The sequence below is a fragment of the Neopsephotus bourkii genome, unplaced genomic scaffold (assembly GCF_033783945.1).
Source record: "Neopsephotus bourkii isolate Nb327-2 ecotype Australia unplaced genomic scaffold, CSIRO-AGI_Nbou_v1 NB_1292, whole genome shotgun sequence".
Classification (NCBI taxonomy): Eukaryota; Metazoa; Chordata; class Aves; order Psittaciformes; family Psittacidae; genus Neopsephotus; species Neopsephotus bourkii.
In genome coordinates, this window is record NW_026901776.1 from 8,854,215 (window position 1) to 8,925,000 (window position 70,786).

At 45.1% G+C, this 70,786-nt stretch overlaps 2 long non-coding RNA genes across 2 annotated transcripts; both read left to right on the plus strand.

Annotated features, from left to right (window-relative positions):
- Positions 1–10,815: 10,815 nt before the first annotated feature.
- On the plus strand, positions 10,816–31,005 carry LOC133219021 (uncharacterized). The gene is made up of 3 exons (XR_009727336.1): positions 10,816–11,753; positions 13,410–13,463; positions 30,879–31,005. It is a non-coding gene; the product is annotated as an uncharacterized LOC133219021 (long non-coding RNA).
- Positions 31,006–34,610: 3,605 nt separating this feature from the next.
- On the plus strand, positions 34,611–38,813 carry LOC133218976 (uncharacterized). Its single transcript, XR_009727316.1, has 2 exons — positions 34,611–34,692; positions 38,053–38,813. It is a non-coding gene; the product is annotated as an uncharacterized LOC133218976 (long non-coding RNA).
- The last annotated feature ends 31,973 nt before the right edge of the window (positions 38,814–70,786 follow it).

The window sequence follows — 70,786 nt, forward strand, 5'->3', positions numbered from 1 at the left end:
TCTGATGGGTACCTAATCTAACACTGACCTGCTGTGTTGTGATAGGCTCCATATTTGTACCATCTTTTGTACTTTTGACTGGGGGGGGGTCTTCTATCTCAGTTCTTGGCTCAGCTGATCTTACATTTAGAGGTGCTGAGCACATCTCATGTGCAATATCTGGTTGAAGTTAGTCCAAGAAGATAGGGTATAGATATTTGGCTAGGTGGCATTTTTGTGTCATTGTTCACATATAGTCACGAAAACCTGGTTTACACTATGGGTAGATAGACAGTATCAGGTATAGACTCCGCTCCTGTGCCTTATGAGCGATCAGAGCAGAGGTATGACTGAGATTTATCCTCCTGCCCAGGCAACATGGTCTTATTCCTGTGGACATTAAGGCATGAGCAGAGTGGAGAGAGACTGAGAACCAAGTATATCCAGGTTTTGTCCCAGTGGGAAATCAGGATAAGGCCAGGATATGGACTTCGATAGATAAAGTGGGAAATGCTCCTACACCTTGGAGAGCAGACACAGCTAACGCCATCTGGAACTCCGCACAGGAGTATCGAGGTAAGGAAAGATTCAGTAAACAGCATCAGGGAAAACAAAAGACAAGATATCCAGATACACTGAAGTCAGGCAAGAGAGTTTACATTGAAGTCAGACTGAATTTAGAGAAAGAATTAGAAAGAAAGTGAAAAAAGTTAGAGTAAGGATGAATAAGACCTGGCGAAAGATGTGGGGGATATAGTTCAATGGATAGTAGAAAACCAGCAAAAATAGCTATGTGATGTAGAGAGAAGGAAAGCAGAAAACAGGCAAAGGAGAAGTCACCTGGAATGGGACTCACTGTTTTTGTAGACTGAGTTGAAACATCACCACTAGAAACGCAGCAGAGATTCAGATTGAACTGCAATTAATTTATCCAACTTTTGACCTAACGGGATAGTTGAGTAGTCTGTCTCTGAGAGCTCAGGCTTCTTCCTCATCTCAGGAATCTCCCCTGGAGACTTCCAAAGCAGACAAAAGAGCAGAAAGCTGCTCTGCACCATATGACCAGGGGGATCCTGGGTTTATATAATTTAAAAACAAATGGAGGCATCTTTCTATGTGACATCCCACAAAGAGTGGAAGGTTTAAAGTGTGGACTCAGGGCTTGAGAGATGCAGGTATTACTCTACCAGTGAAAAGGGAAGTAGATACTGTAGCTGGTGATGGGACTTAGGATTTTTGGCTTCTAGTTCCAGGCTTGGGAAGTGACTGAATGTAGCCTGAAACCGAAAAGTGGGTTAGTGGAGTTTAATTCCTGCCTTTCCCACTGTCCTAAAGAAACCTACTGAATCACTCTTTTAGTACAGCAACACCAATTAATTGCCTCACAGAGGGTTTCCCTGATGCTGAAGTTGCTGTTTACAAAGTGCCCAGAAGTCTGCTGGTGAAAGGTGATTTGAAGGAACAATTATTATCCTTGTAGCATATGAGGCAAGAACTTCTTGCAAGGTTTGTGTATTCGCCTCCAGCCATCCATAAATACATTGCTATTGCAGGCAATGCAATCGGCTGAGCAGAGCCCTGTGCATTAAAAGGAACAGTTGCTGTAGTATTTGGAAATAAGTCAAATCCTCTGCTATCTGCATTTCTTACAAATACCACAGATTCCTTACGTATGTGCCTCCACCATTCCAAGCTGTTGCTTTGACTTGCTAATAGGTCTCTGTCGTAAAAGAACCATGTGTGCTGCTTTCTTTTTATGGAGCTAACACTCAGGTGTTACTTCATGCCCAGCAAGACAGCAAGAACATGGAGTCTGCTAGATTCCAGATGGAAAAGTCTGCAAAGATCCTGGAGAGAAAACTGCCAGCCAGGTATTTATGAAAAGGAGGTGATCTGGTTTGATTCAAGAATGTACTACAAGCTAGATACTTATCTAGCTTGTAAATTGACAGCTTCATTTAAGTAATTGAAGCTATGCTGATTTATAACTACTGAGAATTTGGCCAAGTTTATATAGATAACTCTAAATAAACCCCTTTCACGACAGCAAGAATTTGTACCAAAAGATAAATCTTGATGAGCTATAGATCCTTGCCAATAGTCTTCTAAATTCTGCTTGCTCTTGTCACTGTGAAGAATGTACAGAGCTTTCGTGATCCAGGTTCAGCCAACTCACTTTCCACTCCTCTCAACTTTGCTGATGCAACTCCTCCAGCCTGTGCTGAGTCAGTGATCACAATTAAAACCAAATAACTAACCTAAAGAGATGAACAGCCCCACAGGCGACTGTTTCAGCTGGGAGCCAATGTACAGAGCTAGAGTAATGTGCCAAATTCTAGCTTAACTCATGGAGAAATATATAGCAATGGAGTGGGATTGCTAAACCTTGCACTCTCAAGTTGAGCTTGACTGACTTGGCTTTATCTTGCTCAGCAATCACCGGGACTTGCGGAAGAGAAGAGTGGCAGAAATGCTATTATTGATACTGAGCGAATATTAAGCAGAAATTGGACTAAAAGTGCCTGAGGATCCCTGTGGGCATGCAGAGGTCAGGATTTAGCCACTCAGATAGCAACCATTCTGTGTGGGCTCAGATCACCTGCCCCGCAGACCTGCTCGTGGTGTAGCAGCAGCACTCAGTGGCTGTTTCCCCGCAGTGGGTGGAGGATGGCTGATACGTTACCCACTGCACTTCACTGTAAGATTGCCAGAGGGCTGTGTGGCACCTGCTGCTCTTCTCTAGGCCCTGGGCATTGGTTTTGTAAGACTCAACATGGAACCTGGGCTCCAGGGCTATGTATGATGCTGAGAGGACTCAGGAAGGGGAGAGTGTGAGGATCTCCAGAGTAGGCAGCTGGCAGTTTAATTTCAGCATGGGTAGGTACAAGGTAATGCAACATGAAAGATCAATTTAAACTACTTATGTAACATGACAGGCCCTAAATTAATTATTTCTTACTCAGGAAAACATCAAGGTCCTTTTAAGGCTCCTTGAGCAACAGTGATTGCAATAGCAAGCTAACGCTGAAAAGGTTGCATTATAATACTTTCCTATGAACCGAAATGATACCTACATTTGAAAAGATGTGCACAGATTTTGTCACTTTTCTCAAAGACATATCAGAAATAGAAGATATCTAAAGATAGATGATCCAAATTATTAGAGGACCTAGGAGAATTTCACAAAGAAAAGATTAGGATCATTAATTTAGTGAGAGGGATCTGACAGGGGTATGAAAAGAACAATGGCAGGGAGAAGGCATCCAAGACCCTGCTATTTAACTTCCTTAAAATACCAGAATGAGAAAGAAAAAGCTCAGGACTTAAAATACTGCACCTGCAACACTAATAAAGGAACAAGCTGTGTTACTCGGTATGTAACCTGTGGAATTCACTGTTTGAAAATATGACTGGGGCCAAGAGCTTGGGAAGACGTTACTTTCACATTTTCCATACAGGAGCAATAAAAATATCATCCACCCCTACACCAGCTGGGATAAAAACCTACATGGGATATAAATCTTCATCTCACACGACAGTAATTGCTGCGAGCTAGACAAGGAAGCCTATTGCTTAACTGTCCACTGTGAGGGTTTTACTACCTCCCATGAAGCATGTGGTGTTGGCTCCTAGCGGATATGGGCTGCGGGGAGGGACACTGCCATTTTCCCTTGCCATCCCTCCCATCTCCATTCATCCCTTTCATGTGGAGCAGGTCCTTCAGCTGTGCCAGGGACCTCTGCAGCGGTGAGTGGGACAGACTCTCGATGCTCTCAGAAGACGGGGTGTATTTGGTGGTGGTGTTCTGGTGAGTTCGCTGAAATGAGACATGCCTCTGGCCTTGGGACGTGTGAAAGCTGGTAGTCATTCATCTGGCTCCCTGCAGGAGCAAAATCCAGGGGTAGGAGTCAGCAGCAGGGAAGACGCCCATCTGCTGCAGACATCAGCGTTCCCCTCGAGACAGAGGTTTTTGGGTGAATCACTGCTGCTGGGAGCCGTTGCGATCAGAAAGCATGAAGCAGTTCCCTTGGGCAGCTATTGCCCAGCTGGAGAATTGGTTTGGAGAAGAGGGCTGAAAGTCTGGATTTGACCCAAAATTTGATACAGAGCTGGTGCAGAGATTCAGAGTCTGGTGTTTGAAGTTGGTGCCCAACCCGAAGTTAAGGGGAATAAATTCAGGGGTGGTTGCCTCTGGAAAGGCTGCATCAAAATATGAACCCGACGGGAAAGAAGTTCTGTCTCCTTGCCAAAAGATGCTTTATTGCTATTCATCTGCAGCACGGTTAGGTGCCAGCCAAGACTGGGACTCTGCTGCTTAAGGCAATTTTCATTCAGAGAAGCAGATATGAATCTCACAGATGTGGCTATTTCAGTGTCTAGAAGTGATGAGGAGCTGGGGAAACACCAAGACCATGGGTTGCCCTAACATGCCAAAAAATTAGGCCAGTGATGTAAGTTCTTCTTAGCCTGCTGATTTTCAGGGTGAGGCCCTCAACTTTTCTCTGGGAAGAGGAATTCTGAAAGATATTTGCAAGTCAAATCAATATTTTTTTGGAATTTCCTTACCAAATGGATTCTCACAGTTTCCTGTTTGGGATCTTGGGTTTTGCATTTTGTATTTCATTCACATTTTGAAATTTCAAAACTTCAGTTAGAAATTCTAACTCATGCCCTTTTCATGTTTTCCAGTGATTGCTGCCTGTTTTAGGATAAAGTTTTAGTGCAGAATATATGGCAAGAGGTTTGAAGCCTTCCATTCTGCTATTTTTAAACCCAATTAAGGGCAGCTGTTATACAGTACTAATTAAAATATTCTTATCTTTCTCTACAGATCAAAGTGACCTTTGTTTGTTTTGTAATGAAACAGTCTGACAAAAAGTCAAACACAGAAAGTGTCAAGCTGCTTCATTACAAAACAAACAGGAGACACTTTGATCTGTGAAAAAAAGATAAGGTGTTTAAATTAGTAATAAATAACAGCTGTCCATCATGATTTAAGGAAGGAAATAAAACTCCAATATTTCAAGTCTTTTATATGGGGATGTGCAAGCTGAGAAGCTCTCATGCAGTTAAAAGCTTTACCATGAAAACTGGGATAAAATTTTGAATTTTATAAATTTATGAAGATGTATTTCTCAACCCAGAACAAAGAAGATGCCCATACCGATATATTTTGCCAGAGGAAATTTCCACTCACAACAATATCTGGTTATTAAAAACAATGCTTTTAATCACAACATGCTTTAGGATGAAAAGCTGTGTTTAAACACATTCCAGCCTGCTCTTTCTGCAGACACTGGTTTCAGCTGTGGCCCTTCTAGGTGTGGTATGGAGACAAATATCAACCTGATCTAGTTGAAGATGCTCCTGTTCATTGCAGGGGAGTTAGACTAGATGACCTTTGAAGGTTCCTTACAACCCAGATTATTCTGTGATTCTATAATGCAGAAGCAGCTTCACCAACATGTTGCTGGCAGGTCTGCAGCTGGTGTGATGCAGATGCAGCACTCCAAGCGCATATCGCTTGGTGAAGTCATTCTGGATTTATGGCTGTGCCCCTGATGCCTCTTTTCACTGCACTGTGAAGCCACATATGTTCATGGAGGTGCTGGGGGGGGAAGGCAAGTGAGCTCAGGTCTTGCAGGTAGCCTTGGCTGTTGAGAGGTAGCAACTGATCCCAGCCTCCTCTGTAAGAAATGAGGCGCCTTCCCAGTGTGGTCTTGCTGAGCTTTTCCACATTCCTGGGCCAGGGCAAGCATTTTGAAGCTGGCTGTGTCAAACATTGCCAAGAGCAATGCAAGCCTGCTCTTAGAAAAACAACACTTATCTATTAGTAAGTATTTCCACTGATTCTCCCTGGATCTGTGTGTTGTGCAAACCTGGTGAAAGGAGACTCCTGTCCCAGGGAGCTATGCTCGCGGAGGGAGGATAAACCACAGGAGGACCCCATTCCTGCTAACAAGGCCAGGGTGATGGATGACCAGACAGTGGGTATTCATCTTGCTCTTCCCTTCTACATTGCTGTTAACAGCCAGTGAATTTCCTACAGGAACCATGTAGAAAGGGTCCTCAAAACAGTGTCCTGTGATCTCAGGGGCAAGCAAACATCAGCCTCAGTCCAACTCCTGGACCTCAACTCTGCCCCTTGTTCCCGGATCATTGAGAGCTGCTGGGCTATGCTGCTTGCTTTTCACGGCCTCCTGTTTACCTCACCTTTGGTCCTGCTCTGTGTTTACTGTTAAGCTGTTCATTCAAGTGCCATATAGTTTGTCAGGATTTGCTGAGGGAGCAAAGGTCTTCAAGCAGAAGACAAGAGCAGAGGAAAAACAGCCTCTGGCTGCCACACTTGTCCACAGCTTGCTCCAGAGAAGTTGCTCAAGATGGGCTGGCAGCTAATATGTACAAAAAAAGATAGCAGTAGCAAGCAGTATGTCGGCAAAATTTGGAGGCCTCTGAGAATCGCCTTTGTGGTTGCTTTCGGTTGACTTCTCAATGCCTTTATGATGATGGTGATGCAGTCATTGCTGATTTTACTTCCAGTATTTTATCAGGAATGTTTTTTATGGTTGCACTAAATCCTGAAATATAGATGGGGTGACAGTTTCTGCTGCCTCACCCCATCCCTTCACATTTACAGTCTCCCATATTTGTGTTGTAGCTGTGGCAGATAAAAGAATATAAATAAATAAAGTGTCATGGGGAGAAAGTATGCCTTTACTTACAGAATCACAGAATCATTTAAGTTAGAAGAGACCCTTGAGATCGTCAAGTTCAACCGTTAGCATAGCACTGACAAGTCCACCACTAACCCATGTCCCTGAGTTGCTACATCTACATGTCTTCTAAATACCTTCAGGGATGGTTGGACCAAATCTCACAGTTAGGAAAAAGACAAACTTTCAGGCACCTAAAGGGAGGTTCCCCCTCTCTCACTCACATCCTTAAGTAATATAAGACATCAAGTTTTAGCATTTTAGCTCTTCAAAGAAGAAAACCCAGGCAGGATGGGCCTTTTTGACAGGATCCTTGATATCTATGTGAAGTAGTCACAGGCCTCCAACGCTGTAAGAATCCTCAGTCATTGTTGTGACTGAAATACCATGAAATTATTTGGGATGCAAGAAATTCAAGGCTGTGAGTGAAAGGCAATAACTTGTTGTTTAAGAGGTAAACAGAAGTGGGAGCCACTGGAGGGGAATGCTAACATACGCAGGAACAAGGATGACCAATCTGCATATTAAAGGACAGCAAAAATATTGTGTGCAGGTGGAAAACAGGTGATTGTTTACACAGTTTCAAAGGAACTCTTGAAATAATATTTATGAAGGGTCAGGAGAGGAAAATCCAGCTGTTTATCCAGGAAACCATACTGAATAAAACTGGAAATGGCAACAGTGCCAGGGGTCAAGACCAGGCGTGGGTGTTCCGTTTCAACCACTTCCCTCATGCGGGTGGTGGCATTAGGGAAGGGTGGCCGTGCAGGTGGCTGGGGCCTCAGGTTGTGACTTCTTTGGTGAGAGCAGGTCTGAAGAAGGAAGCTTCTATGCAGGTTAAGAGTGATCCTCATTCAGAGGCAGTATGATGTAAATGTGGAGGATTAGAGCTAAGAGGATAAGGTGAGGAGGTGGCTGGAGGAACCAAAGGAATAAACAAGCTGGAGGTAGAATTATGCATTTTGCTGTATTTGCCATTCTGGGAGTCTGAGGTGTCACAGCTGAGGTTGCAGGACTGGTCCTAAGCGAAAACTATCCCTGTCCAAAAGGCCTACCTCCATCCTATATATGCCCAAGCAGTACTTACCACAGGGACTGTCCTCTCTGCATACCTCCTGGCTGGGTCTGTCATTTTGGTGACTCAAAGATTCCCTTATTTCCTCTAGCTCACATTTATGCCCCAAAATCACAGCCCCTTTCCCACTACTCCCCCCCCACCCCCCAAGCTCACCAGGGAAGGTCAGTCATCTCTCCAGGCATTAATCAGCTTCCTTGGCAGCCTTCCCTGGGGAGGGGACCCGTATCTTTATGAAGCCTACGTGCTCCGTGGCTGTGCCGTCTTACGTAGGCTGCGAGTGGCACCTCCAGAGGCTGTCCTGGAGCCACCCCTTCAGCTGCAACCTGCGAGACATTTCCACAAAGACCCTTCTTTGCTTTTCTCCTCAAGACGTTTGGAAAGGTGAAATAATCCAACACACACACACCATGCAGTGCTGGAGTAGGTGCTGCTGGGGTTGCAGGCAAGCTGTGGGATTGCTATCGCAAGGATCATTTCAGCAAGTTTTCCTATCTATCTGCTTAATATGGGTAGAAGCCCTTCCTTTTCCAAGCACTCACTGAGAGGTTAGCCAGGCTTGGTAAGCCAGACATCACCGATGTGTGTGAGGGGTCTGTGTTGTGCCATCTAATTCAGGTTGGCAGCACAATTACACAGACACGCAAGCCCTGCCCTCAAATCCCAAAGAAACCATTCGTCCCCATGCTCTGGAAATAGCACAGCACCAGGCATGCCCTGTGCCTTACACCTTTCCTCCAGGACGCTAAGCTGCCTGTCCCTGTGGAGCTGTGTCTCTGCTGATGTCCTCATTTTACATGCTGCAGTCAAGGAGTAAGGAGACTCCAGTCATCTCTGCTCTGAGTTCAGCCTTGGCTCATGACTTGAAGCCTTGGAGAGGGCACACATATCACATAACCACACTAGGATTATGGTCTGGTCCCATGCGTCAACATGGAGGGCTGCATCCCGAGTTATTCTATGTTTGGTGGGGTGTCTTCACATATTGTGGTAACTGGGTCTCCAAATGGGTGAATCAGCCCTTAGTGGAAGAGGAGCACAAGATTTCAGAGCCATGACCTCCTCCAGGGCACACTAGGAAATTTGGGGACAGGATGTCTCACACCCTTTTCTTTCCTAACACAAGGTCACATCTAGACGAGATTATAGTCCTTTGGCCTTAGTGGAACTTCCCACCTACTGGTTCCCCAACTTAATTGAGAATTAGTTTTCAGTCACTTCCTCTCAGCAGCCACCCTGAGAAGCTCTGGTCCATGAAAACAAAGCATTTGCCTTGGCCTCATGCTAGAGCTGAACATGCCAAGCAGATAGCCAGTCGGCCGTTTCTTCCCATCACTCCAGTGGGGGATCGCTGATGCTTTGATCATGTCCTATGAGTGAGGACAGCTGGGCTGTAAATCAAGGTCCCTGCTGCTCTGAACTTTTTCCTCCAACCAGCACCATGGATATATGGGATGTGTTTTTCCTCTCCATTCAGAGGTGAGCCAGGGTGAAACCTAGGCCTGGCAACTGGGCCATTAGACCTCTCTGTGCCATTAACTTGTTGCTTTTGCAGGAATTTTCCATCTTAAAACCCCATCTTTCTTCTCTTCCAGACAAATAGTATAGGCAAGAGGTCAGCTTCTTTCCTATGTAAAGTACCATCAAATTACACTTAAATGATAAACTGTAAAAGTGACAAATTTCTTTTTATAGCTTCTTTATTGCTCCTTGTCTGAGTATATAGAATGAGGAGATCTGTGATTTACATGGTAACTTTAAGGCTGCCCTGTGAAGGAGTCTGGGGATTGCAAAATAGACTAAGATAATTTTAAGGCAAACAGGTAATAAAAAAATAAACAATGAATGAGTAGCTACTGGGGCATGCATGCTGTCTCTTCCATCTTAAATGGCACAAAGGCAGTGAACGAGAGGCCAAAGACATTGAATTAGGAAGGAAAGTCAAAGGAGCCTCAATAATGCTTCTGATGGTTACTCAACCTCTAGCCAAAGCTTCACTTCTGCAATCACTTTTCCAGTGAGCTCATGACCTCTGTTAAACATGCCATGACCCTGGAGGGGTTGTGTTCAGTAACTGGCTCTGGAGCAGCCTTCTACTCCAGGCAAATACCCATCTGCTTTTAAGATGGAATTCAATATATTTCTGAAATGTAGTGCCTGCAAGAAAGGAGGACCAGGCTGGGTGAGCCAGGCAGCACATACAATCTCACATTCCTCAGATGGAGACAGGTAGGGGATTTGTACAATTCTTGTACAAATCAGGACTAAGGCTACGTTATTCTGGACTTTTCTCTCTCCCTCTTCGGCTGCCAGCTTGTATCACCATCCTCATTTGAAGTTCCCAAGTCTCTCTTTTCAGTTCCAGAGGGGTTTTGTCCATCAGACCCAACATTAGTTAGAGCCTGTGTTGATGCTATCACACTCATTTTGTGTCCTTGTAGATGCCAAGTGAGTGAAACAACCTCCTTGTCTGTGCAGTCCCCAGAGGGCTGCCCATCCCCGCTCTGCATTCCACCTGGTGCAGGAAAACACCAGGGCATTAGAAAGGCACCCGTAACCTTTGTATGCATTTGCGTGTCCTTGCTTCTACAAAAGCATGCCCCACAACTTCTCTGCTCTGGTGGCAGGTTATGTATTTGCATCTGGGCTTACAGAAGTTTAGGATCCAGGCTAGGAACATAGGGCTAAAGTTGCCACAAAACCTACCTACATTTCTGTGAGCCTCACTCCCAAGTTCAGTGACAGACAAGGGAAGGAGCAGGTCTGGTGATCACTTGGCACAGAAGTTTGCTTGAACTTCTGTGTCTCCAAGGGAGACATATGTGTTAGAATTTCTTCTTGGGGACTGTCTTACTGAAAGTTGGGTGAAAAGGCCAATTCTTTGAGTCCTTCCTGCTGCAAACAGTGTCTTTTCTGGTCACTGCTGTCAGATGTAATACCGACTCAGGAAGCTTTGAAGGATGCTTTGAACACAACTGAATGTGTTTGAAGCACTGAGGAGCATTTTAGCTTGCAGTTCTTGCATGAAGGTGTTGAACATGTGAATTTCAAAGCCTTTTGAGCAATTTCAAAATCTCAGTTCTGAGATTTAGAGTGATGATGGGATGAAAAGGTAGTATGCAGGATATACAAGGAAGTCAACACTTCCTCCCAGGCAGCAGTTTCCCACAGACAAACAGGATGTCTGCCATGCAGAAAAATGACAGCAGTAAACTGTGCCATGCCCGCTGGCCAGTGCTGTGTTTTGGAGACACAGGACACCCCATCATGCTGGTGCAGCTGCCCGATGAGAGCAGGTGATTAGAGCACAACAGGCAGCCCTGAAAAGCCACCAGGCTGATGCCAGAATCCTGCAGTTGCTGTGGACCATGTCTGAGTCATGTGCAGTGTCCAGAGACTTCCCTTATGGTGCGGAAAATGAGCAAGGTTTTCCTCTGAGTGCTTCATTCTTCCTGGTGTGAATTGCTGTTGTGACCTCCAGGTGCAGGCACGTCAATTACAAAACCACAGAAATTAATGCCTGAGCCTTCTAACAAAGTACCAGCAGAGGGAACACACAGGAAACATCCTGAGCCGTGAAAGAAACTCAAAGTCACTCAACCAAGCAAAACCCAGGCAGAGCAGGTAGAGCTAACAATGTACACTGGAGGTGGCAACTGCACTGCACCATGCCTCAAGGTGAGCATGTCCAAACACGTGCAGTTCTCAGGGCATCTGCAGGCCCTGCATGCACTGCCTCTGAAGACTGTGTATCGCTCTGCAGCTCCTCAGTGTTATGTCATTACTTGATCTCAAAGGGTTGCTAATGAGCTTTGGGCATTCTCTGCTCCTGAAAAGGTCCAGTGGGTTATCCCAGCTACAACATGTGCTTCTCAGGCTGGAAGTAATGAGATAGAACTCAGAACCAGGATCCAGGATGCAAATGCAGCACTGGGTACACCAACAGACCTGCCAGTTTGCAGCACTGGTGACACACACCCACAAAGGTATGACGTAGCTGAGTGCAAAAGACAAGACTTGGCTTTCTTCTCTGCTGACATGAAACAAATGCCTATTCCAGAATTGTATGGGAGTGACTCCTGACCTTGCCTAAAGAAAAATTAATTTTGTTCTGAAGGTAGTACATGGTCAGGAATAAGCTGTCCTTGGGACTCACCTCTGGAGATTTTTATCCCACTCTAACAACATTGCTTTTGAGAACTTTCCAGTGTCCTCTGTCTGAGGGCTGCAGATGGGACCATTCCCTTTATGTGTGAATTCATGTACCACGTGAAAGCCACATTGATATGTAGAGGGAATCCTCAAAATGTGTACATCCAAAATCCAAACCCAGGGGTTTGGTTTTCCCTGAGAAGTATTTGGCACTAGCTGATGCAAGTTTTACAGCTTTCAGGACCTCGGGGTGAAACCATGCTAGGCCACCTTTTTGCAGAGTGCAGAAATGGAGATACTGGTCCTCAGTGCCTGTAAGCAGCAGGTGATCATCACTGTAGGGATGGAGGAGAACTAAGTACTGCATGCCACTTGCTGTAATGCATGCCATAGACATTGGACAGCTAGCTGCTGCTTGCTGTTATGGGGCACCCACATCACCTCAGTTGCTGACTCAGGTCTGCTGCAAGTGATAAGTGAGGAGGATGGTGTCTTTCCAACCTGGGGTGATTCCACCTGGGAGCCAATATGAGAAAGGGATGGCTCTCAGCAACACATATTTACTTCTGAGGTGTGGCTCTCTCTACGCCACCTCTGCCAAGGCAGGCAGATCATGGGCTGTGCAGGGTTTCCAGACAGAGTCCACAGGGCATGGGAGCACAAGCGCTGGACACCATGCACGTTCTCAATGGTGCTGTGTGCATGCTGGGGAAATCGGGGGGTCATGTTGGGCTGCTTGGCTGCTGGTGGCATGCAACCCGGTGCCAGGGTCCCCCGGTGGTGGTGGTGGTGATGCTGGTGGGAGGCTGTTGACATTTTCTTATCCCCTGAAAGTAACAGTCTGCCCTAATGCTTGGGGATATTGTCAGTGATGAAGTCATAGGACCATGTGTGATCTCAACAAACACGCAGTCACTCTGGGGCCAGGCTGTGCAAGCATTCAGTGTAGAAGGCATTTTGTCTTGGGAGATTTTTCATCACTTGACAACTGAGATGTTTTTGAGTTTCATAAGAACGCAGTGATGGCCTCACTGGTTTGGACCTAGATGCTCATCTAGGGCTAGGTGTGGTGGGTTCCAGGTGGTCAGGCAGCCTGAGGTGGAGGGGGATGAGGTGTGGGAAAGAATGAGACAGAGGCACCCTGGCTGCTGAGCGTACCTCAGCCTGAGGGTGCTGCATGCCAGTGGAGCGTGGGTGAGGAGCCTGCATGTGTCCAGGTGTCTTCTTCACAGGCTGCAGCCGCCACGAACATACACCCGTTTCAAAGCACCGCCCTGCCACAGGCACAGGTAAGAAAGTGTAATAGCTGCCAGGAGGCCAGGGAACCCGGGGTAACTCAGGAGCATGCACGTTTCATTATTGCTGGGCTGGCTTGGCACAGGGAAGACATTTGTAACTGACAGCAGGTTTGCCAGAGCAGTCAAACAGAGCAGTGTAACAATAGGAATAAGCATTTCAAATATTTGATTTTGCCTTGTAATTCCTTGCAGGCTGCTCGCAGTTAATAAGGGGAATTTTGTCAACCCCAAAGCGACTTTGATATGGTAAATTTTCAGCTCTTGATCTTTAAATGTTCTCTCCCCTGCCTCCCTCAGGGAAAAAAAACGCCAAACTAGCAATATAGGGTTTTTTTTTAAGTGGCATGTGTGGACAGTAGAAAGCTTAAGCAAGGGAGTGGTTCTTGTCTCTGCTGAAAGTAGCACATGGGGCTGGGCCATGACAGGTCAACAAGGATAAAATTTCCTCATAAAGCTACAATTTTATAAAAGCAATTTATCGATGGTAAAATCTGTCCCAGCATGATGCTTCTGATATTTTATCCAAATACTTAGCAGGAACAGTGCTGATGTCCTGATCTCACAAATCCATCTTGGTTGCTAACACTGACTGCAGTCTGATTTGCCCTGCTACTATGCTCATTGCTGTAGAGTGGAGTTCCCACTCCAATAGGTTATTTTGATAGACTTCACCTGTCAGCCTGATTTACAAAGGTGCTTTTGAGCACATTCATGTGTTGTGGTTTTTTGCTATAACAGAAGACTGGATGTGAAAGGGTCTTTCCAGTGTTCTGCGCTGTTCTCCAGTATCCAGACTTCCAGGTGAGCTTGTCATTGCTGATTTAATACCCACCAGGGAGATTGGCATCCCAGCTCATCTGGGCTTGTTTTGCCTTATAGTGCAACCTTCCAGGAAGGTCCTTTTCTTTATGTAGATACCTTTGCAGCAACACCTGGGGCTTTCTCTGTAGGGTTCAGAAGTCTCTAAGGCCTAGGCGCAAAAACCCAACAGTTACAGCATCTGCCACAGAAGAGAGGAGAGAATTCAGGCATAGAATCATAGAATCATTTATATTGTAAAAGACCTTTAAAATCATGGAGTCAAATTGTTAATCTAGCACTGCCAAGTCCACCACAAAACTATGTCCCCAGGTGTCACATCTACAAGCCTTTTAAACACCTCCAGGGACGGTTTCTCAACCACTTCCCTGGGCAGCCTCCTCCAATCCTTGACAACCCATTTGGTGAAGAAATGTTTCCTAATATCCAGTCTAAACCTCCCATGGCACAACTTGTGGACATTTCCTCTTGTCCTACTGATTATTACGTGGGAGACTGGCACCTACCTTGCTCCATCCCCCTTCCAGGTAGTTGTAGAGAGCAGTAAGATCCCCCATGAGCCTCCTTTTCTCCAGGCTAAACAACTATTTCCCTCAGCCTCCTCTTATGAGACTTGTTCTCTAGACCCTTCACCAGTTTGTTGCTCTTCTTTGGGTGCAATCCAACATCTTTCTTGCAGTGAGGGGCTCAGAACTGAACAGGGGATTTGAGGTGCAGCCTCACCAGTATTGAGTACAGGCAGATGATCACTGCCCTGGCCCTGTTGACCACACTATTTCTGATACAGGCCATGATACCATTGGCCTTCTTGGCTACCTGAGCTGCTCATGTTCAGCTCCATTGATCAGCACCCCCAAATTCTTTTACACCAGGCAGCTTTCCAGCCACTCTTCCCCAAGCCTGTAGCATTGTATGGGGTTGTTGTGGCTCAGATGGACCTGGCACTTTGCCTTGCTGAACCTCATACCGCTGTCCACAGCCCATTGATCCACCCGGTCCAGATCCCTCTGCAGAGCCTTCCTATCCTCCAGCAGTTCAACACTCCCACCCAACTTGGTGTCATCTACAAACTTACTGAGGATGCACTCTATCCTCTCACCCAGATCATTGGTAAAGGCATTAAACAGAGCTGGCCCCAGTGCTGAGCCCTGGGGAACACCACTTGTGACCGGCCGCTGACTGGGTTTAACTCCACTCACCATCACATTTTGGCTTTGCCCTCCAGCCAGTTTTTACCCAGTGAACAAGTGAACATGGAAGCTATGAGCAGACAGGTTCTCCAGGAGAACTCTGTGGGAAACAGTGCCAAAGGTTTCACTGAAGTCTAGGTAGACAACTGCCACAGCCTTTCCCGCATCCACTGAGTCACCTTGTCATAGAAGTTGAGGTTAGTGAATCAGGTCCTGCCTTTCATAAACCCACACTGACTGTGCCTGATCACCTGGCTGTCCTGTGATGCTTCCAGTCCTGCATAAGTTTGGTCCTATTCTCTGCTGGCAGAATTGTCCATGCAGGCCTCTATCATGCCAGGATTTACAGTCACAGATTTGCCACAAGCTTAAGTGAACAGTATCACTTTTTTTCCCAGGCTTTCTAGGTTTAGTATTTGCTTTTGTGAAGAGTGCATGCAACTGAAGATGCATGGCATGGCAGCATAAGAACCTCTCCCTGCCAGTGTTATCCTCAGTGCCAGGTTGTGCTATATACTGCTGCTGCTTTTGTCTCTTCATCCTGTGCTACAGGTTTCCATGGCAGGATTTCAAAGCTTGAGAGAGCAGAGGCTGCCTTGGTTAGTTTTCAGCAAATATATGCTAGGAAACACCTCTCAGGAGCATGATGATCTCAACTTTTTATCAACAGCAATTAATCTGAGGATCCCAGCAAATTCCCCATTTCCTTTGTCACTCCAAAAACTACTTCCAGTTAACTCAAGCCCTGTGTTGCTTTCCAGCCTTTCTGGGTTTTATTCTTCTTCTTCTACTACTGCCTGCCTTCTGGAGATCAAGGCAGCCGAAGGAGTTAAAGCAACCTTTAAAGCTGGCCAGGAGAATCCAGACATGCAGGAGCTGCCTAAACACATGTAGAGAGGCAGCTGGCTGGCACATGACCCACTGAACAGATCAAACAATGCTGCTAGGAGCCAAGAACAATTTCCAGTACCTGCTGCACTGTCTATATCTTCCCTGGGTCTCAGCACCCCTTCACCGCCCCCCAATCCTTCCTTTTATAGCCAAGTCAGAGTAATACTCTCCAACGTTACTGAAGTGACATGCACCTGGTTCTGAGCACATGTGCCTCACAAGGTGACAACTATTCGTGATCAGGCAATGTTTATGCTGCTTATGTCCATGGTAGCATTTAAGTCAACAAATCACCTGGTGTAAGCACATGTGCATGCACTGAAACTGAAGTGCCAGAGCCACAGGGGTGTAAAACAGGGCTTCCTCTTGCATTGGACATAGGTCCTTGCCGTTCTCTTTCTCCTAACTGATGATATGACTCACACTAAACATTGACAAAACAAACAACTGGTTTGCAGAGGCAGCAAAATCACCATAGGCTATTGCCTCCTTTGCCAATGCCACAGCAGGAAAAACTCCCAAGTTGTTCACTGTTGCTGAGGGTAGATTTGGGATCCTGTGGTAGGCAGCTATTGAGAAGACTTGGAAACCATATTTTCCCCCAAATCCAGGTGCAGAAAGAGCAGCAAGGTGAACTTTTGTCACACATTTGTCCCAGTAGTTTGTTCCAGGGAAACAAAATTCATTTTTCCCTATCATTCTGAGATGCTTCGAGTTGGTTCTGTGCAGTGATCCTTAGAATCCCTTCATGACCCAGTTTCTGAACACCAGAGCAGCATGAGGATATATATATGGTGGCTGTCAGAGGAAAAGTGGAATGCCTTGCTGTGCTGAAGTATGGTGGAGGGGGGTATTTTTCCTTTCACTTTTGGTTTGTTTTTTTTCTGAAGGATGAAAAAGGTAATCTGAACAAATGCCTTCGTATCTGGTACAGAAGGACGTGTGGTGTATTCCTGTAGAAGCTCACTCCGTGTACGAGGCTGTGTCTGTTCCAACCACCTGAAGGAAGGTTCATCTTGCAGCTGAGATTTCCAGAATGCTGGAGAAGTTGAGGTGTCAGCCATGATGTTCATCTCAAATGGTAGCTGGTCCTGCAGTTATACTGGTCCTTGCAGTGGGATGCCTTGAAGTTAATGACTCTGACACTGAACGTAGCAAGGTGAGGTGTGGGAAGCAAGGCAAGAAATGCGGAGAGCTCAGCTGTCCTGGGAACACCATGTCCTGTGGTGGCTGTGGCCTGCAAGGAGCTCTTAATGCTTTGAAGGTTTTATGTGCTGCCACATTGCATCGGTTTGATCACTGCGTGATCATGTCAGAGTGAGAAATAAGACAGAGCAAGCTCTTGCATTCCACTCTGTTGTGAGAGTTGCCTCTGCTGAGTACAATGCTTCTGCCACTACACCAGCCCAGTGTCACTTCACACTGCTTTCCAAAGGTAGTGGAAATCTTTTCATAGACTCATAGAATGAGCTAGGTTGAAAAAGACCTTTAAGATAATCAAGTCCAACCATTACCCCAGGACTGCCAGGAACACCACTAAACCTTTCTTCTCTGTGAAGTTATTTTTCCTACATATCCAATCTAATTTTCCTAATATCCTCCCCTGGCACAGCTTGAGGCTGTTACCTATCACTTGTTACTTGGGAGAAGCGACTGACCTCCATCTCACTACAATCTCCTTTCAGGTAGTTGTGGAGAGCAACTTTGGTGCTTTGTTCAGTGATTTTGGATAAAAGTCTGAGCTATCTAGAACCTGATAGCTACCCTTTGTAGTAATTAGGAGTTGGGTTCTTTTCCTTAGGAAGAGACAAGGTACAGTGACATTGAGAATGAAATCCTGCTAGGGCTGAAGACTGTTCTGAAGGGTGATGGGCTGCAGGGGCTAAATTCTGCCTTTAGCTGCCTGCTTTGCTTGTCACCACACATGGAAAACTGGAAAAACACATATTGGACATTTGTGCATCCTTATCCTCTGCTTGTCCCTTTGGGTCTGGTTCTGGCAGTGTGATAGGTGAAACTGGAGAATAAGGATCAGCTTGCAGGAGGGATTTTGACAGGGGCCAGAGCTGAGTCCCGGGAGACATGGGGCAGCTCCATTTGTCTTGGCATTATTGAAGTCAATGGGATTTTGGCCATAGTCTTCAACAGGGCTAGGATTTCGCTGAGCATACCTAAGAAAGCACTGTATCATACAGTTGTGCTGTCTGCCATGACATTTACTGCTAGCGAAACCAGTGTGATCCCTGTATGACCTGTGTACTTGTCTCTGCCTTCATAGCTCTTCACCTGTGGTTTTCCCCCTCACCTACTAAATAGTCTCTATCTATCTATCTATCTATCTATCATCTATCTATCCATCTATCTATCTAGCTACCTATCTAATCTATCCTTTCTTCTGTTTCTTTTGGACTGCTGCTTGCTGCCCTCCCCGGCTGTCTTCTCAGCTCACTCTCACGTACTCTGCAAGGAATGTGCCCATAAGAGGTATTTTGATTTGGCAGCCTGAATAAGCTTTCTGTTTTGGCTGCAGGTACTGAGATAAGCAGCCAATGGAGCTGAGATCTCCTGTGTCACGTTTTAGCTCTTTCCATCTGATAGAGAAGATGACCTCACTGGCTGACTGTGTTGGGGAGGTCTGATTGCAAGGGTAAAGAAATTAAAGTTAACCTTGAAAGAAGGAGCACTATGCTTCACATATGATTTTAGGCCCTTTTTGCTCTAATGTAATGGTGTCACAAGGGATTCAGGCACTAGTTCAACACAGAGGGTGTGCAAAGATAAAGAGGAATCCAGACATTGGGGCAGAAAAAGATTTCTCCCTTTAGGATTTTAGCAGTTGGAAGGGGCTGCAGAAGTGGCTTCATCTGTTCCTGAGGAATACCCTACTTGAAGTAACTTTTCTCTGACCAGTCTGGACCTGATATAAAGTGCTATATGGCTTTGTTCTCCTCTGTTAAAGAAAGTGGGGCTGTCCTGTGTCAGTGATAGAGCTGATATGTTGTTTTGCACTGTATCAGGACACAGTGGGCCCAGTATAAATCAGGATAGCCCAGTCTGAGACTGCCATGGAAGGGCTGAGCCCTCCGCACAGTGTGCCATGAGAAAGACAAATTTGATGTCATTCAAGGTGAATTGAATGTCATTTTTGGTGAATTTAATGTCATCCATCTGTACAGAAATGTAGGGAAACACTCCAGGTGAATATGTTAAAGCCTTCTCCTGCACTGAGATTTGAAAAGGCAACACTGGCAACCTGAGAGTACGTTCTCAAGACATATTATTTATTGCTTCAAAATCAGTGAAGAACTGAGGGGAAGTTGTGGTCTGAGCTGTCATCAAACCAGGATCCAAACAGGCCTGGGGAAAGAATTGGTTTGTACTGCTTCAGCAGATGAAGTCCCTGGAAGCCTACCCTCTTATCACGTAGCACCATAGTATCAAAACTCTCTCTGCAAGTGCAAAAAAGCACCTCGTATTCTGGAGACATTGCTTTGCATACTATCCTGCCACCCTTCCCTGCTCTGCAACATCTGATGCTGAGAAGAAGCTGTCCTCCTTTTCTGAGCAGAACTCTGATGGCCAACCTATTATCGTGGAGTGACAGGGGAGTGATTTGTGTGTATATTGGGTAACAGAAGTCCACCTCCCTTTCTGTCAACTCATCCATCATTCCTTGCACTCACCCTTCTGGAGACATTAACTCACTTTTCCCTCTCGATGCAACATGAAGGAAACTGTGACGCTTTTCCAGGATGATGTGTGTGTGCATACACAACCCAGGCTAATTCTGGTCTACAAAGGTGCTAGCTCAGGCTGTGCATCCTTGCACGTAGTAGTGATGGGGAGGGGGGGGTGGTGTGTGCTGAGACAGCCAAACTGCTACGCTCTGACAGCTCTGTTGCATGTGTTAAAATAACATCACCCTGGCTTGTTGTCTCTCCTCTTCCATTCTCTCCCCTCACTCAACAAAGTCTAAAGAGAACAAGCTCCAGGTATTAAAATAGCTCCCGTCTAGCTTGTTCAGTCTATTTCAGGAAGCTGGTTCCATCTTGACACAGATAGAATACAGAGACGTGGAAACCACAGCCACAAGAGGCCATCAGCCAAAATGAAATGATTTCTCAGCGTATGCTGAGTGGTTCATTCACTCCCTCCCTCCATCTCCTCTCCTGGGTTAAAATACCAGTGGGAAGCTGTTTGGCTTTGTTTTGTTGGATTCTTCTGCTCACTGTGCTCAGGTGGTGTTTACAGGGAAAGCTGGAGGCAGTTTTGTAGCGTCAGGGACTTGTTACCTTCTGAGTTTTAGGTGAGACATCCAGAACTACTAGGGAAATGAGAGCCCCACAGATATTTCTAGGATGTGTTTTCAAGGAGTAAACAGTCAGCTGGTTCTACTGTAGTGCTAATGCACGCATTTACCAGCTTAGACCATGGATATGGTCTCTTAGTTTCCTTTAGACTGACTAGAAAGGCAGTGAACGTCTAAAAAGAGGTTAGGGCAAATGTGACCCAGGGATAGCTGAAGTCTGACTAAGCAGTCCACAGGGAAGGACTCATTTTCTGCTTTCTGTGATCCTTCTGTTGCTAAATCAGGGCTTGTGACATGGAGATACACTGCTTTACACTAGCTGAAGGTTTGGTTCAAATTATCCCTTAGCTGAAGATCTGGGTGATAAGTCTGATATGAAACCAGTGTGAACAAGACATAAATGCTAGATTCCTCCCTCGTACCTTCAATCTTCCACCCGCCTGCTTAGGGTGTCAATGCTTTCTGCATTTTCTCACCCTCAGGTCTGTAGGTCTCCTTCCAGCTCCTGCTTCTCCTTTTCTTGCTGGGATTATCTGTTTCTCCCTAGAGGACAACAAACAACACTAAGCCTATTCCACACATGGCTCAAAATTAGCACATTAGTTAAATCTCCATCTTTCAGTCTATACTGCACCAGATTTGGTGAATATTTACAAATATCTCTTTTGGATTTGATGGAGCTCTTAACCCTTAAGAAGAGTCAGATGCAAAAATATGAACTCTCACATCTTAAAAAAATCCTATTCCTGTTTCCCCAAGAGATATCAAATTGTGGGTGTGCAAATTACAGTAGGAAAGCCTTGGGACCAGATGGCTCAGCACCAGAAGGGTTCACAGGCAGCTTGGCCTTGGGGATGAACCTTGTTGCTTGTCAAGTGAGCTCCTGGGGCTTGCTCTCAAAGATTCTAAACTCCAAAGTTTAATATCGTTCTGTCATGCCACAAGTCTTATGACCTGAGGTCTTCTGTGTCCAGCCCAGTTGTTTCATTCATTGTAAAGAGAAAATCTGTATTAGCAGCATTCACCAGGCACTTCTGGCTTTGAAAGCAGAAATATTGCACAGATGCAATATTCAACCTCAAGCAGCAAATTTTCTAGGACTCGTTTAAAGGCAGTCAATACTAGGTATGTGAGTAATATTTAGTATGTAAGTGTAACTTGAGCTAGGAAAATATTACCTTGTGTGTGTGTGTGTTTGCAGCTATGCAGCAGGAGAGCAGGATAAAAATCAGAATTTCTATTTAATGAAATAGATGCTTCAGCATTTGTTTTATGACAAACATGGAATGTACATTCAAAATACAGAAGTTTCTTCAATGAACAATTCTAAAATGTTTACACCTGTAAATTGCTTTTATTGACATTTCTGTGGGAATGGATTATTTGGCTTTTCCAAGTCAATATTGTGAGTCAGTTTGTTCAGTTTAACAGAATGCTTCCTTTTGAGTCTGTTCAGTATTATAAAGAATATTTGTATGGGGCACACAACCCAGGTTTAATGGTGGGCCCATTTCCTCCTGTGAGCCAAAAGGCTGACTGTTTTATTATGGGAAAGAAATGCAAATGCTTCAGGAGAGAGTGCATCACAGTCAAATGCAAATCCACTTGAGAGTATTTTGGGCCGGGTCAACAACGTAACATATAGTCAGTCACACTGAATTATCTGATTTAAAATATACAGTTTTGATTTTCCTGGTGGAAAACTTAAGAAAAAAAGTCCTTAGGAAACAAAACCTGTTGATGTTTGTAGAGAGTCTGTTACCCTCAAAAAGATCACAGCAGAAATTTCTCAACTAGATCCATTTTAATGTACATAGAATTTATCTATCAAACTACCTATATATCTACCTACCTATCTTGCTACCTCTCCATCTTTCTGTCTTTCTATATCTTGGGGTTTAATCAAGGTTTAATAATTCTGCATATAAGAACAGTCTGTCCTTAGACTTTGGATCAAGCCTGAAGTCACCTGCATATGACAAACTATAAGGTATTTGTCATGTCCCTTTCTGTGGGCTAATCCACAGACGTAACACAACAGACCATTGTCACTAGTTGAGTAATTACCTTAATCTGAGCAAAAAGGTCAATGGGCCCAAATGCTGCTGTAGCCCTGTGGTTGCAGTATTACACACCAACCCACCCACACATGTTATTATTTGCTCAGGGTTCTTTTTTTCCTCTCTCTTTTTTTTTTTTTTCTTTTCTCCCCACGGAACATAAAAATAAAGATGCAGCTTCTGGTTAGAAATGTGAATGGAATAAATTGTAAGTTCCTGAAATGCTACATGTCAAATTAGCCTGTGTAAAAATGCTTTCCACTTAACATAGCTTCTAAACACTGCTAGGACAGCCTGCTCTCATCGAGCCAGACATGTGGATCCCTATTTCAGGAAACATGGCACAGGAGGTGTAACCCAGCCAGGGCAAGGCAAAGTCAATGAGGCCACTTCAATTTACTCTAGTGGAGGATCTGCTCCGATGATTTCACCCTGGGTCCTCCTTTCGCGTCCCTGCTCCACACCATACCCAGCAGCTCTCCGTGCACACCCATGGTTTTGCAAATGTGTTTCTCTTTGCTTTGCAGCAATGACAGCAACGAGGAAAGGGGTGCCTGGGTGCTTTCAAGGGGATGCTCAGGGGCAGAGGGTGCTCACCTCAAGGCAGGAGAGTCATCTTCACAATTTATAACTTGCAGTTTGGCAGCTGAGTGGGTGCTTAACCAGACCAGTAGCAGAAATGTAGGATGTCTCAGGAACATCATCACTTGGTGCTCTCAATGAGTGAGGCACTCTTTGAGGAGTCTCTGAGGAAGTGGAGCTTCATGGTGAACTGTTTCATAGGTATATGGGACTAATCTGTCTGGTGTGTCTTTTATCTGGCACATGGGGAGGCACAACACAGCATTTTGGGCCTAGCAGGGGAGAGAAGTCTAGGCAGGATGTTCATATTCGCCACCAGAAGTGACAAGGGGGATGAGGGAGTCCCACATGTGTCAGATAACACCTCTAGCTACCAGGGTAACGACCATAGCAGGATCCTTCCCAATTCCGTCCAGAGAAGCTGCAGTCACCAGCCCACCCATCATTTTTCTGCTGTGCCCACCATTTTCCTCAGGCCAGCCCTACAAGCACTGAGCATGACACAGGCTCTGTTTTCATGGGTTGAAGCATCTCCAACACAGCCTCCTTTCTCATTGAACACCAGCTGCCACAGTGTGCTGGGATGGGCCTCTCCTGAGGGTTTGATTAGCTGGTCCCCATGATGACAGCACTCGGGCAAGCACCTGAGTGCCAGTGGGACTGGTCCTTAGGAGAGACAAGTGGCACAGTGAGTACCAGATGATCCCAATTCCAGTGAGGGAATTGAAGCTCAAGCAGCTGAAACTGTTTCCTATGTGTCACAGAGGAAATGTGTGTCTCAGTGTCATACAGGGCCTATGCAATGGGAATTAAGCACCTGTTTTCCCAGTTCCAGTCTGCTGACTTCTCCATAAGACACTCCTTCAGCCCCTGACTGGGCCATGACACATCTGTCCTGCTTTTCTGCCTTTCTTCCATCATCACTTAGTATGTGGCTGATGTTCTGTGTCTTCAGCTGTGGAAGACAAAACCCCAGAGTTTAAACAATATTAGATTTATATTTTTTTTCCTGAAGAAGCCTCTTTAGAAAGTCTTTTATATGATACCAGACAGGCTTTCCCCTTCATTTTAGATGCTAAGGACACCTGGCAGACTCCAGCACAAGTGAGCATAAGCAGGCTGTCTGAGCATTCTTGTTTCCTCAGTGGCTCAGGTGACAGCAGCAGCAGCAAAGACACAACCTTGAGGCAGCAAACGCTCGATGGAGGCCAGGTTCTTCCAGGGGAAGGCAATCTCTGCCAGGGTCCTTGCAGAGCCTGCAAACACTGCTCTGCACACCCAAACTGGCTGCCCAAAAGCTGGCTGCAGGATGCTGCTCTCAGGCCTCCTGCAGTAGCGTAGGTGTTGTAAGCCTACACTTTCTGTGCCACCCCTAGGTCTGGCTGTACTGCCCCAGCTCAGGCAGATGTTTACCAAGCGCTGATCGCTGCTGACGTCACTGCTCAAATACCGGGGCAGATGATGGATCTGGATGAGGACACTCCCTGAACCTACGTGGGTAATGGGTGAGACGTTTCTCTTGCGTGGCCTTTCTTGTTACCGTCTTATTATTGACAGTGCAACTGTGAATCCTTTGTTATCTTTTAAAATACTACTTCTCTTGGCTTTAAGTCTATGCTGAAAAGATTGTGTCTTTCCCAGTGCGAGGGGACACCTGACATCTTCACATCTGTTGTGAAACTGCCTTTTCCTTTGGCTGCTTCCATGGCTTGAAAGAGCTGTGGCTGTGCCTGGCACTGGACATTTATTTACACTTGCATGAAATGAAAGGTCTTTTCCCCTGCATAAAAATGAGTGTGCAAACAGTATGGGAAATGAGACTCTACTTCAGAAATAAATCAATTTACATTGACAGTTTTAAATCTTTATGGTCACTTTTGTGTTCATCTGAGTCTGCCTGAGGAAGGGTTGTAGAAAGTACAGATGGGAAAATGCTGGGAAAAACAAAGAGTTCCGAAGGTTCCTACTGCACCCACCTAAATACCAGGGAAGAAAACCCCACAGTATTGCCCTTTTGCAGTGTTTAGCTACACTTTGTATGTCCCAGCCTGCATTTCCTAAGCCAGGCTTGCTTCAGCATGTGGCTTCAGTTCTGGTCACTTGCAGTCACTTGATATAAAGGTATGATCATGGACAAAAGGAAAGAGACGTTCCCTTTGCACAGTCTTAAAGGCTGCTCATGGGTAAGTGCTGAAGTTCTACAGAATCAGTGGGGCAACAGCAAACAGAGCAGTCACTCTTTTGCAATACACTGATATGACAGTGATCACTAACTGACATTTGCTGGGGCTCTCCACATTGCATTATTGTGCGAGATGTTGTTATCTGGCAGTGACATTAATCTGACTACACACATCCTACATGTTCACAAGCTGGCTCCAAAAAAGGAAGGGTTGGTTTATTTTAGTAAGTCATAGTGAATATTTCATCTCTTGTCCTGGGGGGACCTGGTGCTCATACTTAAGAATGCTCTCATAAGGCTTCTGCTTCCCGACAGATCATATGGATCACACAGGAAGTGGCAGGGACAATGTCTGATGTGGCAGTGCGTAATGCCCACAATGTTTATGAGACTGAGATCTCTGCTTTGCAGTGCAGTGCAAGTTACAGGTGTACCATGTAGATAATGCTGGTGGAGAAGTCATTCCACACAGTAGAATCCTTCTGTGGTAACAGTGATGATGATACACACTGGATCATCTGCATTCAGCAGTCTAAGTAGGAATGTGGTGGGATTGGGATCTGGAAGTGAAGATGGTGTAAGGTTAACCTTATTGTGAGCCTGCTGTGCTGGAGGAACATGAGATGCTGCAGCACAGGACCTTGATGCTCTGGTTTGCAGAGTGTACTTTTTGCTGTAGAGAAGGTTTAAACCTCTGGTTCCTAGGCTCACAGAGCCTCTGTGACAGCAAGAACAGGAGGGACTGCTGTATCGTCATTAACCATACATGGTGCACAGCACTTGATCAAAGTGATGCTGATTTGTGCCTTAGAAGTGTGAAATCTCTCTGGGGAAGGCGCCACTAACACTCTATTTCTATGCCTGTTCTCCTGCTGGTAGTCTGCAGCAGAAGGAGTCTTGAAGAAAGCAAAAAATACCATGCAGCATGGTGAGAAAGTTGTTGGAACTTGCTGTTCGTTGTGTGTTATGTCCTGAACCTCCTTCCTGTACTGTATTACCCTGGCATGGGTTGTGAGTAGAGAAATCCAACTGCGGGGTTAGTGAAAAGGACAGGAACCATGCCACGGGCTTTGGCAACATGTGGATGAATTGCTGAGCTATCTAAGATAGGTCCATGCTTTCAGAGTTGGGGCTCAGTTATCACTGTTGGGCTCATTCTCTGTGACTGCTCATGAAAATCTCTCTTTTCGTCCTCCCCACGTGGTCTCCCACGGCACACTTCTCTGAGTCTTCCTCCTTCATGGCCGTGACCCCGTGTTCTGGGTTTTGCTGCAAAGGTGCAAGTGTAATTTAGATGGCTTGCCTTTAAGATGTTAAAAATGGGTAGGAAAATTAATAAAAGCAAATTCCATATAAGCAGGACACAAATGTTCTCTCTGGTAGAAACCATTTGACATAGGTGGCACTTTCTAGGTCACCAGCATTTGGTAGAGGCAGCATACTGAGTGGCATCACTTAATGACAAATGTCTGTTTCTCTTTTAGCACACTTAGCATGGGTGTTCTGCATATGTCTACCCAGGAGCCTCATCTATCTCCTGCTGATAGGCTGGTGGAAGTAGTGCTATCTTCCTCTGCTTCTGCTGACTGAAAAGTTGCATTGCTAGACATGACCCTTCCAATGATGTATTCCAGAACTGCTGATTTTATAATGCTAAGACTTTTATCCCCTCTCTGAGGACAAATCTATACAGGGATATAACAGTCTGGCGCTGCTGGTTTAGCATTTCCTTCCTCAATTAGGAGGCATGGTCTCTATGTGTCCCTCCAGGTAGTTCTACTTGAATTCTTCTGTGATTCTGTGATCAAGGATCTTTTTATGGCGATTTTGCCAGGACACTGGAAGTTCTTCAGTGAGGTCCCTTCTCTCTGTTTTGCAGTTCAGAGTTGTACTTTGCTGTTTAGATCTGCACAAAAAACATCTTCTTGGCGTGGAGGATGTTCAGTCTGAGAATGGACATGCATGTGTGTACAATGTGATCCATGGCACATTACAGTGCACATCGATTATGCGTACAGACCAACAGATTATCAACTGCTACTGTTTTATTTTTATATCACACGTGTGACTGACCCTTGGATACACAGTCTTGTGACTAATCTGCACCAGGAACATCTTGGTGGACTTCCTGATCTCATGTGCTCTGTAAACTACCTAGGCTTTCTGACCAACAAGGAAGCACAGATCTCATAAGATACAATACTCGGTGTTACTGCACTTTCTTATTTGCACCATGATTTTATCAGGCAACACCATGCTCTTTATTCAGCCTTTATTTAGGAAAAACTCCTACCAAGTGGGTACTAGCATGACCACATTGATAATTTCGACAGGAGGGGCAGTCGCGGTTGTGCAAATGCCATCTCTGTATTAGGGGCAGTGATGGGTAACGTTCGCCATCTTTGTCTTATTCTGCCCTTTTTTTTCCCCCTATAGGTGCTCACAACATTGCCAGTCACTAATTTACTTAAAATTTTCCATGCTAGGTCTCTTGCTTCAGCATGATTAATTCAGTAATTAATTAATTAAAAGAGAAAAAAAATGGCTAAAATGATTCATTGGTTTCTGAGAATAAGTTTAGGAAAATGACATTGGTTTGCCCTGTAATAATCTTTCCTTTCTTACAGCATTTTCATTGAGTACTTTGGAGGAAGGCCTTGATATTTTCTCTGAAAGGGATCAATATGTTACTGATTTCTACCCTTGTTAAAAAAAGCGACCCAGAGCTAACCAGGCTTTAAGTTCCAAAAAGCTTGGTGTGCCCCTGCTTGGCAAAGGTTTGTAAGAGTCTGCCTGCTAAATTCTGCCAATGCTGTGCCTCTGTTGCTTTCATTCCAGCCCTTCCCAGGGCTTTCACCAGCCTGCAGGCACAGGAGAGCCTGAGATGCTGTCTCAGGGATCCTTCCTCGCTGAGCAAGGATTTCTCTGCAGTTGCACCACTGGCGCTGAGCCTGGGGTGTGTGGGAACTTGTGATGAGTCTCTTTTCCATGTCTTCATGGATAGATGTGACTTCAGACAATGTAGGGGAGGAGCTCCCTGAGTGTTAATGTAGAAAGATAGGAGGCAGAAGAAGAACAGGAGAACTAAGGGCCTGGTTGGTGAAGACTGCAGGGAGGACAGTAGGAAGCACTGGGGGGAACAAGCCAGAAACTGTTGAGAAGGAAGGTGGGAAGAAAGGGAAGATCACAGACATGAACTAATGATGGCAAGCGGCAGATGACAGTGAAAATGAGGAGCTAGTAGAGGTGGGTGACACACAAGAGGAAAAGGTGACTGGAACAGAGCAATAGATAGTCCTGGAGCAAAAGGCTGTTCCCCAGACTCAAGTACAGGGAGGGATGCCTGAACTATTCTGTCCCAGTTGTCTGGGAAAGCAGTGGCAACGTAGGTGCCTTGCTGGTGCCCTGGAAACGTCTTTCTGGTCACTAGCTCCATCCTCTTGATCCAAGAAAAGTGCTGCCTAAACTAGATGTGAGCAATGTATGTTTCACAGCCTCCTGCAGCATCCCTGTGCACTAGACCACAGCTTCCTGATGAGAAGACCTGGCCCCCACTGTCTAGCACCAACTCATTAAAGTTCTCTTGTCCAGCCCCAGTGGGCAGTGAGAACAATTTATTCCCTTTTCTGTGGCAGACTTTTGCACATGCAAGGAGCATAACCTTGCCTCCTGTCAGTTCTGTCTCCCGAATGCTGAACAACTCGCCTCTTCTGGACGTGTATCTTCTAACCTTTCTTTCACCTTGTTTCCCCTCATTTTCTGACATGTGGCCCTCCCTTCCCCACTGACCAGATACTACTAGCTCAGGCTGTCAAGGAGCTGAGGAGAGAGATCACCTGGATTAATCCTGCTTCTCCATCACACTCCACGCGAAATTTTCACTTTCAGGGACTAGTAGGGCATTGTTGGCACACAATTAGACATGCATTACCACACTTATCAAGGGATCAGGTAGCGTCTGAATCACGTAACCTACGTGTGAGGTAATATAGCAGGTTAAAGTGTCTGACTCACTGGCAGGAAGGGATTACCCTAGCAGAGCTTGTGCTGCTGCTTGCTGCTGTGCTGCTTTCCTGCTCCCACTACCTGGGCAGCTCTGGTCAACTGCTGGTGAACTACTGCTGTGTAGTCTGTGACACTTCATCCTCCTGCACTGGGCTGGGGCTGAAGGTGCTGCCTGAGCTGCTGAGCAGTGCCTGTTCAGAAGGGGAAACCACCGACAGGCGGCAAGAAACCACTGATGGGTGGCAAGGAGCAGCCATCACAAATGTGGCCCAAAAGGGAGAGTCTTTACCTGCAACCAAGAAGATGATTGGAGTCACCCACTAAGGGATCTCTGACTCTGCTCACTAACTATGGAGCTGCTATCAGGCAGTCAGATTTCCCAGTGTAGGGACCATAGATAACACCAGGGAAATCCACACTGAGCAGAAGACCAAGCTGGGGGATGATCCAAAAGTTTGAGGCTTAATCTCATAAGCTTAGTCTTAGTTTCATTAATGTCCATGAAGAAGCAAGTACATTGGGAAAAGTACTACAGCAGGAAATTAATAATAGTATGTTCAGGGCAGAGATTGGATAGAGAGAGTTAGGTAAACATGGGTAAAGCAGGTGAGAATGATGAATCTGTGCAGATTGCATATAATACTTTGTTATGTGCAGACAGGAAGCCTGTGGGGTGAAAGCAGACTACCTTTTGCATGTAAAGTCTGTATTACAGCATTTGTACCTGGATGGAGGAAAAGTAGGGTTACATGGAGAAGTCTAACTTATGCTTTCCTAACCTGGTGGCCCTTGACTTTGCAAATTTGCCTGAGCAGAGGTTTAGTGCAAAACAAGTGAGCTGAGGAAGTGCTCTGTTGTAAAGCCTTGTGGCTCTTTCACATGTCATAGTAAGTAGTAGCATCCTTGTGCAGGGGAACACTGGCATTGGGGACATGGGATCTGCTTAGGGAGACCTTAGCTGTGTTCTTCTTCCCCCAGCCCATTGCGTTGGAGAGGTTTGTGCAGTAAGAGTGCATGGGGAAAGCAGGAGACACAGTAGGCTGCCATCTTTAGTGCTGCCTTGGGGTGCATCTGTGGTCCCTTCCCAAGCCCTGATGGTTTTGGCCTCCTGCAGTGAAAGTCACCCTTGTGCAGCAGAAGGCCTGTGTCCTGCTGATGTCAAAACTGATGCGGCTGTGCTGACAGATGCCTTTCCATCTTACCCCCTCAGACATCTCCGCGGGATGAGGGTGTTGTGTGGGAAGGAACCAGCACACAGTTTCACAGCACTGCTGGTTAATGGAATTGTTGCAGTATTACTCTTTATGGAAAATGCTACTTAGAGGGGTGAGTCTTTAGGGGATAGGTTAGATGAAGATACATGTGTCAGCCCAGTCAGACAACTAGAAGGTCAACAGGTTCTCAGGCTACATGTCCCCAGGTACCAAAGTCCTTATGAGGAGCCACTGTATCTGGATTCTCTTTCTAAGTGAACTGGAAAGAGGCCAAGGGAATTAGTGCAGTGAAACGCTTACCAGGAAGCCAAAGATAAATATTCATGTCTGGATTCGTTTCCCATTGACTTTATTAATTACATAAGGAAGAGATGATGTCTGCAAAAGAATTCCCCTTCTCCTCCCACAGGATATATAGTGCTTTGATGCATGTCCTCAGCAACAGGAATCCTCCTGAAGTAAGTTCCTAGAAAGTCCCTGAGGAAGAGATCTTCATATTTAATATGGCTCAGCTGCCAGCTCTGAAGAATGGGATGGCTGAGTAGGAGCAGAAGACCTGTTCACAGTCTGCGTGATGCATAACCCTCTGGTCTGAACTGGCACAAGGGAGAAGGAGGTCCAGCTCTGCCATGAGGTGGCATACACATTTTTACTGCTGTATTTGTAATGACCATTGCATTTTTTTACATTTTGAAACAAGAAAACCCCTTTTTGACCCTGTCTGCACAAGAATGTTTTAGGTGGGGGTTAATATCAGCATTTTGGAGGCCAAAATTGCCCTGCCATCTTATGCACAGGTGCTACCTCCCTCTCCTACCTACCCTCAGGTACGTGGTGTCCCTCTCCACTTGCACTTTTACTTGAAAGGGAATTGAGTCTCATTTGGTATCGTGTCCTTCAGATCACAGCCCTGTTTTATGATGAGCCCAGATTTGCACACTAACATCTATGGCTTGCTTGTGCTTTGATAGCAAGTCTGGTATTTTTGTACTTCTGCTGATAGAAACGTGCCTGGATGTAACATAGTGGTAGCTGCTGGATCACTGAGGCCTGCAGGGTCTCTTGGGTAAAATGAACGGGAGGAGCTCAGGATATACAGCAAAGTTCTGTGAAGAGCTATGTTGCAAGTCTTCCAGACGGGAAGTCACATCCTGGACGTGGTGGCCAAGGGAGCATGTCCTGGCCAAGAGGAGACTCCTTAATACATATAATATCTCTGACACACCACATGCAAAGAGAAACATGGAAGTGGTCCTCAAACTCAGGCAGAGACATCCTGTCTATGCTGGGAACAATCATAGAAGGATGCTGTGCTATGTTGCACCACAGCTGCTGCCTGGGCGGCAAGGAGCCTTGGCTTCTGCACCATGCTGATGCTGCCCTTGCTCAGCTGGAGTCTCCATGGAAAAACTGAAATGCCAGATCTTTTTGTTTCTGATAGGCATCAAATCATACAACAACTGGACAGTAATGCCACTTCCATTCCTCTCATTCTCCCAGGCTTTTTTTCTTTATCCACCTGCTGTCACTCCTGTCCACAACAATGCTCACACACTGCTATAGTTTGGCAGAGCCTTTAAGAGGAAAAGGGAGATACTGGTTCCTTATTTGATTAGTGCCCTCATTTTCAGCTGATACTTAACTGCTGCAAGGTAAATTGCCCAAATCAAATTGACAGAGATATTTTCAACTTTGGCAAAATATTCCTGCTTATTTTGATTGCTTTTAATGAGAACGCTGACTGCAAAAATACTTTGCAGTGTGATTTGTGCTTGCATTCAGGCAAATAGAGGAGCGTTTCTGGTCGACATATATGTTTGTTTTTGTCATGCACACTGTGAAGCAATATAATCCTGCTGGGGCCATCAAATAGGCAATAGTTTATTTCGTTTTCACTTCTTAGTATTTTAAAAAACAGTAAGAGTAACAAACTCCCCTCTGGTTGGTCTAGTTGGTAAGTGGTTTCCTGTTGGCCTTCCTAACTTACTCTCCTTCCCAGTCAGGCAAAAACTGGACCAGTGTCTTCTACAGGAGAGGGAATAAAATGCAGCAAATCTTCTACTGTTACTAAGCTCACACCAGTCTGGCATGAGCAGATGGTGGCAAAAAACTATTTTCCTGAAGCTGGCATAAAGACTGATACTGAGACAGTTAAAGGCCCAGCTGTGTTTCTGTTGTGCTATTTCTTGATGCACCACTGCCCCATAGATGGGAGTGATAATCTTGTATGAGTATCTATCTGACATAGGCCTGTTGCAAGATATAAAAGGTAGGGAGGACTCGACTGCATCTCAGCAGAGTCAAAAAGGCAATGGAGGAGGGATGGAAACAGTGTAAGATGTCTTCAAGTAATTAATGAACAAAGCAATGGCCGAGGCTCATACCATGGGGATATCCCAGAACGACTGGACCAAGGGCAGCTGTAGTGGTGCTCACAGCCCTCCGCAAAGCAGAAATGCGTGAGCATGCCGGCACCATGGGCTTTTCCAGAGTCTCCCCCATCAACATGGGCAAAGCTGTATGATGATCAACTAGGCTTCTCAGAGCTGCTCCTGCCTGTGTCAACACCAAGGCTTGAGGTGGAGAGCAAAGAAAAGGGGATTGAGTCTGATGGATGGTGACAATTCAAATCAGGAAACTCAGTCCTTTAAATATATCAATAACTGCTTTGTTTACGTTGGCTGAGGTACTTCCCCCTCTGAATTGTGGCATTCACCCAGTATTGTGCTTTTCTCAAAACAAACACCCCACTTTCTGGGAAGACATCCCATCTTACAGCGCTTTGCTGCCATGCTCTGAGCATGCTGGCACCATAATACCACTGCTATGTTAACAGGCAACAAAATGGAGCCTTTTCCTCAGCTTTGGGATGCCATTTCCATCTGCTTTCCTTGCTGGAGGTGAGCTTAGGGTGGGGTTATACCCTGTCCCAGCCTGCATGGGATTGCTGCTACACATACACGGCTGCCATGGGGCCAAGCATCCTGCCATCCTCTTATTAGTAAAAACACACCATAAATCTTGCCAGTGCCCATGTGACCATGTCTAATTTCCTAGCTAACTGTCATCTAACTGGGGTGATCTGCAGCTGCCTGGGTGGCAGTGGTTTATGTGCTGTTCCAACTCACTGGTCTTCAGCTGTTGGAAGACTAATGTGAATACCCTATGGGTTTGTAGAAGAGAGACATTTGCTCTTCTTAAGCTCTGCTTATGGTCCTGTGAGATACATGTTGTGTGTCCCACCAGCCCTACCACACTGTGGAAGCAGTGGTCCATTGGGGAAGTCCATTCCCAGAATGGTCTGTCAGTCAGAGCCATTGGTGAGAATGGCACTTTGCACGGGGAAGCGTGTGTCTGCTGGCTACAAGGATCATGACAGGTTTCCACTTGTCAGGAGCACAGCAAAGACTGGAGTCTTGGAAAAGTGAAAGAAACTTAGTGAATCCAGAAGGCTCTCCTAGGCAGACTAGCCACCAAATTCAGCTGCAGGTAATAGCTACTCATTCAGCCTGCAGTACCTGTGGTCACGGAGCAGAAAGAGCTGAACAAGGAGCAGGACAGTGCCCCTGTCCCTGTGCTGCTGCTAGGTGGTGTTTACACTACAGTAGTCTTCTTGTTTGCCACCTGACCTTTCCAGCCTCATCCCCTCTCCTTTCTGGTTGACTTTTGACTGTCCTCAGTTAATCTCTTGCCATGCCCTTTCCTTTCCCCTTTACAGCATATTTGCTATTCAGCAGGTTCACACAGCAATAAATGATTAACCAGCAGATTTGTTGCTCAGTCCCCTATTGGAATGCAGCAAAGATCTCCGCTCTGTACATAACAGAAAGGCAGGGCTTCTGCCAGAGCATCAAACAAGCCTTGGCCTGTGCATTGAATTCAAGTAATACTAATAGGAAAACACTTTAAAGAAAAATCACATTGGCATGAGTAGGGAAGCCAGTCAACCCCAGGCACACTGGGGAGAGCATTATGAATATGCCACATTCACATGCATAGCATGGACATGCTGAGTAGCTGGGCATACTTCAGAGCACCACCACTGAGACTAGCAACCACATTTCTCATCAGAGAGGGCTGGGAGGAGGAAACCACACCTCCACTCCAGCCTCACATGAACCAGCCATGTGGAAGATCATTCAGGAGGTAAGACTGGGGCTTAGGCTGACATAGCAGCCAGCTGAGCACCACTGATGCGGGAAGATGAAGCAGGTGCCGTGCAGGTAAGGAAAGATTAGCAGCACAGATTATCTCTGCCAGGTGACCTGTCCACCTTCAGAGGCAGACAGAAAGCATCTGGCAGGAAGCAGAAGACACTGAGCTGCTGGTGCCATCGCACCCCAGCAGGCAAGGAAGAGCTGGGAAGAAGAGAAAACTTCCCCTTGCAGGGTGCTTTCCTCTCTCAAACAAGGTAAGCCAGCAAATGACTCAATTACATACTGAAGAACAATGAAATAAATGTTTACAAGGTGCCTTTTTAAATGCCAAGAGTTATAAACCAGTGAGTGGAAGAAAGCAGGACTCGAGATTCCCAGGTGCCCAATTCAGGCAATGCTTAACTACTAGACTGTGAGGTATTGGAAGGGCTCCAATTCCTCTTCTGGCAGCTCTCCTCACAAATCACAAGTACAATTTTTCTTTTTCATTCAAAGAAATAAATAAATACCATCCTTAACTGTGTTGTGCGTGCCTTGAATGGGGCAGAGAAGGGAAAAGAGGAATAGCAGTTTTGCATATCATGCCTGTGTTTCCAGTCTCTTCCAGGCACTGGCATGTACATAGGCCTTTCCCTGGTTACAGGCATATATATAATTAGCACAGCACATTATGCATTGCCTTCCTATTTGCCAGAGTGTTCACCTCTGTGCAGGACAGCACAATGCCTGAGTGCTACTTAATGTGCTATCGCCAGCCTCAGCTGTCCCATGAGCCCAGGCCAGACTCCTGGAAGTTTGCCTTAAAGAGAACAGGCACTGAAAAGAAAGGTAATTTGGACAGGGGGATTTGCCTTTCAGTTTTGAAGCCATTATCTTTTGTGTTGTCAAGTTCTTCTCATCAACATAGGTGTATGGAAACCTACTTTATGTAAAAGTTAAAATTGCTGCATGGGGTTGGAACTAGATGATCTTAAGGTCCTTTCCAACCTTAATTATCCTATGATTCTATGACTATGGAACTAGAGTTGGCAGAAAACCCATGTCCCTTCCACCCAGATAGGGGAGCATTAGCAAGGTCCCTCTTCAGCTTTATCCGTGACTGCAGAAGGGAGATGGAAGCAGAAAGAGATCCCCTGGGCAGCCGTGGGCAGAGCTGTCCCGCTGTGTGACCTTGTTGCCTGCCTGTGGGTGATAATTCCTGATCAGGCCAGGGTGAACTTGGGGAGGGTCTGCCCCCTTACTCTTCTGTGCCCAGGACAGTGTCTCAGGTAATATCAGGTTCTCCTGTTGGGTGTGTGTGGTACACTTTAAAATGTGTCAGATGAACACATTTTTCCAAGGGGCTTTCATGAGCCGGATGTCTTTAGCAGGGACAGTCAGTGTGAGAGATGTAAACATCAGCACAAAAGCACCTGTAACCCAAATAATGGGGAATAAAAGCATAATTCAAGAGACAAAGAGGGAAGAGGAGAAAATACATTATCAGGCTCTTTGAATGGCTTAGAAACCCTAAGAGCTCCTTTAAGGACATGGACTCTCCTACACAAGCTTACCTGACAGCACCTTAGAGATTTGCTAACTGGAGACTATCATGGCCAAGCAAACAGCAGAAGATGTAAATGTGCCCTGTGTAGAGTAGGGAACTTTGAGCCTCTCTCTCCTGCTCCCTGTAATCACTGGCCACATATCAGCGGAGCAACATGAGAAGGTTTTGCTATGGATATAGGCAGATGATGCATGCAGGCTATTCCTTCCCCAGCCACCAAAACTCCTAGATTAGAGCAAGGGGTTGCATCTGCTCTGCAGGGATAGTGCGGGCCTGGCATCAGTTTTGAAACTATTCAGAAATTCAGGGTAGCAGAGAAGCACGAGCCTTGGAGACAGAGAGGACAGCACTGTAGCTTCTGGACGGGTCTGCTGTTTACACTGCTACTGTACTTGCCGACTCTGAACCTAATAACAGACTCTGCTCGCTGGCCGACTTTGCTCTAATAACTTAGGAATGATATGCAAAGAGCAGGGCACAAAGGCTGCTGCAACTGCCTGGCAGGACCACAGGAATGGGAGCAGGGTGCGAACATGGAGGCAGGAGTGGGAACTTCTGCAGCTCTGAGAAGTGGACATTAGTGTGTTTTAACACTTATTGAGTCAAACCTTTGAGGAGCTAAGATTTATTTTCAAACCCGATGGGCCTTAGAATGCTCTCCTGCTGAAAGCCCTCCCCATTATCCACTTCTGAAATGCAAGGTTTACAATCCTAATTCACTTTGTCACCCTTGGAAATGACTTCTCTTTCATGGTCACTTGCTTTCTCTGAGGGAAGGAAGGGCTGAAAGAAAGTTCTCAAATGCCCTGCATGCAGACCCAAGCTTTTTGCTCTGTCTCTTCTTTATGAGTTCCCTCCCTAATGCAGGGATTCCACCAGTGCCCTTGCAAGACATGAAGTTTATTCTCATCTGTGGGTCTCTCAGCATTAGAAGTGTCTCCTAATGGGTAGATTGTGTCTGCAGGTAATAATTCTTATGAACTCTGCTGCTGCTGCTGCAACTCCGTTATTTGAAAAGCAATCAAGCGCCAGCCACGCGGTGGCAGATAATTAAAGACTTTGGAACAGTTTTACTGGCACAGCCATCCCCTTGTGCTGCTCCCACAAAATGTAGATCTTCCTCTCCTTCCTACACGTGGGTGAGCTGGCTTGTTTTGCACGTGATGAAGCACCAAGCAAACGGAACTGCGTACCTTTGCACGGCAAGGGCTCCTTCTACCAGGGTGACTCAGCAGGACAGCCATGCATTTCTTTGCAATGTCCTGGAACAGACTGCCTCTTCTTTAGACTGGATTGGGTTTGGGGTGGGACTTGGGCCTCTGAAGCAAGATTGGTGCCAGAGAACAGCTTATCCTTAATTACATTTCCATGATAGGATTCAGCTGTGGAAGAACAAACACCAGTGAAATCAAGGTGATAGAGCAGATTTCCAGGCAAGGTAAATCAGAGAACTGGGAACCTGGAACCGAGCAGAAGTTCTGCAGAGATAGAGATTTCATCATCTCAGAAATAGCCCTGGCAAAGCCCCAGTAGACAATGTAGCTAAGTTATTCTGTGGCTTTTATGTTCTTTCATGTGGCTTCTGGATAGCTAAAGCCTAACCACAATTATAGTCATTTTATTTTAGGGAATCACACAAGGGCATGGACATTTACTCAGACATTTTGGGTGGCCCCTAAGAGGGAGATACTGGTGGCATTTTCGGTCATTGGCATTGCGGGATGGCAAGATTCCTGCAGAACTGTTGAAGGCAAAGCCAATGCTTTATTTTAAATGCTTATAGTCAGACCTCTGGCTTCTGGTTTGGTTTTTTGGTTGGTTTGTTTTTTTGTTTTTCTTTTTATAAACCTTCTATATTTATTATTTATATCCGTTCTCAGATGCTGGGGCAATACTTTGAGGTCCTGGAGGCTAGGCAGCCTTTGGGATGCAGGAGCATCTGTTACAAGCATATCTGGAGGGTGTTTGGGCGCCTGACAGAAAGTGGGAAGTGCCCAGGAGTTCATTTTTCGGAATCGCTGTCCAATGGCGCCAGTCTGCCTGTTTGCAACATTTCACCCAGTTTTGCAAATCTGACAGCCCTCTGGCCAGCGTTACGTGTTCTGCCACAACGTTTTGCGAAACACACTGTCGCTTATCGAAACAACAACAGGGTAGAGTTCTGCTTGTGGTAAAAGTTCACAACACTGACCAGCCGAAAAAAAACGATACTGATTTTGGGACGAATCATCACCTAACCTTGTAGTGAAGCTGCACTGATTTGCACCACCTGAGGGTATTGTGCCTTGGTAGTAATGACACTCTGCAGACTTCCCAGGCCTGCTAACTTCAATGCTGACTTTCATAGGATGTGCGTGCTCACCACACTATGGAGAAGTGAAGAGCTGATGATCTCCTGTCTGTCTTGCTGCGGCATTTAGGTTGCTGCTGCACTCCTAATGACTTACCAAATCTTAACGGCGCAGCCTGAGCTCTCCTGCTTACAGACCTCCTTGTGTGTGGTTTAAGTGTCTCTCAACTTGCCAGACCAATTTCTTCAATGCATTTGCACACATTGGCAGATGTTCTCCTAACCACTGGTTAGGACATTGACATGGATGTTAATCTATGGTGCTGACAAACATGATAAACCATAAACACCCATGTCCCAGTTTCTCTTTCCTCTTGATCTTAGTGTGATCAGAGTTTCACTTCCAGTAAGTGTCATGATGAGAGGTGAAGAAACGAGAGGACAACAGAGGTGAAGCTTAGCTGTCATTCATAGGGACAGATCACACATGAGTTATACACCATCAGAGACAAACTGTGCCCTTGACACCAATGTGCCAACTCTTTTATCATCCAACCACTCTGACCTTCCTGATTTTCCCCCTCCCACCCTCAGTCCCCATGTTGTGATTTATGCCCTTGCTCCATTGTGCCTATCTTTTCTTTGGGACAGGTTTGTATAGCTGATGCAGTTTGTTACAACTAGGGTTTAATCTTAAATCTCGTGTTTGCAAAGTCCTCAAAAAGTAGTAACAATCATGTTAATAAACTTCATAGCACTTGGGAAAATGTAAAGGTAGGTAGGTAGGTATGTCTTTGTAGTGTATAAACCTGCCCTGTAGTGTATAAACCTGCCCTGGAAAGGAGGGTTGTGGTTATAGAAGAAATGCTCTCCATTGTTGGGTCCTTCACTGAAAATCCTCATCCATTGCTCTGCTTACTTAAGGTCCCCCACTGCTCCAAGAAGACAGAGTAGCTCCCTGGAGCTCTCAGAGTACACTCCTCCCTCCTTGAACCAAACTCTGAAGAAGTGTCAGACCGCAAACAGGGAAGCCTGGAGGTTTCAGGCTTATCCAACCACAGCCCATGTTTGCAGTGCACAAGCATGCCCTTGGTGCCCTCTGGGAGAGGAAGGCTGGGCCCTCCCTGAGCAATCCTATTCCTAAAGAGGTTTCTGCTTCCCCACAAAACTGTAGCATCTGTGCAGGAGATCAGGTAATGTTTCAATTCCTTGCTAAATCTGAGTCTCCAACAAAATCCAAAGACTTTTAATGAGCAAGAGAAACACAGACTTTTTTGCTTTTTTTAATTTCTTGTTTCTTCAGCAAATCCAGCTGTTTTCTCCTTGGCTGGAGCTGCTGGTTTGCCTTTGCCATTGTATGGAGTGCTTCAGAGGGGTTTGTGGACAGGGCCACATCAGAGAGGTTTCCCACAGAGGTGGTCTCAGAGGCCCTCTGTGGTGTGCTGGGGCTTTGAGATGGACCTGTGTTCTGTATTAAGCTTATGAAAAGGAGACAAGATTTAAATAGCATTTATTCAATTTCTTTGTGGGTGTTTTTTCTTGAAATAAAGGCCTTTTCTCTTTTGTTTTATTAGAAACACACCCACAGCAGGGTGTCCAAAATCAGGCAGGGCTGTGCTTGGCAGGCGCCCATGGAGAAGCAGTGTGCAGTTCTGCAGGGTTGTTCCTTGGGAGCATTCTGTGGTTCTCCATCCCCCCTTAGACTAGCCTATGTCACACATTCACTAAGTTCACTTGGATCCCCCTGGCTCTGCCCCTCTCTGTCACACCAGCCAGAGGGTGTAGGTCTAATTCCACCCCTCTAACCATGTGCTAACAGGCCATTCCAGATCACCATTCCCTCAAGCTTCTCTGAACACATTAAATTTCCACTGAGCAGGATTCACTGAAGTGGTCTCCCTTTCTGCAGAGCCACAGGAGCTGCCAAGTTACTGTAAAACAGTGCTTGAGATAGTGCTTATAACCATGTTGCACCCAGAGGGTCCTGATTTGTGTGAGATCAGTTGCACTGAGCTTTAGACATATAGTATATATATATACACACATATATTAAAAAGACAATCCTTGCTGTGTGAACAGCTGATGGGAAATCTTGTGACTTGTAAATAGTATTCTTCTTCTGTAATGTATCTAATTATACATAGTAGGGAAATGCAGAGAACTGGTACAGTGGCCAGTCACATCACATCCTTCCCCTGCTCCATGGAGAAACTTCGGAGATTCTTCTCCTTTAATTTCTGTACCTTGGTCTTTGCAAGTGGTCTGGCAACTAAAAGCAGCTCCCCAGTGAGAGAGAAACAGCTCTGCTAGGACATTGTGCATTTGATTAGGAGCAAGAAAGCACTCCTCTGCTACTGCATGAGGAGCTGAAAGCATGTGCTCATCTAGCATGATCATCCCTTGAAAATTCTGTTTATGTCAAATAGGCAAACCTCAGAGCAAACCATCATGGGCAAGGCTCCTGGACTATGATAAATGGCATTCTTTTGCCATGCAAACAACAAGAAAGCAGCAGCCAAAAGCTATCAAGTCTCTGCTGAATCACTGATGAATGTCATTCAAGCTTAACACTGTGTCTGAAGAAATACAACTGGGCTATTCAGAGCTGGTATGGGAACTGTCTCTGTATGTCAGCACAGCGGGTGGCCCACTAGCTCCATACCACTATCTCAGATGGTGAACACAATGTAATTGAGTAAGGTTTCTGAAGGGCATCAACAAGGACATGGATGCAAAAGTCATGTTTGTGCTTTAAGGCAGTCAGCTCCGACCTGAGGCTAGGGAATACCAACGGGGAACTGTGCAGGAACTTAATTCTGTACACACTGGCTGGAAAGGTAGGCCCTCCTTCTTTTATGAGTGTTTGGGAGGAACTCACAGCTGGAACAGGATGCAGGACCCTGGAGCTTCAGTGCTTTTGTGAAGTGAGTGCGGTGGAGCTGTGTGGCTCCTGCTGCGATGAATCAGCACCAAGTAGTTATCTGCCATTCTAGGAAATCATTCAGATGTACTGAGATGTAAACAATCTCTTTGTGAAGGAGGAGCCCAGGAAAAAAGCTATGTGTCTCATCTTGTTCTTCCCTCAGAATTAGGACTGGCCCCTACAAGGGGCTGAAAGCAGACTGAGGATGGCTCAACTGAGATAAGGCATTTATGAGGCTCATTGAAGGCGGGCATCAGAACTGTTAGAACAAGTGCAGAGGAGGGCCACGAGGATGATCAGGGGACTGGAGCACCTCCTGTATGAAGATAGGCTGAGAAAGTTGGAGCTGTTCAGCCTGGAGAAGAGAAGGCTGCTTGGCGTCCTCATAGCAGCCTTCCAGTATCTGAAGGGGGCCTATAGGGATGCTGGGGAGGGACTCTTCATTAGGGACTGTAGTGATAGGACAAAGGCTAACGGGTTAAAACTTACACAGAGGAAGTTTAGATTGGATATAAGGAAAAAGTTCTTTACCGTGAGGGTGGTGAGGCATTGGAATGGGTTGCTCAAGGAAGTTCTGAATGCTCTGTCCCTGGAGGTGTTCAAGGCCAGGTTGGACAGAGCCTTGGGTGGCATGGTTTAGTGTGAGGTGTCCCTGCCCATGTCAGGGGGGTTGGAACTTGGTGATCTTAAGGTCCTTTCCAACCCTAATTATTCTATGATTCTATGATTAGAGGGACACAGCAAGGTATCTGTGTGGATACCTGTCTGGCTCCTGCATAGATAGGTGTATTTATTTAGGTATGTTAATATCCATTGCTGTAGGGAAAGCAACCAAATCTGAATGCTCAGTCATTACCTGCTGCAGGGAAAGGGCCATGCAAGAGGAATCTGAAGGGAGTTCTTGCTGCCAAGGAAAGATGAAAGGATTTTAGAAAGAGAGGTTGTGAAAACAAGTAGTACTGGAGAGTTCATCCATGCATAAATGAGATGGGGCTTGAAATGACGGAGAGTCTCCATTGCTTTCTTGAAAATACAAGGATTAAAAAAGGGTGGCTAAACAGGATGTAAGGCAGAAGACAAGCTAGCACTCAAGGAAGGAAGGAAAAATATCAATATACGTAAATCAACTTTGATTTGATGCTTACCCCAGTGTACTGCTACAGAGGGATAAGCTTGGAGCCCTCCTCACCCCAAAATACAGAGCATGTTCCCAGATCTCTGGGTTTATGCCAGACTGTGAAGTTCACTTTCAAAGGCAAAGCTGACGCGGAGACATTTGACAGGACTCATGCTTCTAAAATCACGTGGATGCTTTAGTAAACATTACTTGTGGGTGTACTTAATATCTCCACTATTAATCGGGTTGCGGGGAGTTAAAAGCCCATTAATGGCATTAACAAATGCTATTTAACTGGGCTGAATTGCAAATGCAAGTTTAGGCAGAGAACAAATACAATGTGACTTTGGAGGAGCAGAAAGCCAGCCAAAAAAGAACAAAAACCAAACTAACCAACAAAACCTTGAAAAAAACCCCGCAAAACAAACATCTATTAATCAACACAAAATACATAGCCTGAGAAGGGAGGAAAAGACTTGGCAGATGTGATATTGAAAGAAATTGCTAGTGTGTTGGTTAAAGCCAGATGTGACGTTCAACAAATGGAAGGTGTAGATGGGCCAAAACATGAAGCAGATTTGATAAGATTTTGGCATGCAGAATGAACACAAGGACGGTCAGTGGAATTTGGTCTTGTCGGCACAAAGAGCACACTAAACAGGGCCAGGAAGTTATGATCTTGCTCTGAAATCAGTGGCTTACTGTATGAGGGAGATGGATGGTCTTCAAAGCAAAGAAATAGCAGGGACTGAGGGTATGGAGAAATCATTTGAGCTTGTTTGGGTTTTTGAAGTGTGCAGTGGGAGAATGACCCAAGCCTGCTTGGTTTGGCTATGTATCGGCTGGCTGTGTTTGCAGGGGCATGTTAATACCTGTTCACACTTACTGGTTTTTGAGCAGTCAGGATAATGAGACTTTAACAGAGTGCTTGCTTGTATGAAAAGGTATAAAAAGGGGAAGAAATTGTGTTAAGGGAAAATGTAAACTGAATATTATGGGGGCAAGTTAAACAGTGAAGTGCACAAGTCAGAAGGTCGAGGGAGGTGATTCTCCCTCTCTACTCTACTTTTGTGAGATCCCACCTCCAGTCCTGCATTCACCTCTGGGCCACCCAGCATAAGAGGAACCTGGACCTGCTGGAGCAAGTCCGAGGAGGCCGTGAAGATGACCAGAGTGCTGAAGCACCTCTTTGATAAAGAGAGGCTAAGAGAGTTAGGCTTGTTCAGCCTGGAGAAGAAAAGGCTCTGAGGCAACCTTAGAGCAGCTTCCCAGTATCTAAAGGGGGCTTACAAGAAACCTGGAAAGGGACTTTTTAAAAGGGCATGTAGTGACAGGACAAGGGGGAATGGTTTTAAACTGAAAGAGGGGAGATTGAGATTAGACATCAGGAAAAATTCTTTACTGTGAGAGTGGTGAGACACTGGAACAGGTTGAGCAATGAAGTTGTGGATGCCTCATCCCTGGCAGTGTTCAAGGCCAGATTAGATGGGGCTTTGAACAACCTGGTCTAGTGGGAGGTGTCCCTGCCCATGGCTGGGGGTTTGGAACTAGATTATCTTAAGGTCCTTTCCAACCCAAACCACTCTATGATTCTGTGATCTCCCTAGGCTCTTTGCCTGAGGCTTTCAAAAGTAGGTAGTAACATGTATCCTATAAAGTCTAGTTCTATACTGTTGCAAGGGCAAACGGATAACCAAGTAATTGTTTTCTAAATGTGCATAATATTTCAGCTAGCTGGGCACTTATTTTCATATTATCAGTGTCCGTATTAACTTTTAATAATGACACTAAAAAAACACCAAGGCTGGAAACATGAAATGCTCAGAAATAATAAATGATAAAGTCATGATACCTCTTCGTGCCTTAATTCAAACTTTTATATGTGTCTGCATTGTGTTGCAGTCACAGGATCATCACGGTATAGGGCAGATCATCACTGTGCTCACTGAGTAACTGCTCAGAGTTTCTTCTTACTCTCATCACTTGACCTCAGACCTTATTTACTAAACACCACTTAAGCTCTGTCTAGAACACAGACTGATTACATTTCCTCTGAAAAGTTCACCAACATGAACAAATTTCCCCTTACCACAGACTTTATGAGAAGAGGAAGGAGCTAGTACCACTTCCATTTTATGGATGCTAAATGAGGGCAAAGACAGAGTTGGGGCCACCGACTCTTGCTGTTCATTTTACAGCTACACAAGTTTGCTTTTGAGGGATTTTGTTTTATGTTGTTTGTGTGTGCTGTATATGTTTAGATGTTGGCATGTTACTTAAATCTGCAGAGAATTTACCCTCCAAGTGACTATTGTGAAAGACAAAGTTGCAGATATATAACAAAACCAATTGTTTTCTATGACTGTGACAGCTGGGCACCTACTGAGAGAAAAGAACAAGAAAAAGAAAAATAAGAACTGTTGAGAGGACCAGGGAGGAGGGCAGGGAGGGAGAATGGTGTGTGGATTAGAAAGTCTAATATTGTGGAAGGTTTGTGAGTAAATAAAATGAGCACTTGAGAACCTCTTCAGGGAGGACACTGAGCTGAGACAACAGAAGAAAGGTGAGCTAAGCAGCCCCTAGAATATACCTGTTAGCAGGTTGTGATACTGAAGCCACCCCAAGGGAATCACTGGCAAACCTGCTATGAATTACCTCTAGGGAAAAATCACATCCTCAGCTGAAGAGTAGGATTGTGAAGCAGGGAATTTCTAAGACTGGCCAGTGTTTCTTGAATCTTTAGCAGCAGGGACTCCCATGATTTTATGTTGAAGGCACAGCTCGCAGCAACTTTGCTTGCAGTGCAGAATGCTGAGCACTGTTGCCAATCTGGCCCCATGTGTCTGTAGCTGGCAAACAGAACAGGAGGTAGTGGCCAACTTTGAAAAGGCTTATTTAAGTGACTTGCAGTAGCACACAAGGACTCAGTGGTACGAGTAGGGCTAGGCAGCTTTCGGTTGCATTAATGATCAGATCATCTCTTCTCCACCTCCAATCCCCTTCTCATTTCCTACACACTGTTCCAGCTTGGCAATAAAGGATGCAGGGGTCCTATTGGAAAAACTCAACAAGACACTACGTGACCATGTAATTAAAGGTTGTACTATAACACACAGGCACAAAGGAGATGAATTAATGCTGTATAAAAAGCCTCCAGACCAGCATTTCCTTGCTCTGCTGTGCAGTCATACTGATCCTTTAACACAGTTCTCCTTGTGCTATTTCATAGGTTTATGGAGGGGAACCACATCAAAGTTTCAGAGCTTTCTCCCTTACCCCTTAGAGAGTGTGCAATGTAAAGACCCTGGCACAGGTCACCAGGGTAGAGTGAGCTGGACATCTGCAGCACTCTGCCTCCTGAGGTGACAGGCAGGTAGCAGCCCACCAGCTCCACAGGCTGCAGGGACAGGAGCACACTTGGCTTGGTGCTAGAGCCTGGGCTGTCACAGGACATTGAGGTGTATTGGCGCAGACTCTCCAAAGAACATTCTATGGCTTTAATGTTCCTGCTCTATCACTTAGATCCTGAGTGACCTACTCCCATGAACCATGGAACTCCATGCCTCTGTCTTGTACATTCTCTCACTCACATCCTGCTTCCTTACAGCTCTGGCGGGTGCCTCATTTTTTTTTGCTCATTCTTACTTCCCGACTCCTTCCAGTTTGTGTCTCTACTTCCCTCTGGCTTTGAAGGCAGAGTGGGTGCAGTTATCCTTCAGCCAGAGGTCTCAGCAGGAGTGGTGGCAGAGGCAATCCTGCTTGATCCTCATGTCCCAGTTCAGGACATGTGTGCACCTACATCTCCTACATGGTGGCACAGAGGAGCTGGAAGAGATGAAGCAAAAACCCAGGAGAGATACCCAGGGGGCCTTGAGGGAAAACAAGTGCTTGTCTTGCCTCTTCTGCAGATAAAATTCAAATATTGACTTTTCTGAGGTGTATAAGGTGGCCAAAGAGGTGTAGATCGTAATGGGGCTGCCAAGAGTACATCCTTGATATGAGGGCAACCCTGCTCTGAGGCATGTGAGTCACAGACCATTAAGAATGTTTCAGCATATGGGAAACAATGCATTTTTCTTCTTGTTGTTCTCAGAAACAGCAGCACCACTTAAGCAGAAAAGCAAAAACAAATGAACAAAACAAATTCAGCTTGAGGCAGTCACCCAGCATGGGGAATGCAGGCCAGATGGTTAGTGTGACAAAGTTATAAGTAACTGAAAACAGCCTTTTAATAAGAAGTATTAGGCAACTTCAGCATTAGGTGGTACCACCTCTGCTGAAACCCTGTCTCCCTCTTTCTCTTTTTAAATATGACTTTTCTAAATTCAGCACACCAACAAATTCACTGAAGAAGCACAATGGTGGCGTGAGAAAAGCCCCATGGTGTTCCTGTTGCTGTTACATCACTAGTGTGTTAGAGGACAACAGATGACTTTAAACCACTTGTCTTGCTGCCTGGTCCTGCTCCCTTTTCCTCTTGGCCCTGTTTCTTGGGCCTGACATCTTCTCACCCACCCACGGCCATCCCCTTGGTGCCTGTCTCTTCCTCTTTGTGGCAGCTGCTTGCTCAGCCTCCCAAGCCACTTCGGAAGGCTCAAGCCACATCCCTCTTGTCTGTCCCACTGCTTCCTCTGGCAGCATCAGCTTGAAGCCCACGTTAATAAGCCCAGGAATGCTCCTTACTTGGCTTGCTGCCTGCCCTTCCCCTCCCCTCTGCTGTAGGTGTGCCTCACTGGTCTTCTTTGACAAATCTCCATCTTCCTAATCTACTGTAAAATAAAAGGGAGGGGGACAAAATCTCAGCTCCTGACTATTGCTGCTGCTCTTTTGACTTTCCCCAGACCCTGTCAGTCTACTGAGTTTAGTGGGATGACACTGCTTCACATAATCCAAGGATAAGACAGACCTGCTTTTGTCAGTGGACAGATGCCAGCTTGCAGCAGCAGCAAATCTGTCTTGTTGGCTTAGGTTTCAGTGTGGCTGGGGTGATTGGTGTCGGAGGGTTAGCCAACCCCTGACTCCAAATGAATGCAGGAATAGCTAGACACAGCTATGTCTGCCCTCCTTGTCTTCTTCACCTGCTTTCTGCATCTTTCATCCCAGAAACATATGCACACACAAGGAGTAAGCTTGTACCTAAGTTTTCAGTTGTTGTGCACACTGATGCTTGCACATTCTTATGCTTGTTTCATTTTTAGATGATTCCCCTATCTCAGGAGATGCAGCACACAATGCTTTTACCATGCTTGCATGAATTGTTCCTGCTTGTTCCACATCATCAGGTTATGTGCTGACAAGTGGAGTATATGCTTTCAACAGCATGTCTGCTGTGACTAAATCATATCCTGGGTCATCAATTCAAAGCTCATAGTGTGCACTTGCAGTTTCAGAGGGAACTGTTGTCTTCTTGCATCTTTTATAACCCCAGGGAGACCTCGGCAAATCAGGACAATCATGTGCAAGATCTAGCACTGTTTTCTTAAGCTATGCAAGCATTTTCTTTCTTTCCTCCATTGCTTTCTGCATGCTCTACAGGCATCTACTCAGTCATGAGATATACTGGGTGAAGTAGGGCTCTGAAGTCACCACTTGAAGCATCCGAATAGAACTTGGGTGCTTTTAATGGGCCTCAAAAATGCAACCTGGATTAACACTAGTACATACTACAAATGGTTAACCTTTCTGTGTTGTCACTCTGCGTTGGCAGTGTTTGGGAAGTCATTTCACACAGGTTGTGAAAACCTTGTCATGAACTTAAGAACACAACACGTATGAGAGCCAGTACATTAAATTTATCATTTTAAGGTCAGCATCTGTAATAATTATGAGATTTTCTTCTTTTTCTTTTTCTTTCTTTTTTTTAATTGAAACTTCATCTTGTTTAATTGAAACCTTTCCCCAGTTACAAATTCAGTAAGCACATGTTGGAATAATTCCTGGTACTCAGTGACAGTTCTGTCCCAGACAATAATATTATGAGTAGACACTTCAATTTTTACAGGGACTGCAGCATCTGTGTAGTGAAATGTTTTGGAACCTGCCCAGTAAGTATACTGAAGGTGTTCAAGCCTAGGCTTTCCATGCCAAAGGAGATCTAAAAATCCTTATCAGTCTATCTAATCTGCTGAAGAATTTGGCTTCCACCAAGAGAGTCAATATTTCAGTCCAAGTGGAAATTTTCTCTTTGTGTGCTCTTTTTCCAGGGGCCATTTAAGGCTGAATCAGCTATGCTCCCCTCCATAATTAGAAAGGAGCAAGCTTGCTTTCATCCCCTTCTGTTTTACAAATACTGCCACTTACTGTCATGCAGTATCTCCACGGCCTTCCACTACAAGTCTGGAGGAATGCTTCGGACCATCCAGATCCAAGTTTCCATGACATCTTTGTCTTCACTAGGATTCCAGAAGTGCTTTACCATGGCTGAGGTTTCACTCTCCCAGATGCTGTCCAAAAGTGTAACGAGAGACCATCTTGACTCCCATTACATTACAGATCTACAAAGAGAAATGAACTATTCCTGTTTCTGTTTCTGTAGAAGGAGCAAGTGTTAGCTTACCGTCTCCCAGGTTGTCTTGTAACCATAAAGTCATCTTTCCACCCTGTTTCACTGAGCTTAATTCACCAGGAAACAGTTCTGTCTCTCTTTGAGTCTATCAGCACAAGCATTTCATGGCTTAGGGTAGTGACAAAGGTCGTCCACTCTTTGTTTTTTTAGTTTCTTTCTTTTTAGAAAACAAGATTAAAAGACAAATCATGTCTGCAGGCATCACACCCACCCTACTGGAGGACCATCTTTTTTTCTGCTTCCAGCTTAATGCACAGCTTGCAATCATTACAAAACGGTGGGGTATCTTCTGGGTGACTGTTAGAGGGAATTACATTCTGGCAGCCTGTGAAAGGCATGTGCATGCTCTGATATTTGATATTCTTTTCCCTTCTGTTTGCTATAGCCATTTCCCTTCTGTGGGCAGGGCATTTCTTTCTTTACAACAGTGTTTGTGCCTGTACCCTACTGAGTTCCCTGTCTAAGATCATCTCTCAAAGTTGTTGAAACTCCTGGTGGAAGTTGATGGAGTTACGGCAGACTGACTCTGCTGTCACTACGAACAGCATTTGGATCAAAACCTTGTCCTGTGTAATCTCCATATCTCAAATGACCTCCTTGTTCTTTTTTTCTTTTTTCATTAATTTATGGGACAAGATTCCAAACTGAGGTAAATAAGTATGACTTCACCAAAGTCAACGGATGTAAATGGGTTTATACCATCCAAAAATCTAATATAAGGTCTTCAGAGAAGGAATCTGTTACATACTGAACTGAAACCACTGCTTTTGAAGTGTGTAAAAAACCTCTTTGTTTCATTTTATGTTTTATTTTCCTTCATGTTTCCTTTCCTCTCCTCTTTTCTTTTATGCAATTAGGGAGAAAAGAAAAAGTAAAAATCAATGGCTGAAAAAGTACAGTGTCTCATTTTTTCCCACTGGCAGTGCAATTTGCTGGCTTAATCATTTCCCAAACCTTCCTCTGTCACTCCTAAGTTTCAGAGCCACTGCTGGAGCTTCCTGTCATGGTTATGCCAGTCTGAGAACATCTATTTAAATTATGTGGCTTCTTGCTCCATACCATTGGACAGGCTCATCAGATACCAAAACCCAATTTTTCATATTGTGCACAGTAACTTTATTTTAAATGAAAAATTGATTTGGGGATGACTCATTTGGGAGAAAAGAAGTAAACGGCATCCTCCTTCAGTTAGGCTGGCCATTCCTTCCCTTTCCTGAGCTCAGTAAAACCCAAAAGGACTCTGGGGCTAGAGAGCCTATCTCTCCAGCAGGTCCATCTTCACATTTCTGTCTGTGCTTGTACTGATTGATGCGTGTGCAGGTGCAGATGTGGTATGAAGAAGCAGAAAGACTGTCAGGGCCAGAACAAAGTGGCCCACTATGTTAATATGTGTCTTTACCCTCTTGCCCAGAATGTGGCAGATCTGTCCATTCCTGTTGGAAACGGGTGTATGGTCGGGGCATGCAGGCTCTGCATGGAAGGGGGTGCAAAGAAACACCTTGTAAGGACAGGTACCTCCATGATTTACTGAAACAGTCACAAGATGCTTATTTATTATCCTCTCAACTCAGACAGAGAGTGAAAATCATCCTCCACAGGGGAAGTATGAAGACAGATGACCAAAATGCTACAAAGCATAAAATTCAATTGTCAACCTTGTGCTGAGGCTCTCCTACCGCCTTCTGCATGCAACAAGATGAAGAGTTAGGATATGCTGGTGTTAAAGGCCTCACAGAGAAGTTCATACTGCCTCCTACAACTACCTATTTACCATTCTCTGAATCAACATCCCCCTTCCTTGGCTGCAGAATTAAGCCACAGCTTTAAACTCAGAATGTTTAGAGAAGCAAGGGTGGGAAATAAAGGTCTGGGCCATTCTTCAAAAGCCCCGTGTAAACACTGGGTGACCCGTTCCTTGTTCTTTTCCTAACCTGGATGAACTCTGGAAGCAAGCAATAAACAGCAAAGGTTAATTAAATCCATTTCTAAGTTTAACACCCCTGGCTCCCCACCCTGTCCTAACCAGACTTTGGGGGCTGTGTGTTATGGGCAAATATAACCTGGTTTGAATTCCAAAACATGATTTCAAGCTTCCTTTAGAGACAAAGAAAACTGATTTCTATATGCTGAAATGAGTCATTCAAGACAGGGAACCTAATTAAGGTTGCAGCAGCAGCTAATTTCCCCACCAAAAAGAAATTTGGTGCACTAAAGAATGAAGTGCTAGTTCCGGGCAGCAGCACCAGGCACTCAGTGTAATTATAATTTATATGGCCCTCACTGCTGTAGCAGTTAAGTGCTTGACAAGAACCAAGGGATTTACTCTGAGGTAGGGAAGTTTTCTTATCTTTTACAACCAGGGAACCAGAGATGAAATGACCATCCCCAGACTATTCAATGGATTTGACCAAGCTGAACTCAGGTCTCCCCAAGTCCCTCATTAATGCACTAATGCAGGAGATTTGGGCCCTCCTTTTGCTTCTGCCTTTTCCCTGCCTGAAGCCCTGAGGAATTTGGATCTTCCTTTCAAATAAGTTAGTGAAGGGAAGGAACAGCCTTTCTCTCTACAGCAGGGCCAAGTCTCCCCAGTTCAAAGCCCAGGTTATTTGTGTTGCCAAATTCCCAACAAATATAGGAAAATATTTCCCAGATTTCAGAAGGTGAAGGGCTCAGCTTCCAGTCCTCCAAGGACACCAGGTTGGTTCAGCTGTATCACAACCCTTTTCTGCAGAATCACCTGACCCGTACCTGTCACCATGCAGATGTCTCACCAGGACGACAGATACACAAGCAGGATTAGATCTGAGTACACCTGACTTGCAGAACTACATCAAGTTCTGCCCTCTCTCCTTTTCTTGGTCCTTCAATAACTGTATAATTCAAAGTTTCTCTGCAAGTCCAAGAGAACCTTATTTCTTGCAGAAGAAGCAGCAGCGTATGGGTTATATTTGGGAGTGCGTTACAAATGCCGTTTTGCTTGAATGAAAATCTCTTCTTTAGAAATGCAAAAGGCAGGCTACAAAAGTACAGAAGGAAGTCTTTTCTTTCTGAAACCAAGACACTTGGAGCCTATGCTGAGGCGCCAGTACTGGCCAGAATTCCTTCGAGGCTGGCAGAGGCTGCAGAGTTTGCCACGGGCCCTGAGCTGCATCTTGAGCCAAGTAGAAAAAGGTCAGATGTGTTTGGCAGTGGGGCTAAAACGCCTGTGAATCCAGCCCCAGGACCTCAGTCACTTGCAGCGGTGCAGGAATGCTGGGAGGCTTGTGTCTGGCAGCTCTGGTCTACCTGAGGGGTACGTGACGGTTTGGCAGGTTGGGGCAGCACAGAACCTCCCATCAGCCAAGAGTTTAGCGCTGCCTGGGGCTTTCCTCCAGGCCCCAAATCCTCCTTCTGTCTTAGGGCTTTTGTTCAGATTTGGAGGTCAGCCTGGAGCAGCTATGTACAGTCTCACTATTGCCATCAGAGGATATCTATGTTGCCGGAAACTCTTACAATAACTCTGTAAACATGAATGAACATGTTTCCCTGATAATGTCAAGTGAAAAATCGCGTATTTTTCCTTTCCTTAATGAGCAATTCTTGCCCATCAGTGTCTATGACCTGGAGCACATGTTATTACTGTCGGGTGACAGTGCTGTAATCCCATTCTTGTACTTGATTTATGAAGGCAGGGCCTAGGGCTGCACAAGGTCAAGGCCCTGTTATGCTAGACACTGTATGGGCTCTTAATGAGGCAGAGAGTCTGTATCTCTGAGAGGAGGGACAAAAGGTGGCAGTGAAAATGAAGACACGGTGGCCGAACCTGGATGGGGACTGATGTCTCCTGAATCCTGGAGTAATAGACCAGCTGCTAACTTTTGCTGCCATTACAAATATTCCTGATTTTCCAAGTAGCTCTGCTGTGGTTCCAGCTCTGACGCCAGAGGAGCCGAATCCTTTGCAGTTGTTCCACCTAATGGGTCAAGCAGCAGCTACTGGATGTACAGACATTATAGTGGATTTAAGTGATACATATGAACTTGATTATGGTTTCCTATGGGGAAAGAGCCACGTCTTCTGCTGTGCTGCAGGCATCGTTCAGGGGATGCTTTTTTCCAGCAGCTCAGGTTGGGAGTGCCTGTGTGAATATAACCACCGTGACATAGACAGCCAAACAATGGATGGGTTCAGCAATTAAATAGAAAAATGTGCTTCATTAAATTAAAACAAGCAAAAAAAATGTATGCTTTGTTAATGACCTCAGGACAGATGCTGATGAGCTCTGCTTGGTGCCCCAAAGGTTAAAACCAGCTGCTTTTACAGCACTCATGTAGACAGGAAACTGGGGCAGACAGCAGAGCATAACTTTCACATTTAATGGAATCTCCCTTCTCTCCAAGAGGAAGACAAAGAAAATGGACCATCCAGAATTGGCTGTAGTTCGTGTGTGGTCCGTGAACACGATGACGTGCAGGTCCCATAGGGTCTCCTACTTGAGAGGTGTTTTCTGTGAAGCATTTCACTGGACACGAGATCAGCCGTGCTGAATGTTGGTGGAGAGCAGCACCTCGGCTGCTTCCTGACATGGGGAGCTGCAGAGCAGCAGTGGTCTGCAAGTATTTCTTGGTAAACTGTGGGGACTGCAGTGAAGAGAAAGTGAAAGGGTCAATTGTCCATCACCAAACAAGAGCTGGAGATTGCTGTCCTTCCCCTGCCTCTTTGACAAGAGTCACCCTAACCCCCACCCAATCCCCTTGGAAAATCCTCCCTATTCTGTAACAACAGCACAGTACAGATGACCCCTGCCAGTCTTTTCCTTTCTGGACCAGCCTGCGTCACATCCCAGTTATCTAGGTTTTGCCTATAACAGCTACCTGGCCTGGAAAAACCCTCTTCCAATAGCCATTTTCTGCACTTTCTTCCCACATCCATCACCAACAGCAGAATCTAGGAGAACTTTAGGGCAACCTGATGCCTGTCTTCACTTTACTCTGAAAGAAGACTAAATTTAGGGAAGGAGAGAGGGCAGAGAAGCGAAAGAGAGAGTGCAGAGAAAGGAAGGAAGAGCACATTCTCTTTCACCCCATGATGTGCACACTTGTTTTCTGCTCGCTTCCTTATTCTAAGCTCTTCCACTTCACTCTTTTTCCAGGTCCTTAATAGCTTCAGTAAATGTCAGGTCCACTCTCACTTAATGAAATGTACATGAAATGAATGAAGTGGAAAAATGGCCCACCCTGACTCCCTGCATTGAAACCAAGCTGCAACACATGCTATTTACCATCCAATCAGTTTATTTGTACCAGGTCTCTAGGAAATTTCCAGTAAACCAAACAAATTAAATCCTGTGATATTCCCACCTCGCTTCAAGGGGGAACCCTGAGATGTTATTCAATCCTTGGAGCCATTTGTTTCCCATGTTATCCCAAACACTAACTAAAGGCAACATAATATGATAGGTATTTACAACATATCCATTATCTTATCAGAGCTTCAGGTACAGCTGTAAATAGCCTGTTCCATCTGGGCAATCTGCTGAGTTAAATGGGTTCTACTTTTAGAAGCAGGAACTAGAGGACATGTCCCATTTAAGCTCAGATTCACTTGCACCCGAGGGATGGAAACTCAAACAATAGATCTCAGCCTCAGAGCAAGTCCATATTCTGTGAAACATGGCTCCCTCCATCTGATGTAAAAAGCTGGGGTTGCAAAGATCATACTGCTCATATGGGAGCTTTGTTGACAGAGTCCTGTTAGCAGTTCACCAAGCATAGAGAACTGCTGTTCCCTAGATGGGAGGTAATTTTGCACAGTCAGCCAAAGGCAAAATTAAATGCAAGGATGAAGGCAGAAAGAAAAGAGACCACACTGGAAGCTGTGAGAAGAAAGAGAGGAGGCAGAGAGCTGGCGGATGGAGAAAAGAGGAAAACATGAAAAACAAGACCAGAGAAAGAGCAGTTGTTAGGGAGAAAGCTTTTCCCTTGCTTCCCTGGCTATGAGCAGTCTGAATGGGACATGGTGTTTACTCCTTGCATGCTGCCACACAACATGTACCAGGTGAGAATGACTGGTCTTCCACTCCAGGATCCCTGGCAGCATGGATCTTCTAATAGTCTTGTACAGTGTCAGAAGGAAACAAATCTGTTAAACCTAGATTGAGTCAATAAGCTTAAAAAAAAGCCTGGTGAAGAGTCAGAAGAATTGGCTTGCATTAGGTCTGAGCTTGTCTAGAAGCAAATGGTATTTCAAGAAAGTAGAAGGTGGCTTTATCTCTGAGGCATAAGAAATCAGCAGCCCGTTCCAGCATGACAACGACTGCTCTCTGGCCCTTAAGAAACATCCCAGAGGCAACTGTACAAGAGACCTCCTGTCAGGAGATGCTGTTGACCATTTTTATAGTTTTGCTGGCTGAAACTAAACCTTGCTCATTAATGGTTGTTTGGCAGCTGATCTCAGAGCAGGTGATTTGTGGTGTCTGACCACAAGAGGAGGTTACTGCTGAAATGGACTTGAGTTGACAAGGACAAGAGACTTGTGCATCTAGTGAAACCAGCACTTGGAAGTGTTAATAAGCTGTGGGCCAGTGGTAGTGAACCTACTTAAAGATGCATACCAGGGCACAAAAAACAGTGCCAGGGTAAACAGAAAGCAGAGAACAGATTAGTTTGCAATAAACATGGAAGCAATTGCAACAGAAAACAATGAGTCTGACAAAGGAGATTTAGTTACAAACTTTCAATAAAAACTTTCCATTTAACAAAATATGCTGCTTTTGGCAAGCAGCAAAACCATACAAACCCGAAGTACATTTATGCACGTATGGTTGAGGGGACAATGACTTTAAACTGCTAGGTTTGACAATGAGACAAAAACTGTGGCTTTTCAGGTTTCCATTTACATGTACCCAGTCAGGCTGGAGAGGAGGCTGCTTTGTGTCCTTGGGATGAGTTGGACACCCTCGAATTCTGAAATACCGTCAGTAATAGAGGAGACTTCCTACATTTACAATTAAGACAAAATGGCAATGCACTCATATGCAGTCACACAAGACACAAAGACTCCGTGTTGCCAGACTACCTGGGATGTTTACAAAAGGGCAGATGCTAATCAGGATACAGAAAGTGGAGGAAGCCCAAGTCACACAAGTATTTGAGTTGAATCAAAGTTTGCAAATGCAGATCTATAACTTGTTCATTGAACAGATGCAGCCTTTTTCTTTAAAAGAGGTGGTGGGTGGCCTTTAACGAGATAGATTAAAACCAACATAAATATACCCATAAATATATAGCGTGGGAATACCCAAGTGACTGACAAACTGTGTGCAAGAATTGTCCTACAAGGACAGAGAGAGATGATGAAGTTTTCTGTACTTCGGGGTATTCACTGCATGAACAGACAGCAGCTGGGCAAACTGAAACCTTCAAGAAACAAATCAAACATCTCTTCCCAAGTCTGAGATGATCAGAGTGGGGTCAGAAATATGGGTTGAAAACAGCCCATAGCTGGATGTGGTGGTATAATGCCTAGCAAGTAGCTGAGAAAAGGGAATGGCAGAGAACCTCAATGAGAAACGCTGCAAAGCTGCCCTCCAGAACAAGTAAGCACCTCATTAGTTAAGGTAATTGTGCAAAGAGAGGAAGCAAAGATTCTTCTAGAAGGGGAAATGGCTCACCTTTGAAATGCAGACGTGGGAGGAAGGCATTTTAGGAGGACAGGTACCATGGGAGGTGACCTTTTGCTGTTCTTTCTGCTTCTTATGTAAGACAAAATGGCATCACTGCAGGGACAAACGGCTTTTGTACTGTGTGGCAATGCCACTTAAGTAGCCAGCAACCGCTGCCCACAGCTGACACTTGGGATTTGAGCTCATGGTCACTGGTGAATGGGTTGCATTGAGGACACCAGTTTTACATGATGCTCGTTTACAGGAGGTACAAAGCCAGATCCCTCTCACGACAGATATTCTGAGTGAGGTGTTTTCCGTTAGCAATGGATTCCTTTGGTGGCTTGTGCCTCCAAGGTCAGCCACAGAGCAGGGTGGGCGGTCGACGGGGAAAACACGAGAGCAAGCTGTCATATTTCACCTCCCTTGTCCCCTTCCTAGGGCTGACAGTGTCATTGTCCACCCTCAGCCCTGCAGTGTGTGGCCAACCTTAAGCTTGTCCTTGTGAGAGGTTTTGAGGGGGCTTCTTGGGGACTGCAGGGCTTAAACAGGACAGTGCAGGGCATGGGGTGGAACTGATGTGAATACACAGCTGACAGGTCTACGTCTGAGCAAGGGTATTTTGAGGGTGATGGTGTGGCCTCAGTCTGGAGTCGTGTCTGGAGTGGGAGGAGCTCTCGTTCCTCTCTGAGACACGGAAGAAGGTCTGTGCGTGCAGGGCATGGAAGGGAGAGGCACGAAGGTAATTTGCAAAGGGTGGCCAAAGCATAAAAGGGAGCTGTGTGGTGGAGCCAAGGTGACGTGTGCCTAAATAGCGGACGTCAGCATGCAACACAGTCAGGTCCTTCATGGGGTAACACAGGGAGCTCTTTTAAACACATACATACATGCACGCACAGAAATAACAATTTATGGTTGTGTCAGACGCACGTCTGGGCTGCTCATTAAAATTAATGAGGTAACGTCTCCAAGGCATTCTGAAACGGATGCTTCCCAGAGAGTGAGGGAAAGACCTCTATCACGTTGAAATGGCTGCTTAGCAAAATCAATTGCAATTTCTACTTTCCATGACCGTGCATCAAACTCATGCCATGAGTATCAGCTACTGTTTAAACTTATGTGCAACTGACCTTTCTTCAAACACTTTTGTTACAAGATTAAGTAGCCAGACTCACACTGAAAATATACATAACGTGATCTGTCCAGAAGAGCTACTGGACTATTCCAGTTTCTTATCATTTGTGGACTTATATGGAGGTGGGACTTGATTGTTATTAATACTTTTTATCTTTTCTTTTGTCTACAGAAGCAAAGAATTGAGGGAACATGTAACAGCAGAATGGTGTGCAACTGCTTGTCCTGATGACTGCCCGCACCCTGGAACTGAACCCATGAGACCTCAGTCTTCCTGCTCATCTGTTGTCTGTAAATAGCTGTGAAAGTCCCAGACAAAATGGGTGTCCTGCTCCCTCCCTGCCTTTCCTTTAACCAGTGGCTGTTCTATGAAGAAAAGAGAAGATGGTTAACACAGCATATCTGGACAGCAGACCTTTATTACTTAACTGAAACTAGTAACTTTTCCACAGCAGACAAAAGGGATGATCAATACAAATCCATTTGATAAAATACTTTCCCCAATTTTTTATTTGAAAGATTTGGGGTTTTGTTGCAGTACTTTGTGTTAAAGTTGTAGGGTTGGTCACTCGGTTAGGAGATGCAAAGCATGAAGAATGTCTCTGCGTTGTGTTCAAGAGACGTGCTGCAGCTCTCTGGTTACATGAGCACATACTATATTTTGGTATGACTTGTGCCTCCTTCATCACATAGGACTGGCTGATCTAGGTAGGACTTGGGCTGCAAAAAAGGAACTTACTCTGGGTCAACTACCCTTAGTGCCACCAGTGTCACTGGTGTGCCTGTCTAGAGTAGTGAGGAGTGTCTGATAAGTGAGGCAGAGGGATGCTCTGCTGGAGAAACACAGTCTCCTCGCTATCTGGACAGCAGTAGAGTCCACTCAGACTTTCTCTGTTTGTCACTCATTGTGTGCTTGTTTTTTCCTGTAGACAATATTTGTGGCAGTGCTGAGCATGCACACCTGGAGGGGAAATCAGTGGGAGCTGCACACTGAATGTCTAAAATGCTGTAAGCTTGCCAACAGCTCTGGGAAATTCATTTTGGCACCCACAAATAGCAAGAAACTTCTGGCAACTTTGATCTTTCTCTTTTATTATGGGGCAGCACCATCCCCTTTCCTATGCATGCTATGAAGAAACATGCATTGATTTTTTGAAGTTCTCTGACTTGAGGCTAAGACCACAAGGAAATACAGTAATGATGTTTACAGAGCTGCTTCTGAAAAACAGGCCTGCCCACCATGCACCGGGTAAAGAAGGCAAATAGCTGAGTTGAGTAACTGTGCATACTGTTAAAGCAGAGGAAGCCCTGTGGAAAAAGAGTACGTGTTCATGAAATTAAGTGTTGTACAGTGCCATATGCTCAGGGTTGTGAATATAGATTGCAGAGGCAGCATGAAGTCTGTAGACTTCACATCATTCACTGGATGCATGTTTGTTTACTGTAGCTGTTTGTTTGGAAAACCTGAAGCGGACATGGGGTAGACCTCCAGTGCTGGAAGGATATTGTCTTTCCCACCAGCTGAACATCTTCCCTATGTCTCCTCCCTATCTCATGTGCTTCGCGAGTCAATGTTACTTAAATCACAGGATGACTAAATGTCTTCATAATGAAAATCCTTAATCAAGATGCCCTGTTCTGTATTTAATAATTTGTCCTAACGCCCCTTGTGCCTGTGGATTGGCTTGTTGGCTACTTGCTGTTTTGTTACTTCTATCTCAACCTCTGCTTTACTGCTTGAAAGAAACAGTCTGGAGTTTATATTGACTTTACCAATCCACGTATTTCAGGAAACAGAAAATGCTAGTCTCTCTCTCTGCGTATTTTCAAAGACAGCACATAGCCTCTTCAAGCAATGATATTCCAATGATATCTCGGTAATTTCATTTAAGCTGGAAAATTATCTTGCAATATATACCATCAGTATATTTGAGTTTCATTTTGTGTCAAACAGTTAGATAAAATTAAACTGGACCTGCTTTCTGCAAGTGTCCTGGATATTTTCCATTTGTCTTGTAATTGTAACATCTATTTATTGTACATTAAAAAAGAGGCAAGGGAGAAATTTCTGCTGCCACCTGTAGTCTGAATGTCACTGAACCTTGTCCCACTTCTCCAAGCTTATGAAGATTTTAGTAATATCAGATACCTAGGAGCCTACAGTCGTTTCATTAATAACTCATTAAAATGCAATAATGCTTGAATAAAAGAAGCATTTCCTGACTTCCTAACCCAAGTCAGTACAAATAAAATTGATATAGAGCTAAAAGTGGTCCATCTTCCCATCTGGTGAGGTACCGAGCACAACTACCCTGGCCATGCTCATCTCTGAGCCCTGCTGCCTGCTTTGGGAATGGGCTTGCTTGTTCTGCTCTCTTTCTCCCATCCTCAGAGGTATCTTCTAGCACACAGGATATCCCCTAGCACTGGTCTATTTGACCTGATGAAAGAATCAGCTTGGTTGCTTTCAGAGCTAGAGGGAAGGAGGAGAAAATACAAGTGGACCAGTGCTTGGGTATTTCGTTCCTGTGCAGCTGTGTTTCAGAGAAACCCTCAGGCACTATCTGCAGAATGGCAGACCTGTGCCTTGGCAGCAGCCCAGGACCCATGCCTGATTATTTCCTATTTGAATAAGTGCTCTGGCATAAGGGTGTGGCTGCTGGCAAGACATCTGGGAAAGGATCTTGGATACATCAGCAGCCCAGTTTCCCAGGGAGAAAAAGTGTGTGGACTGTTGTGTGGCAGAGCCACAGGCTACAGACAGTGTTTGTAGCTTCGAGTCCAAGGCAAACAGACCCTAAAAAGCATTCTGGCTATGTGTCCACATTGCCAGGCCAGCCCTGCTGGCAGGGGAGCCAAGGAGGAGAAATCATGTCTTGGTTGTATTGTCACTGTGCTCACCATGGTACCCAGGCACATTATGCCTTCAGAGGTAGAGGACTGCAGACAGCACGGGGAATAAACACTGCTTGCCCCGAGGGGAGAATGATTTGCCTCTCAGCCAGCTCCTGCTACCATGCTCCCATGGCTTTAATTCCCTAAGCAATCTGTTCTCCAATCTGCCCTTGCTAGGGCTCAAACCATGTTAGACTGCCCACAGCCCCTCTCCTCACTCCTGAGAGAAGGTGTAAGTGGGAGTGATGATGAGATGCTGTGGCTGGAAATACTCGCTTGGCCACATGGCAACTCTGTTTCCTGGTGGTGGGTGCTAGGGACTGGTGCATGCCACAGAAACCTACCGGCGTGCTCAGCTGGTTCTGGGATGACCTGAGCCAGTGCACACGCAGTGGTCAGTAGGCATCACAAGACACTCTCTGGACTGAGACACCCCGCCAGAACAATGAAGCATACTAAGGTTAGTGACTTTCTCAAGCCAGCGGCTGGGAGATATCCAAGGAATGCAATGGGAATATGACTCTGCTGGGATGCTGCCAACAACTTAGGATCACATGCCTACATGACGTTTAATATGCCATGCAGTGCCTCTGGGCATCTGATGCCAAGCAAGGCCTTCAGCCTAGGGCCAGGTGCTGCATAGTGAAGAATCTGGATCAGGGAGCCAGAGTGGGACAAGCAGTCTCCCCTATCCAAAGATTTCCTGCTGTGCCTTGTCGGTCAGTTCCTCTGTACACCCTGGCAAGGTCCTGCATGAGGTTGTGGGGTCACCTCTGGCTTTTAAATATCATGTTGGTGATTATAACCAATGACCACCATTTCCTTTGCATGAGGGTATTCCAAATGAGACACGGATCTCTTGGGGAGGTAACATGTCCATGGAGTTAGAGCTAAGTCACTGTGGGCAGGTAATTGGAAGATATTCTTCTGCCTTGCTACCTGCTTTGGGGCTGAGCTGACTTGTTCTGTTTCCTTTCCCCCAGCCCTCAAGAGAGATTTTGTCTACAGTGTCTGGGTTATTATCAGCTTTGTCAAATGCATTTTACCCGAGGCTGACAGCACCCTCTTCCGTCCCTCCAGCAGTTCCTTTTATACCATCAAAAGGCAATGTATATATTAACAGGCAACTGTTTAGCTAAATTATAAGATTACCTCAACTTAAATGCATATTTCTGGTGCATGAAGCACCAGAAGCAAGTTTAATACTTTCAACCTGACGAGCCTGAGTGCTTGATATCCGCATCAAAACTAAAAGAATTCTTCCCTTCCAAATGTATTTTTGAAGCCTTGTGATTTCTGCCCAGACTTTGGCTTTTGAGTGTGTGAGCTGTGCTTTTTAGATGTTTGTGGGTGGCAGGAGCACAGATTCCCAGAAAAGAATTCTCAACAGAGAGAGAATAACCTTCTCCATTATGTGACTGCCCTGAAAAGTGCTTGTAAACACAGAATATCATTTAATACAGGGTAGGAGGAGAAGTTTCTTCCTTTTGTTAGGCTGTGAATGACAGGTTTTTCTTCTGACAGCTCCATGACATTCAGGGCTACGAAACTGTGCTCTCCAATAAATACAGACAGGAGGTATCCAGAGAAATGCCTCTAGTGGAAGCTTTTGGTCTGGTCACCATAATTTTTTTTAAGTCACGTTAAAGCATTAAAACATAACATGAGCCAAAAAGGATTTGTTGGCTATCTTGGATCAGGGACTACTGTTCCAGACTGATTTTTTTGCAGGTCTCAGCACCTGGGAGGCCAAACTCCTAAGGTTTCTTTCACAGCGATACTACATATAAGAAACCTTGCCTAATGCGCTGAGAGCATAATATTCAGGAAAGCTGGTGGCCACACAAAAGACACTGGTGGCAAAACCATGGCTGCAGTGAAGAAGGATTAGAACAGCAAGCTTTATAAGATCATAGGTGTGTGGTAGATGTCTTTCTAGATCTGTGGTAAGGAAAGTCTGGAAAGTAGAGATTAATTACCACAGAAAGAGTTAAATAAGCTCACCAGAGGCAACAGAGACGGAGAAAACCATGACAAAGTGGTTTTGTTAGCTTTGACAGTCGACATGTCATAAAAAGGGTGAAGTATTTGTAAAATTCTGAATGACAGAAGTCCACAAGGTGTGTCATTTTAAAATAGACACAGGAGCACAAACAGAGCCCTGCACAATGTTAACAGGGTTCACGGAAAGTAGATGGAGTAAAATCCCATTGCACAACAGAAGGGTATCCAGAGTGCGCAGTCCTGTCAGCCTGCCAGCAGTGTCAGATTTGGGTATGTTACAAAGAAGCCATGCCCTATAGACATTTGTACTGTGGATGCTGATGCTGCTTGGGTAGCCAGCTCTAAAATAACGTAACGGCTGGGCACAATTAAAGAAACAAAGGAAAAAGAGCTTGACAAAACCCTTATTGTAACAGACTACAGGCAAGTCTTCTCAGGTCCAGGGGGATTATTGCACTCAGTTGCAAAAGAACATCCATGCATTAATACCTGGAAAAGCTCCACTGACTGTCCTGGCTGGACTATGGGTGAAACAGAGCTTAGGCAAGAAGGAGAAATCAGGAAAACTCCAGAGACTTGGGAAATTATGGAAAGGGAGTTTTCCCAAAGGACTTCAAGAGAACTGAGCCTTTGCTTAAATCTGAGATAATTGAATGCAGCAACATTATGGCATTGTATCCCCACAGTGCAGCTCCTGTGAAGCCAGCCCAGCAGGGAGATCCTCAGGCTGGGCACAGTTGTGTTTGCTTCAGCGATGCGAGTGCCTCTCTGCATGGGGTCACAATGAAGCTCTGGGAGGGACATGCCAGCTCACAGATCCCATCTGTCTAAAGCCGGGTACCTCCTATTGCTAAAATTATAATCTGGCTGCTAGTGAAGAAGCCCTGTGAATAAACAAGTATTTGGTGATCTCCTTCAGGCTGTTCACTCCTTGCATTTGGCAGGACCTTGTGTGTATTACTGTGGCCATTTTGGATGCACACTTTCTCCCTTTTGGCAAGTTTTGCTGTGAACTCAAGAGAAAAGCAGGAAACCCATTCTCAGATTCTGATTAAAAGAAATTTTAAAGGCCACGACAAGCTGCTAGAGGGAACATCTGTCAGAATGCTGATTTTAAGAAAATCAGTTGATGTCAAAATTCAATGCAAGAGGGCAGATGCTTTGATGTTGGTAAACCAATTCTTGGTCCTTAGAAGGATGGAACTACAGGAATACAAAGCATTATCATTAAACAAAACACTGAATTATTCAGAGGCATAAAACAAGGAATTACAAAGGGGAAGGCCTCAGACCTTCCTTGTAACAGCACACCAGTGCCTCACTTTTGAATGCCCTGAGAAGGCGGATGACCTTCCCAGCCAGGGGAAGGCTGATCCAGTTCATGTGTATGTTCCTGAGCTCTTGGGCTATTTATCCAAAATCCTAAATTTACAAGACACTCTCCAACAAAAAGAATAGGATCTGTGTCTGTGTGAGGCTCCTTAGCTGAGAAAACAATCAAAACAAATGGGAAATGTGCTGTGGTCTTTAAAAGGATGTGTCAAACCTCTGTGTACTTCTGGGCTTTCTTAGCACTCTTGTGCATCTGCTGTGGCTCCAGAAACAATGCTAGGAGCCCTCTCCACCACCTTCTTCCCCCTCTATCTTACCCCACTCTTCTGCTCAGTGGCTCCTCTTGGGATGCAGCAGTAACAGGGAGCCTACACCCAGATCCCCAGTGCAAAATCAGGGAAATCCACGCACCAGAGTCACCCTCAGCTTTGTGAGTTGATGGGGTCCCATTTGTTTCACTGACACTTCACCGATCCTTGGGAGCCTTTCCAGGAGGTTCCTGACAGTGTCCAGAGGACCTGTCACTAGAAAGCACTTCCCAGCCTATGCCAGAGGTAAGTGGAGTTTTTTTCCTGTTTGCACTGTGGAGTTCACAGTCCAGTTTACAAGCCCCTCTGAGCTATTAGTAGTACAGTCGATAAGCCGGGAAACATTACAGAAGCTGCCCCCTGCATCTGTGATTTATGCTCCTTGCTAAATATAAAGCTCCCAAGGCTCAGCACATCAATATTTTGGAATGGAGCACATGGAAATATTTGATGGATTTGGAAGAACAGATCTCTGCGGCCAGTCTTTCACACTTGCCCTTTTGTGAGCAATCTGTCTTTCCTTGCAGCAGACAGTGGAATTTGGGCACAACAGCTGGAGTTTCAGTATCTCCACATGCTTTATTCGTGAGGGAGCCTGGATCTGAGCCATTCAGGCACTGACCATCCACAGATGAAACTGTACCATCAGCATTGCAAGAGCCTCTCTGAGCTCTGAGAAGCTGTGTGGAGCAGATACCTCCCAGTACAAACTGCAGACTCCACACCATAGGCTTAAAGGCACCTCTGTAGAGCGCAATGGGAAACAAGCTGTGCTACAGGGACTACACATCTTCTGGCTGTACATTGAGATGGTGCTTGCTTAGCTGAGAAGGGGGCCTATAGGGATGCTGGGGAGGGACTCTCCATTAGGGACTGTAGTGATAGGACAAGGGATAACGGGTTCAAACTTAAACAGGGGAAGTTTAGATTGGATATAAGGAGGAAATTCTTTCCTGTTAAGGTGGTGAGGCACTGGAATAGGTTGCCCAGGGAGATTGTGAATGCTCCATCCCTGGCAGTGTTCAAGGCCAGGTTGGACGAGGCCTTGGGTAATACGGTTTAGAGCGAGGTGTCCCTGCCCATGGCAGGGGGGTTGGAACTAGATGATCTTAAGGTCCTTTCCAACCCTAACTATTCTATGATTCTATGTTCCTAGTGTGGCTTTTTAGGCTGCATCTCTGTAAGAGTAGTAACAATGTCCACTCAACCCTATTAGTTCCAAGTCTTCTTATAATAGTTAAACCTGGAACACAGAAGGTGAGATGTACCCATTCAGAAAAAGGAAAAGTGGCCAGTATAGAACTGCCAGCAAGCAAAAACTCCCTGGACTGCACAGGCCAAGCAGAGCAGCCACTGCATACACAAACTATTTTGTGTGCTGTAGGCTTATATCCCCAACTACTGTAAACCTTTTCAGCTTTGCTGCAGTCAAGGGATTTTTTCCAGCTGAGAATCTTGTCTTGGGTGGAGCTATGCCAGACCTGCATCACCCTGGATATGCATCTAACAAGCGGTGTTTCAGATCTACCACAGAGGTATCCAATATTTTTGACAAATGTCTCAATTCAGTGATCGTTTTATCAGCGTATGGAATGCTGTTTTCATCAGAGGAGGAATGCAGCAAGAGGAAAGGCATGTGGCATTTTTAGTGTATCATCAGGTCTATCTGTGTGGCAGATGTTCTCTGACCTGTCAGACAGTCAAGCTGAACCACAGTTCAGGAACCTCAGTGCAACAAAGTGAAAAACACACAAATCCTCTCAAAATCAGGAAAAAAAAATTGAAACAGCAATCCTTTTTACAAATCCTTTCACAGTTCCCTTTTGTGCATTCTTTAGCATCTAACATTTATTTTGGAGTGGGGCAGAGAGGTGGATTGGCTGCTTGCCTGCCTTCTGGGGTGGAGAGCTTTGCATAAAAGGAAAGAAAAGAGAACATCAAAACCAGATTGAGGGGAAAACAAAGTCACCTCTTTGCAGAGTGAGCTTACGGTTTTGTGCAAATTCAGGATACAATGGTTATTTTCCAGCTATTACTATTCTGAATCTGTCCTGCTGAATAGCCTAGTGGAGTGGCCATGACAGAGTAAGAATGCACATGCTTGTTCTCGTAGAAGGAAGGCTGAATTTTAACATATAAGGTGCGTGTGGCTAGTCCTAATGTGTAATAAAGCATGGGTACTGGTTTCCTTGCATGATTCTCCATAATATGTGAATGAATCACTGCTTCCCAGCACACAGGTTTGAGCTAGCAGTGCAAACCTTTTGCTCTAGCTGATTGAATTTGCCTGATATATTTGATTCTGCAGCATACTATAGTGTGTCTGAGATAAGAGCTGGTTCAGCAATCGTCCTGGCAGGGGAAAGTCAGATTGCAGCCTGGAATGCCAGCCCTGGGAAGGGGGGCCCTCCTGAGAGTGTGTCTCTTGAGGAGCATAATAGTGTCTTTCTGGTCATTAAGCCTACCATTAAACAGCTAGAAAACAGTTGCCTTCTCCAGCAGGAACTTGTATACCCTGTGCATCACCAGACATAAGACATAGTATGACTGTGGGACACCTTCTAACATCCTGAAAATAGTCTTTTAGAAAAGGGTCCGTAACTAATGTAAAGAAGGACCAAAAGCCACAAGCACAAAGTACAAGAAAGCAAGACTTGTGTAAGAGCTTGTGCAAGGCTTGTTCTGTACCCTCTTGCACTAGCAAGGGACTTGTTAAGTAAAACTTCAGCAATGCTCAACCTTTCTCCTGGAGAGTTGTACCAAATCCCTGCAGTGAGCCTTCGCTGCAAGAGTCCTTACAGCCACCTGTTTGTTGAGTAGCGAGAGCAAGGCCAGACAATCAATTAGAAGAGCTCTAAACTTCCACATGAAATGCCCAGCTTCCTCCTACCATGCCTTCATCCTTCATTTTGGTTTGGGTGCTTGTTGCTCTACAGTTTGATGAGTCTCCAATTGCCCTTTCCCACATAGCAATCTGCCAACCAAAGCAGGTACAACTTTGTCTCAAAAATGTCAAATTGAAAATCATGTTACAAGCAATGTCAAACTGTTGTGCTTCTACAGCCATCTCTGCTTCTAGTCACTATCACCAAACAAAAAGATCCCTCTTCAGAGCCATAATGAGTTCTTTGCTTGTCAGATCATGAGAAGCAGGTAGCTACACTCTTATCTCTTCAATAAAAACTGCAGCAGAAGGAGAACTTTTCCAAAGCTAAGAACTGCAGAGCTTTGGAATAGGCAGACTAAGGTTTTTAAGGTCAGAAGGGAGTCATTTAGTTTTATCTCACACATAACAAGAGCTACTGAGCAACCCTGAATTTGCAGTTGCTTGGATTACAGTGGAACTTTTATATAACAGACAGCCTTGACTGAAGATTTTCCATGGCAGAGAACTCATCACAGCCCTCACTGCATTGCCTCAGTAGCTCATTGACTGCTGCCTTGCCTTTAGTTTGCCTCTTTCTTTGCCAGATATAAGATCTTTGTCTTCACAGGCTTTTCAGTCTAGTGGATAACTGTCAAATTTCTAAAGATTTTGATCAAAACATCCCTTTCTTTTGTTCTTTTTTTTTTGTAGCAATCACCATGAAAGCCTACCTATTAGCTGCCTGTTAATCGTTTAAAGGGTGCCTCATATTACATATTTCCTTAATAAAAATATTGTGTGATACCTAGCCAAATGCATCACAGAAGCTTAGGGAAATCACATCAACTCTTCCTTCCACTGACTGAGTCTGTAAATCTCCTAAATCTGAGAGTACAGTTTAACCTGACAGATTCTTCTGATGGCCCTGTGAGTGAGCAACAAGAGAAGGTGCTCCTTTCAGGAAGTTGTCTTCTGAGGACTGGCTATGCCACCTCTACCCTTTGATTAACAGTGTTCAAACGTTCTGTGCAAAGCACACCTCTGTGTACTTACATGTTGTACATATTCATGAAAAGATAAACTGTGGCATCAAGTCAATCAAAAGGTTCTGATTACAGAATGCTGTATTTTTAACGAACTGGAATGTTTTGAACATCTGGTTCTTAGGGCCAAAGGTTATACAGTTGCAGGATCTTCTTCGAGAGTCTAAGAAAGCATCCTAAGAAATAGGCTGCAGAAGTCCAATGAGTGTCCAACCAGGGAAAACTCAATCAGGGACATTCACTATTACAAACTTCTTTCTCCTATCTAATATACAGTGTATTTGGTTTCTTCTTTGCTTATCATATTTCTCCCATGAGTCAGTCTGGGCATCTTTTGTGACTATACAGTGGTGAGGACCTGGAACGCACTATTCCGAAAATAATTCATAGTTTGGAGACAGTTGGGTCCTGCAGTCTACATATCACCAACTCACAATTTCACATCTTGTTAGCCTTGCCTTGAGCCCAGGAGAGATTGTGCTTTTAGGTTGAAGAATAATGTCCAGACAAGCATCTGGCCTTGATCTGAAGACATCAAGAGACAGAGAATCCAGCACCTGCACTGGCTGCTTAGTAGCTAAGCGCCCGCTCTGTAATCCAATTTATCTGGCTTCAGCTTTCAGTTGTAGATCCTTGATCTTTCTTTCCTTCTGGCTTACAGAAGCCTCATGTCTTTAAATCTTCTCTCACTCTGGCTTTAGATAGGAAAAACAAATAGAGCTCTATAAGAAGATACTGATAACCTGGCAAGAATCCAGCAGAGGACCACTAAAATAGCTGGCAGCTGGCACATATACGGTGTGTGAGGAGAGGTTGAGGGAACTGGGATTGCTCAGCCTGGAGAACTGAAGGCTAAGGGGAAGCTGCTTGCTGTTTTCCACTGCGTAATAGGTGGTGGAGACAGACTTCTCATGAAGGGTCACTGTGAAAGAATGAGAAGCAATGGCCATGAATTACAGAAAGGGCATTTTCTCACTGGACATTAAGTTTTCACTGTGGAAAGTGGTAAAGCACTGGAGATTTTCAAACCTTATGTAGGGCAGGTTTCACAGGATCATGGCCAGGCAGGTTTTGAATATCTCCAGAGAAGGAGACCCCACAACCTATCTGGACAGCTTGTTCCAGTGCTCTGTCACATTCAAGAGGTTTTCTCCATTTTCAAATGGAATTTCCTGTGTTTCTGTTTGTACCTGTTGCCCCTTATACTGTCTCTAGGCATCACTGAAAACAGTCTGACCGCATCAGCTTGACACCCACCCTTAAGATGTATGCATTATTAGCATTTGCTTCATTAAATATGTGCTGTTTGAAGGGCCTAATTTATCAAGTGATACAGTTAGGCAGTATAATTGCCATGCCTTCAACACTCTTTACCCATGTGCCAACCTTTGTGTCATCAGCAGATGATTACCAGTGGTAATATTAAGCTTGTACCTCATTGATGAAAATGTTGATGAGCCCAGAGCCTACTACCATTCTCACCAGCAGCACATCCTCCTTCAGCAAGAGCTCTCTGTTGACAGCTGCTTTAAATCTGTCAGTCATTTTGTTCTTCATGCCATTTCACCTGAGCTTTCCTGATGTTTGGTTATGCTAATTCATAATCAGGCTGTTATGTGGTGCTAAAGGAGACACTTCATCAAGGACTATCATATAGCAGTTGACTAGTGACTACTGGCCATTCCTGTAAACTCATCAAAACAGCCCTATTGCATTTATATAATGAGACATGCCATGCTATGGGAATTAATTGTTTGGGGTTTTTTTCTTTTTTTGTCCTTTTGTTCTTTATCAGTTGAGTCCCATGTCAGTTTTTCCATTTTGCTTGGACTGGTGTTTGGGTAAGTGATCTACAGATATCTTGCTCATCCAGCTTGCCCTGTTTGAACTGGCATTACATTAATGTCCCTTCCATTTTCTGGAATCTCCTGTTTCACAAGAAGCTTTCAAAATTAATCCCAATGGGCCACAGCTAACGATTTTATTATTCTTGAATGCAGACTATTTGGGTCTGTTTGTTTAGAAATGCTTTGTCTTTAACATGCATTTAACTTCCAAAGACGTTTAACACCAAAGCAGGAATACTTACTGAACCGCTCCTGCCTCTTCATGTTATCATTCCTGCTTTTCTATCTTCATCCAGTAATAAACCTGAGTGATTACTGCAGTTTCCTTTGTTCTGAATATTCTTCTGAAAATGTCCTTCTAGTTGCCTTGGGTCCCCCGGCCTTGTATTTTCCCCTAGATATTCACAGTCTAAACCCTTCAGTTTTAAACTCTGAAGCGTAAAAGAAATCTATTATTTTCTCACCTGTTTATTGAGGGTTTTTTTTTAATTTTATTATTTATTACTACTCTCATCTTTGCCACAAAGCTTTTGTCAAATGTTGCACTCATTCCTTTCTGCAGACTTGCAGCTATCGGCCATCTAATGCAAATTTCCTGGACATTCTTACTTTCATTTGCATTTTTTTCTGTCTCAGTTTTTTCTCACA